This window comes from Ascaphus truei, chromosome 16, assembly GCF_040206685.1.
Source record: "Ascaphus truei isolate aAscTru1 chromosome 16, aAscTru1.hap1, whole genome shotgun sequence".
In the NCBI taxonomy this organism is placed as follows: Eukaryota; Metazoa; Chordata; class Amphibia; order Anura; family Ascaphidae; genus Ascaphus; species Ascaphus truei.
Genome location: NC_134498.1, coordinates 46504716 through 46576804, shown reverse-complemented (window position 1 = coordinate 46576804; position 72089 = coordinate 46504716). Strand labels below are relative to the sequence as shown.

Genomic DNA, 72089 nt, shown 5'->3' with positions numbered 1-72089 from the left:
GATTTATATGGTGGTATTGTGCACGTGCAGATCCTATACAACTGAAGAGTTTCAAGCAGCAATCACACCTGAGGTCTGCTCTCATCCTCTTCCTCCCCCCCCCTCTATCACTCTCCCCTGTATTACACTCTTCTCCCTCTCACTATCCTTCCCCCCCCTCTCTCTCACTCCCACTTCCCCCTCTATCATTCTCCCTTGTTTTATACTCTACCCCCTCATTATCCCACCCTCCTTCTCTATCACTCTCCCCCCTCTTTGTCTTCTCCACTCACTATTACTCTTGCTCACTCTAACTCATTCTCCCCTCTCCATTATTCTCCCCCATTTTACTATCTTCCACCTCTCTCACACCACCTCTCCATCTTGCTCACTCACCTTCCGCCCTCTTCTCACACTCTCCCCCTTCCTCTCACTCAATTCATCCCTCAATCCCCTTCTCTAACTGAATCAAACTCAATCGATCCCACTCCTTCAACCCCCCTCCTCACACTCAATCCCACCTCCTTTCACTCAATCCCAGTTCCTCAAATCCCCTCTCCTCACTCAATCCCTTCCATCAAACACCCCCACACTCAATCCCACTTCCTCTATCCCCCCTCCACACACTCAATCCAACTCCTCCTCACACTCAATCCCACACCCTCCACCCCCCCTCCTCACACTCAATCCCTCTCACTCAATCCCCCCTCCTCACACTAAATCCCACTCCCTCAACCTTAATCCCCCCCATCTCAGATTTAAATCCCTCAACACAGACAATCCCCCCCCCCACACAATGTACAGTAGAGTCTCGGTTATCTGACCTAAACGGGACAGATACCGTGGCGGATAACCGAAAATTACAGATAATATGGAAAGTATTATCCCCCCCCACCCCTTCTCGCTTACCGGCGGCAGAAGAAGATGAGGACTGCAGACCACAAGAGCAGCACCGGAGGAAGACAGCTGGCAGCCGGAGAAGAGGAACATGTCAGCGGAGGAATGGAGTTAAGACAGCGGGCGGCGGCGGCAGGCAGGAGAAGACCATCAGACCCTGTGCGGAGCAGAGCGGCATAGGAGAGGAGCGTGCTGTAACACCGGACATTGACCGGTGTCTGACGTCTTGTGTTACAGCACGCTCCTCTCCTATGCCGCTCTGCTCCTGCTCCGCACACGGTGTCTGATGGTCTTCTCCTGCCGCCACCGCCCGCTGTCTTAACTCCATTCCTCCGCTGACATGTTCCTCTTCTCCAGCCGCCAGCTGTCTTCCTCCGGTGCCGCTCCTGTGGTCTGCAGTCCTCGTCTTCTTCTGCCGCCGGCAAGCGAGAAGGGTGGAGGACAACGGATAAAACGGAAGTTTGGATAATCAGGACTCTATTGTACATACATTCCTTCTCTCCCCCACTATAATGTACACACAATTCCTCCCACCACAAGATATACACAACTCCCCCTCCCCCACACTACACACCCTTTTTTATCAGTTAAAGCAGGATCACAGTGTGATAACCTGTATCAAAATGTACTTAATCTTCACCTAAAGATTATTTAAAACATTTATACGTGACTGCTATTTTGATTAATCGCCTACATTAAAGTTCTTGAACATGCCACTGCAGCTCGTTCCCTTTAACCTTGGAAGAGACCCAACCATTAAATGAATGTCGTTACCCTCTTGCAGGTCTATCACACGTGCCTACTACAGAAACTCAGTCGGGGGGCTTCTGCTTTTTGACATCGCCAACCGCCGCTCCTTCCAGAACGTCCACGAGTGGTTGGAAGAAGCCAAGGTGCACGTGCAACCCTATCAGATCGTCTTCGTGTTGGTGGGTCACAAGTGCGACCTCGACACCCAACGGCAGGTGACGAGACACGAGGCCGAGAAACTGGCCGCCGCTTACGGCATGAGATATATCGAAACCTCCGCGCGGGACGCCATCAACGTAGAGAAAGCCTTCACCGACCTGACTCGCGATATATACGAGCTGGTTAGGAAGGGGGAGATAGGTATCCAAGAAGGCTGGGAAGGGGTCAAAAGTGGGTTTGTTCCAAACGTGGTGCATTCTTCTGAGGAGGTAATTAAATCAGACAGGCGGTGCCTATGCTAATCAGTTAGAAATGAATACTAAAAACGCTATTACGAACTGTACTAACATAACTATGTCCTAACTGAACTGTGTGTGGGGAAAGTTAGGGTAACCCTGCTGTGAATAGCGAAAGGAGGTTGGACACAAAGATCTCAGACAACAAAACACATTGCAAAAGATTTGGAAGTTCTTACATCTCAGGCAAAGGCCAAGGGTGCATGTCCATGTTTTAGGAGTCGGGAGTCGTACATCAGTGGAACAAAGGGTTTGACACATTCCAAGTCATTTGATACGTTCTGTGTAGTTTAATGTCAATAGTTATATACAGTGAGTTAATGCCGCAGTGTAATGGTCATTATATATAGTTATAGAGAGAAGCAGACCCTTTGTTTACTGTACGCTGAAAAATAAGCCCTGGCTTCTGTTTTATAAGCTGTGTAATTGCTGTGGCCTTATCTGGTGTGCACACTGCAGGTGCTTGCATCACAGCCCCCTATTTCAAATAACAGCCCAAGCTGTAATACTTAGGGGAATATTGTGCTGTCTACAATATAATGGAAAATATCCCGGGAGGGGGTCGTTGGGAGTCAATAACAGAACTCCTCACTGTGCACCAGTTATGGTTACTGGTGCGTTTTAGAATTGACTGAATTATATACTAAAACCTTTCTTATTTTTCACTTGATGTTGAATAAAACATGGGCATCAGACCAAAATAAAGTATGATATATATATATATTGCACTAATCTAGAAAGAAAACAAATACGAGTCCAATAAGCAATAGATTTAAGAAAATGCTTGCTTCTGCAGCAATACAAAATGTTAACGCTTCATGGATCCAGATTCAAATGAAATAAATAGAACAGTGACAAAGCAAAGAGAAGAGTGCTTATTTTGTAGTTTTATGGTAGTCGTTATATTTATATTGTGACCATTTCCAGCTAATTTTCATATTCAATGTTGCCTCTATTTCAGGTATCGTTGAATAGATATTAAAGGACGCGTGTTAATGCTGATAAAATATACAGAGCCGACACGCGTTCCGCGGCCCGTAGTGCAGAGCTGTTCTATTATTTATAAAGGGCTGTGGGAAACAATACAATTGCTGTTCACAACACTTGGTAATTGCCCAATTTGTGGATTACAAGGCATGGGTAACTACACCAAGCATAGAGGTGTGCATGCCCTTCTTAAAATAAAAATGTACTGTATGATCTTTTTCAAGGAATCCTGTGCTCTTAAGAACTGGAAGAATACTGACGTGCACAAGCATTATATTTCCACTTCCACAGTGAATAGGTTTTTGTTTACAATATGGTAATAATTAAGGCCCCTTTTGCCATAGTCCAGAAGTGGCCAACTCCAGTCCTCAAGGGCCACCAACGGGTCAGGTTTTAAGGATATCCCTGCTTCAGCACAGGTGGTGTAGTCAAAGACTGAGCCACCTGTGCTGAAGCAGGCATATCCTGAAAACCTGACCTGTTGGCGGCCCTTGAGGACTGGAGTTGAGAACCACCAGGTTAGGCCTTTGCAGAAAAATCTGAATCTACTTGTTGATCCTCACCGTTAAAAATGAACATGCTTTAGCGTGTGACAATGCAATATCAGTTAACACCCGCAATCCTCCGCCAGGGTTTCTCAGCTTTGTCCTTATGACACCAGACATTCATATATATATATATATATATATATATATATATATATATATATATATATATAATATATATATATATACATTCTTGCTCATAAAGTCTGGTCTGGCGGAGTTCCTCAAAGAGAGGAATGAGAAACACCGCTCTGTTATGTATAAAGAGGCACAGAAAAGGTTTGAACCCCTTTGGCTGTCGATTGCAGGCCCACCTGGCAGCAAACGTATTATGTGGAGTGACTGGAAACCAGTGCTAAGAAGGTAAAAAGGTACAGCACCTATAGGGGGATAAACTGTTTATTATATGGGAGATGTGAAATGAACAGATGGGGGGTGAAGAGAAATGTATGTATATCTTTATATAGCACCATCCAGATACACAGCGCTTCACAGCAGTAATACACAGTACACAATAATATAACACATAATGGGAATAAGCACTGGAGACATAAAAGTATCATTAGGAAAAGCAGTCCCTGCCCAAGAGCTTACAATCAAAGTGGTAAGTGGGGAGAACACACAGAGACAGTAGGAGGGTGTTCCGGTAGGTGCGTCTGCAGGGGGCCAAGGTCAGTGCATCTGAGATGTATAAATGGCATTAAGAGCTTTGAGGATGAACACATTACAATGGGAGAGGGGCAAATGGTCAATATTTCCAAACAATACAGACTGCAGAATGCCCCGGGAATGGAAACGGACCCAAACCGGCACACTGAATATGAACTGCAGCTTTAAAAGACAGAATAAATAGCTATGTAATCTAGAAATGGGTCAGCACATGAACCGTTTAAGTTTTCTTAACAGTTACAAATATCTGTTCTATCAAAATGTTTGTTAAATTGCTAATAGAAAATTGATCAGATTTTAGGATTCAGCTAATTATCTTTTTCTAGGAACTTATTGCAGCGTAATAAGTTTAATGTAAGAGTCAGGGGGAAAAAAAACGTTTTTTCAATAACAAAAAAAAAACCAAACCAACGTAAGGGCAATCTTCTATAAATACAAGGATAGCAGAACTGATCATTCACATATAGATCACGTTAAAATCTGCATGTTGGATTTGCATTTCTCAGAATCTCCAGAATATAAAAATGTACACTTCCTTGCTGTCTGTTATGCACTGTAAATGTGAAAATATGCTATCTAGCTGTATGTGAATGAAAAACATGCTTGTATCTAGAAAAAAAAATGTCAATATGTGAAATGAAAACTTGTAAGACGCCTGTTTTTTCCCCCGTTTACATCAGTAAAACATGCAGTCACTGTATCAGACGCACACAAGTGACTACACCAATAAAGATTACACCAAACAAAACTGCACTCAGAATAAAACCGCTGTATAAACAGACTTTAGGCAAAAAAACAACCCACATTTCCAGTCTTTCTTTTCCCTCTGTATGTGGAAAATATTTTCCCACTGTCGTTATCCTATATACAGGCCTGTTCACCTCCAAACGTCACTTTCCATAGAGTGGTTATATGGTGTTCAATATGTGCAATACCAACAAGCCTACACCTAAATATGCCGATTGTTTTTTTGGTAAATAGCAATAGGTTGTGGTTGCACACCAGTATCCACGGTGGTTAATCCAACACAACCCCTCCTGCTTCTCAATCCCACCGATAATCCAGGCGTTCCCCACCTGTATCCGATAGATTGTCTTTGTAATTTGCACATCATGAGACACGGCGAGTGCTCATTTGCATGTCATTACCCAGAACCCTTTGCTGCAGTGGAAGCACGGTATGTTGTGCGATGATGGAGTAAGGCAGGTTTGTGGACCCATTCAGACATGAGACAGCGTGTTCATAAGTGTTCCTCACATTATAGTAAGAACAGGTACAATTAACATTTTTGGGACACAGCCCCTCCCTCCGACATGCTCACTGATACACCCCTGTGCTTCCTCTATCTATAGATCAGATCTATCTTATTTTGTCATTAAAAATAAATACATTTTGAAGCTGAACAGGGGGGTGGAGGGGAAACAAACTTTACCAATTTAGATAACTTTGATCATAGGAAGTTGAAATGTGGAAAGTAATGGCCATTCGTAAAACAAACAGCAGATTATGTCTCCATACCATAACAGTGCATAGAGCATTACATACGAAAAGAATAGGCAACAAGGTAGTTTTAAATAACTATTTGGCAAGACAAAAATGGACCAACGCTTCGTCACCTTATGGGACATTTGTAGATGGTAGTAACAGTCCAGATAATAGAGAGGAGTGCTACACACCTCAAAAGAAAATATTATACAATTACCGGTGCTCCTAAGTTTAGAACGACAGCCTGCAGTCAGTCCTGGGTACATGGAAGAAGGAACAGGGCACAACGGGTTTTAGCACTATTGTGTTGGCTCAATAAATGAGTTTTCATTTGCTAAAACCCGTTGTGCCCTCTATTCCTTCTTACATTTGTAGATGGTCCCATAAGGGAACAACACGTTGGTCAATTTTTTCATTCCAAATAGGTATTTAAAACAGTTTGCCTATTCTTTTCATCTTTCATTTGTTCATAGAAAGAACAGCTCTGAAAATCTCGCACATACTGGAAGTCTAGTGGCGGCAGACGAGTTGCTCCCCAATGCCTGTAGAAAATGCCATTTTCATGTGCCCATAATCTTGTAGAAGGTATTACAGGCATACCCCGCATTAACGTACGCAATGGGACCGGAGCATGTATGTAAAGCGAAAATGTACTTAAAGTGAAGCACTACCTTTTCCCACTTATCGATGCATGTACTGTACTGCAATCGTCATATATGTGCATAACTGATGTAAATAACGCATTTGTAACAGGCTCTATAGTCTCCCCGCTTGCGCACAGCTTCGGTACAGGTAGGGAGCTGGTATTGCTGTTCAGGACGTGCTGACCGGCGCATGCGTGAGCTGCCGTTTGCCTATTGAGCGATATGTACTTACTCGTGAGTGTACTTAAAGTGAGTGTCCTTAAACCGGGGTATGCCTGTATTGCTGTTCATTAGAAATCATGACATGTATACAGACAATCTCACATCCTGCATCTTAACCTCCTAGGGCAAGGCTCTTCAACTTGTTCTCTGAAGGGGCCAGAACAAAAAAAATGGAAGACCCTGTCTCAGGCGCTCATGCTCACAAACATGGCTGCTTACAAAAAATCCATTTCCTACCTGATTTCAGGGGGTCAGAAAAGAATACATACTGTAGCCCTTTTACTGTCCACTACCAAATATCATCAATACAAAACAGATACATAAGGAGGTAAACGTGCAGAGGGAAATATTTTTTTGTTTATGTCATTTTGTAAAATGGAAGATCTTTCCCCAGAATTTCCCGCTCACTATTTCCTCTTCTAGAAGGAACGGTTTCCAAACATTGGGTTTAATAGTTAATGACAGAACAAAAGAAAAATTAACAAAAATCCTGCAAAATTTCTGACGACGGATGGATCCAGTCAAACAATCTAAAAATCCAGCGTTTCATCCCGTGCGTATTTAAACCCAAGTAACACTTTACTGCGCACAGAACGTACATTGCTAAATTATGCAAAGAAGTTGTTTGTGTATCAATGAAACCCTTCCCTAACAAAGGGAGTTGTAATGTGAACATAGGAGCTGCTATAAACAGAAATCTCATTCATACACAGCGCTTGTACACTTTCATGCACACTGAAGCAAGCGCTGCACCGTTGCAGATATTCAGGGACATGTCCCAGAGTCACAGATTGTAATATGACGCACTGCTCTGTGCTCAAAGTGTTAAACATTCATTTACTTTTAGAACTATGCTTTCTGAATCCCACTTAGTAAGACCCCCTCGCTGTTATTGTAGGCTGCATACACAAAACCATTTGAACCAGTGTCTTTAAATGTTTATTTAACAGTCAGGGCAATTTTTGGGCATAGCGTTTAGTGTCATTTTTGTTGCCTGGAGGAGACATTTGTTCAACAACAAGCATCATTAACATCTTTTGGTGATGGCAAAATAAATGTAAGCATTTCAGATGCAAACTCCAATTTAATGGAAACTGGTTTTTATTTATGACATGGTTATGCAAAGTAACGAACAAAAAAAAATATAGGACATTTAACATACTACACTGATACTTTGTACCCATACATGTCCAACCACTAGCAGACTGGTAATGTAAATATGCCGATTTAATGATAAAATGTCACTGAGGGAGACATTTAATATAGAATACAGCTTCATCTATTCAGAGTAAAGACTCATCCTCACATCTGGTGTCGAGGGATAATAAACTAAGAACTGTGTCATTATATATTTGTATTTCTTTTAATCAGACAAGCATCGTTATTGATATTTTTTTTACTTAATATATCCATGATACAAAGGCTTTGGAGCGTATCTAAAATCTGTCTACTGACATCCGACAAGTCTTGCAAGGCCTGTTTTATTGCAAAGCAATTATAAAGCATTCACTAGTCAGACAGGCCACATGTAGCAGATATTCTTCAATCCAGTGTTCAGGGAGACATTTAGTTTTTTTTCTCTCCATAAAAATGAAAGAGACATTTACTTTTAAAGGAAGACCAGGTACACTGATAAGATGTTTAAACAATGTTTTGACATGCTAAATTCTAGCCCAGCTTGGTGCCGCTGTGCAATGGAAATACAGGAGCTGGTACATTGGCATTCGTCTTTCTTTAACATTTCCTTATTGGATGGATTTGAAATATTCTGGCTCCTGAGCCATTATTTTTGAAGTTACAATGGACAATACGAACCTCAGCTCTATTCCACCGATGCAAAAGGTTTGTTGTTTTTTTAGAAATAAATAGACACGTTGATATGGAGGGGGGGGAAGGGGAGGAGAAACGCTAGTCTGTATAATTCCACATTAAGGGTTTGCAACAAGTTTGTTTCAATATTTTAATATCATGACAAAAGTAGCAAAAAAGTAAACTTTACAGGGACATTGTATTTAGTACCCAAACAACAGCTAACCGGATATATTGATTTGTACGGGAACCCATATAAGTACCGATGAAAACACAGAACCATGGCATTGATCTTTGAGGTTTCATCTTTAGAAGAGCACTCATTAGCTAATTACACAAACTGAAATCCTTCTACAGCAGGGATGGCCAACTCCAGTCTTCAAGGGCCCCCAACAAGTCAGGTTGTAAGGATATCCCTGCTTCAAACACAGGTGGTTCAATCAGTGGCTCAGTCTACGACAGCCATCAGGGTTGAAGCAGGGATATCCTCAAAACCTGACCTGTTGGTGGCCCTTGGGGACTGGAGTTGGCCACTCCTGCTCTAGACAAATCTAGGGAACAGGTTCCACATTCATAGACTTTGAAGTAGTATAAAGAGACAGACATTTGCTTGCGTAATGATAAAGTTGATTTATTACTGAAAAACAAAACAAACACTGCAGAGCGATTTCTCTACTGCATATGTCACCCAAATCTCAAGTGCGCATGAACAGCATGACCGTGCTAAAGTGTTCTTTAAAATAACTAAGGGGCTATAAAGTCGCAATCTTAGCGGATTGTATTTTTTTTTAATACCTTCCCATTTTCTTTTTACCTCTTACAGAATGGGTACCAGCGGGTCCCTAGAGCTGAACAGTGCTATTGTCAGCTCTGGGGATCCACTGATTCCCAAAATACTTACCGGTGAATGTACGGAGGAGTCCCCAGAGGTAAAAATAAATAAATTCAGTCGCTGGTTCCCATCATGTAAATAAAGATGGGTTAGGTGAGGGGTGGGGGGGAGGAGGGGGTGAGAAGAATACTGCTACAGTAATTTAAAGGACTTACATTTCTTGCTGCCCTATAGTAAATCAGTTATGGTTCTGTATAATGTGGAGGTTCATTTGTAAGCCCTGAACCAGTTTAAGACTCAATATTTAGAAGCAAGTCACTGTGCAGAATTTACTTGGACGCCCAGCTGATCAGAAATCCCACGTGGATGTAATAGTGCTATTGTGGCTGGAAACTCTTTTATAACTGACTTATTCAAACCTGTGTATGCGACTGGATGAAAAGCACAATAACATTGAACATTACAATCTGCTGCTAGAAATGTCCTGTACAGACACCTCTGTATCTTGTTTCTAGATAGTTTGGTAAGAGATGAATCTAAGGAATTTAATGCACTCTCTTCCTGTGATGTAATCCACACATCTCACAGCATGCATGAAATCAGATTCTACAAATAAATAAAATGCTGCCGGCTTTCTAATTAGTTTTGCACTTTATAAAGGAGGGACCTAACTCCATCCCAAATGTTTATTGGGGGATTTTCTTTTTTTAAAACGATCTGGGTGTCTGGAAACGAGTAACATTTAAAACGGCAGGAGCTATGCTTTGCTTTTAGAGGGGTCATCCTTGTTTCTTCTTTTCACATCCCAATTATAGACCCTAGCCATATCTGGAAGGCATATTGTTAAGGAAACTGTACAGTTATGGGATTAAATGTTTACGATCTGTGCATTGAAAGGTTAAGAATCGCAGTTAAAATAAGACTAACACTTTGCTGCCATAATTACAAGAAAGAAACCCCGCCCTCCCCCCCCCCCCCATGTATTTTAGTTCTGAAACGTGCTATTCCAATAGAGAAGAACAAACATCGTCATATCCAAACCAGAACGCGGATTTGGCTAAAAGTAGACCAGTTACACCTCTTTGACCACAGAGAAGGCGCTGCACTTCTATCCAATTGGGTTTCCGGACGCTGGTCCAGAGTATTAACCCCATAATCAACTGCAGCAACCAGACCTATGGGGCATTCAGAGGACCATAAAAAAGATACGCAAAGGAAAGCCGGATTCTAATGTGCAAAAACATTCATAGGGTTTGGAGATTGGGCAAAGCAAATCTTTTGAAAAATAGTACAAAACAGAAGTCTAGTCTATTCCATCCATCATCGCATCACACAGACAGGTTCCAGCATTCATGTCAAAAACCCACAGTGGGAAACGGTGACGAATTGAGGAGATTTATATCCGTTTCAAATATTTTTTTCCCAATCAATTTGCTTTTTTTCACTGCTGATCTCTCCAGATACTTTCTTGTATGTGGAAAGCCAACTATTCCATCATGGTTCTCCAGATGCACAATAGGTTGGTTGCAAGTTGAGAAATTGGTCAGAGCTCAGAACCAGCGCCCGGAAACCCAAGTGGACATGCGAGTGCCACGCCTTCTCGATCACAATGTGGTAGGAGAAATGTGACTTGTTACACTACGGTGAATGAATAGTGAATTGGTACCCTAAAGCTCAGCGCTGTGACCATTAATTTTGTGATTACAATGTAAGTGATAATAAATCTACTTGTGATTAGATATAAGCTGCCGTGGGGTCCCTGCCTAACAAATAACTCACAAATTCGTTTAACAGGCAATAATACAAAAATGCAGTGACCCGGCGCTAGAAGTGACAACAATACCCCAGTCCAATGATATGTCCATGTAGATTGGGAAAGTTCTCTTAATGTTCCAATTGGAAACGAAGTGGTGGTTCAGTTGCTGGCTGGTGCTTCAAAATTCCTCCTGCAGTATAATAGAGAAAGGGAAAGAAACCATTGCGCAGCCACAAGTACCAACAGACGACTCCATACGCGAGTCTGACGTATGACTGACAACACGGGGGATTCGTGAGATCCAGGAGAAGAAGTTGGTAAAAGCACAGATTCTCTCAAATGAACATAGACACAGTACTTTTGTAAGTTTATTACTTTTAAGCCCTTTTTGGAGTCGCCTGTTGGTACTTGTGGCTGCGCAGTGGTTTCTTTCCCTTTGTCTATTATACTGCAGGAGGAATTTTGAAGCACCAGCCAGCAACTGAACCACCACTTAGTTTCCAATTGGAACATTAAGAGAACTTTCCCAATCTATATGGACATATCATTGGACTGGGGTATTGTTGTCACTTCTAGCGCCGGGTCACTGCATTTTTGTATTATTGTTACACTACCGGCTTAGACATTTGGTGCACCTGAATGATGCACGTCGCTCCTCTACTCTCGGCTAGTTGTGCAGCAGTAAGGGAGAACAACGGACCCTGGTGGGAATGAAGTTGGCAAAACCTTGAGACCTATTCAAGACCGCAACTTTGACTCCCCAAAAGGATACTGACTTCTGTGGTAGTGAATTGGTCCCGGAGGAAGTCCAGATCCTCTTCTGTATATTCGAGGTTTCTTGTAGCAGTCGACAGATTCTTTTCTAGCAGAGCCTGAGCATCATCAATATCATACTCAAGCATCACATTGGCCTATGATAGAAACAAACGATTTAAAGGAGGAAGTACCGGAGCACATAAAAAGGAAGATACAGAGAAGGGGAGACCTCCTTCATTTTTTTTACTGCTTTTTCATTTCCTTTTGTTTTTTTTTTTAACCTTAATCACCATTCCATCGATGGGTGACTTATTAAATTAAAAAAAGTTGATTGTGTTTAATTTTAGTTGACAAAAAAAAAAAGGTCAAATACTCTGGTGCGTATTAAGAATCCTTGTTAAAAATAAACAAATGAATAATTAAAAAACAAATAAAAAAACCACCAACTCCACTCAAGGGGTCAGGTTTTCAGGATATCCTTGCTTCAACACAGGTGGTGGAGTCAACGACAGAGGCAGGGGTATCCTTAAAACCTGACCTGTTGGTGGCCCACGAGGACTGGAGTTGGCAGCCCCTGGTATAGATATTAGCTGGTGTACTCACCCCCAACCACAAGCAGACTTTATCTGTAGGTGGTACCGATGCTCTACAATAAAGATTATCTGCCAATAAAAATCTAGTCACCATTGGATTGGTAGAATCCTATAAAACAAAACAAAACAGACAAAACACATTTGAATGTATGTCCCAAAGTTCCCTTCAGCTAGATGCTGTTTAAAACAAGAAAGTATCACGGTTTCTAAAGTTCCCCCATCCGGTTCTAGAACAAAATCCATTTACTGTTTCAAAGCCCTTGTTACTATTCCAATACAATACAAGCCCCATCAAACTCAGCATGTAAAAAAAAGATTAACATTCAAAATAAAAAGCTTTACCTTTTTCTTCTGCATGTGTTTTAAAATTTCTAAAGTCTGTTTAATTTCAGGAATCTGACTTTTTAGCCTGTGAAAAGAAACAATACTTATTATGTTTTGTTTCTCTTTCCAAATGAAGATTTCTACAAAAATCTATAAACGTTATAGCTAGAAATACAACCTCTTGGCACAAACTCACCTCCTTTTCTTCTGGGAGAGATTAAGTTCCATAAATTTATATTTCTGATACTGCTCATCCAATTTCTTAAGTACCGCATCTGCTGTGTCATTTCCAGGTTTTTTCATAAACGCCTCAACATCTTCCTTTACAAACAAGAAATTACATTTTGGTTATAAAGAAGCCAAGGAAAATTCTGACTCCTTAGGCCGTGGGCATGAGTGCTGACCCTTGCCCAGGCTTGGCAGTGAGCCCCCGCAGCCGCAATGAGAGCGGCTTTAGCAGGGGCTCGCGCATGGTTCCGCAGGCGTGCGGAAGCGTAGCCGGCAATTTTTTTTAGTTTAAGCGCTCACGGGAGCGCAGGGCCTGTCACGTGAGCGGTTCGCCCAATGAGGGCGCAGCAGCTCCGTGACGTCACTGGCCCGCCCCCGGACGGTGCGCAAACTAAGGCCAAGGAAAGCACCCGCTTTCCCTCAGCCTCCGTGCACCTCCGCACGGCTGAAGTCTCTATGAACTCGGCCTTAGTTTGAACTGATTAGGTTCAGCTAATTTAATGGATAGTTCAACTACATCCATGTCAGAGAGGAGAAAGCGGACGGGGCTATAATCGTATTTTGTTACGCGCTCATATACCCGGATGATTGATAGTCCAGATAGCAGCACAAAAAGGAGAGGAGAAAACGGAGCACTAAATCCACTGCTTAAATGTAAAAAACACAAGAGGTGCGTTCCCGCGATAAACAATAAAGTTTAACGGATCAAAAACAACAAACAGTACACCTACACGTTTCAGGCTTGTAGCCCCAAGGGCTACAAGTCTGAAACGCGTAGGTGTACTGTTTGTTGTTTTTAATCCATTAAACTATTTTTTATCGTGGGAACGCACCTCCTGTGTTTTCTCCTCTCCTTTTCTGCTGATCATCAACGGAGGCACACTATACCCCTGGATTAGTGGACATTGCGGCTCCTCAATTCAAGAGTTCCAGCATTGTATGTTAGTTCATTCCACTTTCCTATTCCTTCAATGTCTGCACGGATATTTATTGTTCATATACCCCATATTATTACTATGATGTTGTTTTGATGCTGGACACCGGCAGTTGTGTATTATCCTTACCTCAGTGCTTGTGGGATTACATTTTCCAGCTATACATCTTAAGTGCTTTTGGGAGTATAATATCCTAGCCTCACTCATTCTCCTTGGAGGGGTACTTCACCTAAGACTTTTGTCTCATTGCTATATATTTGCTGCTTTTTGTTCTAGAGCACCATACAACCTTGTTTTTCTATTCAATATCCAGGTAGCAGCACGGCCTGCTAGGTGTCCATCTGTGTTAGAATTGGTGGTATAGGTACGCCAATTATTGTAAGGACTAACTTGTGTATAACAATGTTATAGGTTACCTTTGCAGAAGTCCTGAAAAAAGTTCCCTCAGGGAAATGCATATAAAAATATCACTTGTGAGCACATTCACGTCTCAGACATGTCTCTAACCCTGCTTTTCAGGATCTCCTAGCATACACTGCAGAAAGGGATTCTGGGAAATGACATGCAAATGAGCACAGTATCCCCTTTGGCTTCAAATCCATTTTGACACGAACACCTATAAGTTTATGCCTGCCTTATGTCACAGCTTGTCAGCACAGCCTGGGTTAAACAAAAGTACATTTGCAAGGTATTTAGTTTGAACATTTTATTCTGAAAATAATGCTTTCAAATTCAAGTTGGTAATGGCTTTGTTTTTTTTTATTGCGGGTTAGCATTCTTTTCTATGCTTCCTATTACAGCATGGGTTTAACACATGGAACATATACACACACATACATGAGCCAGTGACAGAGGGGAGTCTGGCTCAAATCACAGTGTTACCCCTCTTTCTAATTTTGGGGGAGTCATCGGCTCCCTGTGCTGCAGGCTGCAAAATTAGATTGTAAACTCAACAGGGCAGTCTCTCATTGGGCCCCAAAAATTCTAAGTACAGTACTACATCAGCACTATATAGAAGGGGAAAAAAAACTTATTTGGTACTGACCAAACTTCGGGTCACGCACATAACATGGGGCACCTTCCTAACTCTGCACCAATAGGATCACTGCAAAACGCGAGGGGGGAGGGAGAGAGAGAGAGAAAGACGGGAGGAGTGTCAAGCTCACTCTGAGGGAGCGAGTAGGAAGCCTTGGCAACCCGTAGGCCAATGAGTGGTGGTGGTGGGGCAACCCGGAGGCCATGGTGGTGGTGTGGCAACCCGGAGGCCAATGAGTGGTGGTGGGGCAACCCGGAGGCGAGGCCCCTGGGTGGGGGTAACCCGGAGGCCCCTGGGTGGGGGGTGGGGGTAACCCGGAGGCCCCTGGGTGGGGGGGTAACCCGGAGGCCCCTGGGTGGGGGGGTAACCCGGAGGTCCCAGGGTTGGAGAGGTGAGACGGGCCCGGTCCTTACCACGAACACCGCCTCCGGGATCCCTAGGTTCGTTCTCTTCACGCTCGCGGTGCAGCTGCCCTCACCGGTCGTCGCCATCTTGGAAGGTGTGCGTGGTTGCGTCACCGCGCATTCGTACCACGGGACTCCTCTTGGAGAGCAAAAGGGGCAAGCCACGCCCCCGCCCGCTCTGCGTGGCTGCTGGGTACTGACAGGCAGCAGGTGGCAGTGTGTTATACATTGTATCCGATTTAATTCCTTCCTTCCTATAATCCAGTGACATTTATTATTAGATGCCACTTATCTCTCGTGCGTTTTTTTTCATATATAATTTAATATTTCATTCGTTGTAATTATATAGCATGTTTTGTTTTAATATTTGATCAACATAAAAAAAAAAAAATACATGTCGTTTGTAAATAAGACATACATTGGACGCCCCTTTCCCATGGCGATTTCATTGTCTGTTTGGAGCTTCCAATCTCTCATATTTCAGTCTACACGTGTAAACTTTCAGTCACAAAAATTATTGATGTTTGGGGTTTCTCGACCAAAAGGTGTGTGGGTCGAAATTCAGCAGCCCTGGTTGTAGGCCCAAGGCAATAAAAAAAAAATTAAACAGGGATGCCAACTATAAAGACCTGTTTTTTTTTTTATCTTATCTAAACTGTAGCTCATCTGTGGCCCCCAGACAGGCAGGATCCCTCTCTGTTCAGGAGCGGGGACCCTGGGGTCCACCAGGCAAACTAGGGTAACAATATAGTTACCAGGGTTCTCTCCTACAGCCAAAAGAATAGCCACAAATGTATTGGGCGATGACGCCAGGGTGGCCATCTTCGTAGTCCTCCATGATATTCGTAAATTTTGCTGTGACAAAACCCGGCACACAAAATAAGTACAAATATCTCTGGAAACCAGGGGATCCTCGCACATCGGGGCACCAACGTTGAGCTTCAGGTCACATTAAAAGAAGAAAAAGAAATGTGGTATGCTTTAAAGCTGCAGTTTAAAATGCATTTAAAAAAAAAATTCCATTCAATATGTGCATCAATACAATCTGCACACTGACCGGTGATTAGCGAAATTGCCGATCAATCCATTCTCCTGTAATTGATCGCTGAAGATTCAGCTCGGGGGATCTTTATATCACTGTTAGGCCGAGCTCACACTGCCTGCTACGGCCGTGCGCTCCCATGCGAGCCTCCGCCGCGCGCTCCTGCAGCCCGGTGATCTGTGCTTAAGCTGCAGGAGTTGGGTCGTGGTAGACAGTTGCGGGTGCTGTGCCCCGTTCCCCCTCCCCCACTTTTTTTTTATTATTATTATACTCTGTAGACCGAAGCAAAATTTTGGTGAATTTCATCGTCTGTGTGCAGGGACCGGAGAGCGGGGAGGGCTGTGTCACTGGCATTGTAGGACTGAACATAAACCATAAACAAAGGAAAGGCATAATTGTGTGTGTGGCTGGAGCAGGGAGCTGCGGAGTCTCTGGTCACTTTCAGCAGCCAATGCATTGATTGGCTGCTGAAATTGACGTCACGCTGCTGCAGCCGGAGATCAGTTTCAAAAGACTCCCGCGACTGTAGCAGTGTTGACGTCGTACTTTGCAGCCAATGGTAGTTTCAATACTGAACACCATCATTGGCTGCCAGGAGTCTGTGACGAACGCGCGCCCATGTCATGTAATGTGCTGTGTGAGCGGGGCCTTAGGGATGCAGAGGACTACCCAAGATGCAAAGTTCTGTGTGGAAGACCATGTGACCAGGCAGGCCCTAGCTACAATTGGTGCACTGCTAGAGAAAAGGCAAAAGGGGTGTGCCAGAGCCTGCCTCAGAAGAGGAAGGGGATGTGACTTTGTAAATGGTTGCAATAGAAACAAAAAAGCTTGTTACATTGGAATACATAATAAATGCCTTTACATTTTTTTTTAAATAAATGGTGCAAGTAATTTCTCATAGTACAGAACTGATTTATTAAAAAAACCAAAAAAAAAAAACCACACATGTATGATATTGCTTGAACTGCAGCTTTAAAGAAATATGTACACTTCTAAAGTAAGATAAAATGTAGATCATATGATTCTTATTACAAGTAACTATAGCCATGTTAGTCCAGTTCCAATAGTGCTTATACAAATAGAACTTCAACAAATCATTTGGATATAATTACTTATTGTGGATTTACCAGAGGGCATTCAAATGGTGGTGGGCATCTGTATACTTTACAATCATTTCTATTATATCCTTTTATCTAAAGCCTTAAAATGTTTAAAGACGCAAATATACTCTCTAGGTCTAGGAGCGACAAATTCTACAATGAAATGATTTAGAATGTGTGTAGTTTCTTTCCCGATACTAGCCATCTTTGGTTTGCAATAACAATACCCTTCTGCATTGCCTGGGTAAGCACAAAGCTAGCCCTTTTTCTTGCTGCTGCATAAAACTCACGGTGTAGAGGAAAAATACAATTTTTTTTTGCTGCTTTCCAGTAGAATCCAGGGCGAACAGAATCTAAATCTGGCCTCTGCAGCCATCTGTTCTTACTCATCTCATCACAGTTGCTCAAGCAGTTAAGTGCAATGTTTCACACAAACACACTTTTCATACAAGATAATGAATACACGATGCACACATTAAAAAGATCTTGTATATATATTGATTTAAATGTGTGTGTAAATTACTAGCTTGGGTGGCCAAATCCAGTCCTCAAGTGCCACCAACAGGTTAGGTATCCAGGATATCCCTGGAGTTAGCCACCCCTGAGCTAGCTGAAGAGCAATGCATTTCAGCCACTGATTCTTCTACGCTTATAAAGAAACATCACACCTTGAAGAGGATTTTCTCTTTAGAAGAAAATGGATATCTGTATTATATTTCTGGTTTCTGTTTATGCAGCTTCACTCGTGCAAATACATTTTTCAATATATTGTGAGGGAAAACACCCACCTGGGAGGGAAGGGGTTATAAAATGGTGTACCATGGTTTTAAGCAAGCTTTTCCCTTGTAGATGCAGAATCAGCCTACTCGAAAACAAGTCACATGGAAGAGAAGGATATGGCGTTGTATGTGTATATATAGCGCCATTAATGTACATAGCGCTTCACAGCAGTAATATATGTGACAATCATATAACTAATAATATAAATAACACAAAGGGGAGAAGTGCTTCAGACATAAAAGTAACATTTAGGAAAAGGAGTCCCTGCTCCAAAGATCTTACAATCTAATTTAGTGGTAGGAAGAACATAGAGACAGTAGGAGGGCGTTCTGGTAAGAGCGTCTGCAAGGGTAAGGTTAATGTATGAGGTGTTAATTATCAGCCACGGAGCTACTCGTATGCTTCCTTAAGCAGGTGTGTTTTGAGGTGGGTCTTAAATGTGGATAGAGAGGGTGCTAGTCAGATATTAAGGGGAAGGGCTTTCCAGAGGTGTGGGGCAGTCAGTGAGACGGGAGAGGGCTTTAGATACAAAAGGGGGTAGAAAGAAGACATCCTTGAACAGAACGCAAGAGTCGGGATGGTGTATAGTGAGAAATTAGGGCTGAGATGTAAGGAGGCGCAGAAGAGTGTAAAGCTTTAAAAGTGAGGAGGAGAATTGAGTATGTGATAGGGGATTTGATAGGAAGCCAGGAGAGGGATTTCAGCAGGGGAGATGCCGAGATAGATTTCAGAAATAGTGGAGTGATTCTGGCAGCAGCATTTAGGATAGATTGTAAGGGAGACAGGTGAGGCAGAAAGGCCAGATAGCAGGTTACAGTAGTCGAGACGGGAGAGAATGAGGGTCTGTGTCAGGAGTTTTTGCAGTCGAGCAACAGGAAAGGGCGTATCTTGGTAATATTGCAGAGGAAAAAACGATTTTTTTGCTACTTTTTGAATGTGAGAGAGGAGTCGAGTGTGACCCCTAGGCAGTGTGCTTGGGCTACTGGGTGAATGATCATAGTAATGTGGAAGGAGGTAGTGGGGCCAGGTTTGGGAGGAAGTATGAGGAGCTCTGTTTTTGCCGTGTTAAGTTTAAGTTGGCGGAGGGCCATTCAGGATGATATAGCCGAGAGACATTCAGAAACTTTAGTCTGTACAGCAGGTGTAAGGTCAGTGGTAGAAAAGTAAATGTGTCTCATCAGCATAGAGGTGATATTTGAACCCAAGAGTTGTGATTAGTTCACCTAGAGTGAGTGTGTAAAGAGGAGAGAAGGGGGGTTTTATTGCAAAAAACCCTTAGATGGTAAGTTCTGCGAGGCAGGGGCTCCCTTTGGCTTGTTGTAATTTAACTGTTGCCCTTATCCCCATTGTTTGTAGTTTAATTGACCTTTTACTGTAATTTTGTAAAGTGCCGCGAAAACAGCAGTTCTACATAAATATAAAATGATACATACAAAAATGGATTGTGATACTAGCGCAGAGCCATTGTAGGATGTGATACTTTTTAGCAGACCAACATTAAAGTTCTACATAGATTAAATTATTGTGTACAGAGCTTTAAAAAGTGTATGAAGAACTCCAATAGTCCTAAACTGTTTATTAACCTCAACAAATCTGCTCTTCTCCAGAACCATTATGGCTACGACCACTTAGAACTATGTTTACATACTGGAATAAGAGTGAATGTACTCCCAAACAGAATAAAATAAACAGCAAGCCTTTTGGCGCGGTAGTACAAGTGCAGAATATCCGAAGGTGCATAACGTCACTGGGGTTCTAGAAACATTTATAATGGTTAAACCATGTGGCATGTTATGTCACAGAATAAGAATAGGGCTGGGAGGCGTAACGATGACCCAACTCAGGGATGGGCAACTCAAGTCCTCAAGGGCCACCAACAGGATATCCCAGCTTCTGCACAGGTACTCAATCTTCAACAACCACCTGTGCTGAAGCAGGGATATCCTGAAAATCTGACCTGTTGGTGCCCCTTGAGGACTGGAGTTGCCCAACCGGCCTGACTCCTACCCACGCATTGCCCAGCTACACAAGGTACTCTATAACAAGCTGTTGTGATGTGGCCCCAGTTCATTTTCAGAATGTTCAAGCGAATGTTTTGAGATATTTGTGCAACAGTAAATCATTAGGTTTGGTTTAGGACCTTTCTAGTTACAAACACAACCTCCACATTTTATCTCCGCATTTGCATTGAGTTTGTCGTCCAGATATTACAAAAACACACCAGCAGGATTTGCTTCCCGAGTTACGTATTGAGCATGCAGAAAGCTTTTGTGAAGTCGCAGATCACCAAAATCTGTCCGTATCAAAACGCTGTGCATTTTTTGATCAGGTCATCTGATAACCATCTCTGTAAAGCCTTATAAGGTCATCGTGAGCTAACTTTATATGTGCATCATATTTACCCAATTACCAAGGCAGAGACCCCCCCCAAAAAAAAAAAAAATCATCCTCGGTGACACACTTATTTGTTTCTCTCTCTCCTCCTCTCTCATTGAAGAGGCATTTAAAGGAGCAAAACAAAATATTCTACAGGTGTTTATTTTTTTTAAATAAATCAGTTATGTTATTTTTTTATGAGTTTTAACTGAGCTCCTTTGGTTACTATACAAGGTTTTAGAACACCTCCTCAGTAGTGCAAGAGGTTTGGCAACAAATGTTCGCAAACAGGAAAGTGTTGCAGTGTTCCCAGCAGAAGACTGGCTGAACTTGCAAGCTGTAACCATAGACAATGTTACCGTAGTAAGATAAAGTTATTACATTGTAGCTGCTGAGTTACACTGACTGATGGATTGATTCGGTGTCAGCCATTACGTGAACCCAGAGAGCAGGATAGTTGCTGATCTACCACAGAAGTACGAATTGATCTGCAGTTTAGGCAATTAGTTTTCATTAAAAGGTAATCAAATACTGCATACAGTGTAAAAAAAAAGTGTGCCATGAGGAATGCCTCTTTTGGAGATCTTAGGGACAAGAGCAGTGCCTATTAAGCAGGTGAATCTGGTTCAGACCGATGCCAGCTTTCTTTGGGACCTTGGACAAGTTATTTTATCTACTGGATGCATGAGGCATTACATAGAATGCTTTTGAGGGCATGGACACAGTGTGCAAGCAAAACTATATGTACAGTGCTGAATACATTGTAATGCCCAAGAATAAAAAGAAGGCTGCTGTTTTTGTTCAATTTATTTTGATGTCAAAGCACTCATACTCATTCTGGAATCTGGTGGGATGCTTTTAAACTACTTAAATTCCCCTGTTTTCAGCATCTATGTGCCACTTTCCACCCCTGAGATGTTTAGTCCCCAGAAATAGTGGTTCATGAGTGATTGAAATGGCTTATAAATGACTGCAATAACACCAACAAGATCAAAAAAGTGATGGCAAAAGGGTGTTAAAAAAAAAAAAAAAACACAACACTTGCCATCGAATGTGGTGCTTCTGGAAAACAAAATAGATTGTAAGTTATGTGCAAACAATCTTTGCACTAAAAATAAATGCCATCCATAAAATGTGGAATAAATACATTTCAAGTTGCAGGTACTAGTTTTCTGAAATGACGATCTTTGTGGCAGCTTCCAGTCTGGTCCATTTTGGACATGATGTACAATGATCAGAAACGTACAAGTATGAGTCCGCTAGTGATTTGTAGGTGTGTAATGCACTGTAAACCATTGTGTTACTGTGACAGCGGAGGGGATTAAGAGGTGTGCAGTTTGAAAACTTATTGGAATGGAATAGACAATGTGTGTCCACTCCAGTAAATCAACCAAAACTTGACATTTTCACAGGGATACACTTCTGATACCTAAATAAACACACACAACACACACATGCTTCTGGAAAAGTGAGCTATGCATTAATGTATTTAGCAGTACATGGCAATCCAAAATCAAATACATCTCCAGAATGATGGCAACAATTGTTTTCTATAGTATTATCCATCTAGATTACCAATAGCAATTTCAAATTACTCAAAAATATAATATCTGTATAATGGATAACAAATGGTATACACTTTCATAGATGCTTTCACAGTACAAACTAACGAAGAAATTCCCATTTATGTACAGATAAAAGCACTGATCCACAGTGCATACTAACATAACCCCTTAAGTGTCAGAAGGGCCAGTAACACAAATACACAGCAGTATATGCAGACCAACGTGTTACAGGTTCCTCTAATAAAGAATGGGTTACCAATATATACCGCTGATTGCCGCTCTCCCAGACACATCCTGTATGTATTCTAAACAGTTACAAGTTAGACATTTCACAAAAGCATGCACTTTCAATTTTTGCAATGAAATCCTTTTGAAAACATCTTGCATTAAAACAGAATAAGCAGTTGCAATAATTACAATTACACTTTTTTTGTGGAATAGAAATGTAAATATTGCAATCCTTGTAATAATAAAAAAAATGTTTTGTTAAAAACCAATGTTCAATATTTAAAACAAAGTATAATTCTGATGAATATATATATATATTTTAAAATATGCAACATAATTAGAACAAAAACTGCTGGGGTGAAGTTATTTTGCAGGAAAGCTGAAATATAGGAGAGCGAGAGGCTGGGCACTTTGCCCTTTGTACAAGAGGGTCTGAATCTAATGGGTTGAAATGAACAGAAAAGCAAGCCCAGAAACATGCACGGCACGTACTTTACACACCTCTAGCCTTTTCCTGTGCGTACGGCTAATGGTTCATGTTAAAGAGAAACTGAACATTTGAAGTTCACTAAAAATGTGTCTTGATGCACAATTGTTTTCCCCTCTGCTTGTATCCAAGGGTAAGAAACGTGTTAATCAGGTTTTACGCGTCAGCCACATTTTTACGCCACTTCAGAACAAACATTGTTTTTTTGTGTGTGATGTGGAGAAATAAAAATGACCCAACATGTAGATGTTCATACACATCCCTAATATGTCCAATTGCTCAGTGTGCCGGCTCCCTGACTAGCTGACAAACATGCAGAGCACAACAATTCTACGTTTAAAATCTCTCCACTTGCATTCATTTCTGAGCAAAAATGCATTTTTTAGATTGATAGAAAGACCTCATAATTTTATATCTGCTGAAGGGGAATTGTCTGTAGGAAGATTTTCCTTATTGCAATTATTAAGACAATTTTTTACCAACACCCAGACAAGCAGAGAACTGCAGCACTACACCAATTGTTCCAAATATGAGAGCCTACAAGGTGAAACTACTACCTGAAATCTACAACCCTGTCAACATTTCCCCACAGACTCTTACATTGTTCCAGTATAAATAAATGTCACTATTTCTCCTACTAAAGGTGCTTTCAAACACGCACTTTTCGAAACCTATACCGTTTCTGACAATATTAGTAAGACCTGTTCACTGCTTCCTTGCTTCATTGTGTTGGCTGCTTTGAACGTGTGCTTGTTCTGTCAATGTTATATTGAACATTATACTAGCTGGGCAGAAAAAGTCGCGAGGGACCATTTGCATTTTAGACTAGCTTTTATCGACAAATGGACAAAGATGATGAAATGAATGACTGGCATGCATATCACCCAAATACAAAGCATTAGTATCATTTGGTCCAGTCCTGGCTTTTACATCGCAACCATAAATATTTGTAGAGCGGTATCCTGAATGCCCTAAAATATATAATGTTGATCAAGACTACAAATAATAGAATGCAAAGCAGTTTGTAAATGTGAGCTGGACAACACACACACACGAATAAAAAAAATTAAAAAAAAAAAAAAAATTAAAAAAAAAGTATTGTATTATTGCTTCCAATAAAATGAAAAAATGTGCCGTTTTTTCAAGCTAGCAAATGTCAGACTAACGTTCCCATACCAACCATAAACTGCAAACTATACATAAAAAGAACACAAGGTATCTTTACACAAGCATGCTAGGCATAATCAGTCTTCTAAAGACCGAACTTTTGCCCACAATATTGCTGTGGGCATTTGGCTTATTCATGGGCGTGCGTTAGGCATTATCACATCACAGTGACCATTCATCTGAATAACATACCCTGTGCAAATATCTAAGCCGACTTGGCGAAAAATTCTCATTGTCTCTAGAGATGTGATCATTAAAATGTAACGAATATACTTGAAAATGTAAAACCTACTAATATTTTACGCTGAGCAGTTATTTTAGTTACACGGTTTGTGAACAGATCTATGAATTGAGATATATTCGTCCACATTATCCCCCTGAAATGTAATTTTTACCTCCGTGCCATCTTTAAAATGATGAAAGCATGTTCTAAAGAATAGGTACAGTACAAATGCCAACGTTTACATACCATTTTATTATAACATTGAACTTTCATTCCTTGAGGATTTGAAATACATCAGCAAGCCTCGATTTAACTCCTTCATCCCAGGATTCAATTATTGTGAGACAGCTGACACATGAGCGGAGATTAACCCTCGACTCATGTCATTTTGGATTGCCACATATGGCTACAATGCCATTAAGGGGAGGAGCGGAGTTGCGGAAACATTCTGTTATAATTGGTATTCATTAAATAAATATGAAAAAAATTACATTTTAATCTACTGAAATATTTTGGCATTTTCCCAATATTTCTCAAAGATAATTTGCGTTGCACTTTTTGTTGTTTGTTTGCTTGTTTTAAACTCTTTTACAAAGGACATTACTGCAAGAAATATCTTTAAACATAAGGATGCTTCAGCAATAAAGAAATTATTCTTATTTCAGGTCATATATATATATATATTTACATAATAAAAATGTCTTGTATTTAAAGTAAAGTGGCACAAATAGCAGGGATTACATTCCCAGTGCTTAATGCTCAAGAGCAAATAGTATAGAGAGTTCGTGTTTCTGTCATCTTATGTTGTGGCAAAAAAGAGATCTATTACTTTTAAAGCTCCCCAATATGTTGTCCTCACGGTTGGATCAAAACAAAAACAACCATGGCCCAGGAAAAATGTTGAACGGGACAAAGAGAAAGTAAAGATCCTATTGATGTAGCCAAGAAAAATAAGCGCTGTGCCATCCTCATTTCACTAAGTGACTAGGACTCAAAAACAGCCAACTCCCGAGGTGGCAGTAAAGACACCTTATTGCAAGGTCATTGGGTCGTCTCTTGGTCCATTTTTCTTCAAAAGGTCCTCTCAATATATTAAATATAACAGTACAAAGGATAGTGACTATTCAGAAGCTGACCTCACGTGGGAAGCTAGCCTGGTCTGTGTGTCACACATGACTGGTTGTGTGTGATTATGCAAGCAGTACTCAAAATTCGTTATGTTACAATCTGATCATTTTATTGCTCAATTTTACTTGAGCCGATTACAACAGCCATAAAGTTATAGAGGCTGGCAGGAGTATGGGGATAATAATGTCTTAGAATAAATAGAACAAAAAAAAAAAAAAAATTAGCCATAAAACAGATTAAGTCAGGGATTCTCAACTAGTCCTCAAGCCAACAGGTCAGGTTTTTAGGCTATCCTTGCTTTAGCACAGGTGGCTCAATCTTCGACTGAGCCACTTGTGCTGAACCTGGGATATCCTTAAAACCTGACCTGTTGGGGGCAGGGCGCTTGAGAACTGGAGTTGCGAACCTCCGGATTACATTACAAAACCCTTCTCATGAGCGTTTGTTAGACAAAGGCACCTCAAACGTTTACATTTAAAATTGATTTTTCTTCCCCCGTTTGGATTCTACCTGCATAGCACAAAGAAAAAATTGAATGTTTTCTCAAAGCAGGTTTGCACAAAGCAGGTTTGCACAAAGCAGGTTTGCACAAAGCAGGTTTGCACCCGGGGTTCCAGGGCATAGGAGCGCTTCCAAACAATACTCTCTAAAGCACTGCAGTTCAAAGAATGGGTACTTTATCTCACACTGGGAATACATGGATGCCCTGGAACAGACCATATGGCAAGATACTGGAAATTCACTCTTCTTTTCACCACTTTTTGGTTACGCATCCTTTTTTTTTTTATTTTGCCTTTGGCTGCTTTACATAAACTGCATCTGTAAATATAGGTTAAAAAGACAAAAAAAAAAAAAAAATCTTCATTATCCACTTTTAAGACAAAGTGAAACAAAAGGTTATATTTAGGAAGTGATGCACACTCACTTGAGTGGACTGTTGGGTAAATATTAGTAAACGTATTGGTGTCAGTTCGTATTAATCAAGGTCCCCCCTGTTATAATGTGAGGATATTCTGTGTATGACAATGTACATGAATCTTCGGTTAAAGCAGAGGTGGGCAACTCCAGTCCCCAAAGCCACCAACAGGTCAGGTTTTCAAGATATCCTGTGCTGAAGGGATATCCTGAAAACCTGACCTGTTGGTGGCCCTGGAGGACTGGAGTAGCCTACCCCTGTGCTGAACAGTTGATCACAGAGGAGCAATTTGAATCACCTGAGCTCCAGACACCGGTGCAAAGGGATTTGTTGGCCTTAACCCTGGCTGTGTATAAAGCATTGGCTGAGGAGCCATTATAGGGTTGGTTCCAATCTGCGTAGGAACCTGGAAAGAAAAAGAGACATACCCAAGAGTATACATATTTAAACAGAGACATACCCAAGAGTATACATATTTAAACAGATCAACATGTGGACTCAGTTTGTCGAAGGAATTGCCAATAAAAAAAATAGTACAACACAGTTCACCATGAAGGATATACAATATGAGTAGGAGCACGTTCTCAAGTGTCTTACAATTTGGTCTATATGCTAAAGCAGTGGGGGGGTTCAAGGAACGCACATGGGGTGCTTGAGCCCTCAAAAGGACCCCCATTGCCTTTCCGTCCGCGGTGCACAGCGAGCAGAGACGTTGCAGTTGTGGGTAGGGGCTTCTTCACGCCCCCTCTGGGCAGCTGCATAATGCCGGGAGCTGTTGAATACTGTCCCGCTCCGGGAACTAGCGATCAGCACAGGTGAGGAGCGGGGCAGTATTTATTCAGCGCATGAAATACTAAATTCAACCTCACTGGATACATAGAAACTTGAAGGATAATGCACTCCAGACTGAAATAAATATTTATTTTTTATTCTTAAAAAAAAAAAAAAAAAACCCCCATTTCAGTCTGGAGTGGGTTATCCTTGAAGTTTCTCTGATTATGCGAGCAGCTTGCAGCCTCTGCCGATAACAGCACCTTCATGAAAATGGAGCTGTGGAGCATTCACCGTGAGTACGGTGTGAAACACTTACACCAATGCCATCGCACACATTATACAGCACAAGATTTTCGCTCATTTGAGCAAATCTAGAAAAATACTTTTTTTTTTTTTTTTGTGGCAACCAACAGAGAATTCCATAAAGGGAAGAAAATAATCTCTTGGCAAATTAAAAGGTCCTTTATTTTGCCAAGGGCTGCAGTACTACACGAGCAAGTAGCATTTGATACAAATCAATACAAATGTTCTTTTTATTCTGAATAGACTGACTGCCAGGTTTAAGTGATAGGATTTCATAATTAAGTTAAGGGGAAAAAAATGAAATAATTTACTGAAACAGGTATTATTTTCTAAATGTATGACTGAAAGATAAACAGTGGCACAATAAATAAACTGAGAACAAGTTGCTCTGATGTAAACTTTAGAGCAGAGTTGGCCACCAATAGGTCAGGGTTTTACGGATATCCCTGCCTCAGCACAGGTGGCTCAACCAGTGGCTCAGTTGAAGCAGGGATATCCTGAAAACCCGACCTGTTGGGGGGGACTCGAGGACTGGAGTTGGCCATTCCACAATAACGTTATATAAAGGATGGCTTTTTACCATTCCATACACAGGCACTTGCGGTGTAGACACTGGGTAGTTCATCGGAGCAGATACCTGAACGGTGAGAGGGAAAGCAATTATGCAATCTGTTCTTATTCTGAAAACAGTTTATGGAAATAAAGAAACAAAATGCAGGTTGAAGAAACATTGTAGCAGTTCAACTATTCAAGAGATACATTTTTACCTCCACCCTTTATACTGTTGAACAACAAATGTCAGAAACCATCAATTCAAGGTTTCCGGTCGCTGCCCGTTAACTAATTAGGTACGGTGCTTCATTCATTGTAAAATGTCTTCTCTCCCTGTTAAGCAGTGCCCCATAATCCCTCTGTTACAGAGTGCTTTACTTGTATTGTATGTACGACTCAGTCAGAGGGACAGATCGCAAATGCTACAGGCACCATCTGGTATGCACAAACAACAAAGATACCCTGGGATATATATTGACGGGAGCTTTGATGTGCTCGTTTTGTAATCTGCAAAACTAGATGTCCCAAGCAAGAGAGCATATACGTGTAGCATAGAATTCACATTGCATTGTAACATTTTTACATTGTGCTGCCTTAACCGTGTATAAGAAAGCACACTTACATATCCAGGATAATGTACTCCATTCTGCTATGGCGTGGTTAAGTGAAGCGGGGGCAAAAAAAATAAACAAAAAGAGTAAAAAAAAGAAGTACATAAAGTGTACTAAAAAGGAGATCATTCAACCAGAAACACAATCGCGATATTCGTTGCAATTTTTTCCAATGTTGGGCAGAAACAGTTTTAACAAAACAAAGGCTTTATTTGGAAACAGCAAACTACGTGTAAACAAACAAAAAAGGCATTCTACATTACAAAGACACACATTACAATGGTTTCTGACAGCTACTGCCAGATAAATATTTTAATACACACCAAAACCTGTAGCTTCTAGCTTGCTGCAGGTTTCAGGATACAGTACCAGAAACCCTGCTCATGTTGAGCACCCCAAAATGATTCGTTTTTAGATTTATTTTCTATCCCAGCTATGGGTGTATAAGCGAAGGGTTTCCTTCACTACATCAACAGAAGTCAAATAGAAAAAGAAAAAAAGCTTTTATATTTTTATCCTCTGTAAAATGACTGTGTGCTGAGCAGCAGAAAACATTTCACATCATTCCTGGGCCATGAAACACACGCATTTGTTGTTGTACCTGGAATATTAGAATGCAAATGTTTTTAAATTGCTTTAAAAAAAAAACCACAAGCCCAAAGATGAACCCAAGAGGATTCCCTTGTTGGGCAGGTGTACCTTTCAGAACACGATTATCCTTGACTTCTGTGTCTACTCTTTCACTGTAGGAGTTCATTATTTTCCATGAATCTAACATTTGTGTAATTATAGTCCAGCGGCTCCCAACCTTTTCATAAATCTTATTGTCTTCTCGGACTAATCGCTAACAAAGCTGTGTGAGTCATCTCAGTGTCCTGAACTCGTGGGGAGAACACGCTTAATAAGGTCTCAAACTGCCCCTCAGTGTGTGCAGGAAGCATGGGGGGTGTAGCTAGAATATCCCACAGTGAGTGACAGTGCCACACCCCACAATGCCTTGCCGCTGTGGATGCAAAGCATTGTGGGGAGTAACTTTGTAATCCCCTGCTGTGACAGAGATACCCCCCACGCTAAGGTGCAGTTTGGAACATTACTAAGTGCACAATCCCCACATGGGCTCAGTTACCCTCTATACTGCCCGGACCCGCCATTATATATTTGTGGGGGCAAATCTCTTGGCCCTAGTGGTTTCTGAACCCCGTTGGGGGATCACTCTTCTAGGACTATAATATCACATGGTTACATCTTACCATCTGTGGAATAGGAGCTGCTGGGGCAGGGGTCCATGTGGTTGAAGTGGTAGTTCTTGCTTGCCAGTGTGTGCCACCAGTTAATCTCTTCTCTGTAGGTTGGTTCCATTGCATGTCAGACCTAAAAAGGTATCACACTATTATTGGAAAACAGCAGCAGGGTCTCAGGAAGCACTGCGAGTGGTGGGTTTGTCAGTACAAGCTTCACAATAGAGAACACAATAGAGCAGGGGTTGGCCAACTCCAGTCCTCAAGGGCCACCAGCAGGTCAGGGTTTACGGATATCCCTGCTTCGGCACAGGTGGCTCAAGTGGTGGCTCAGTCAAAGACCGAGCCACCAATTGAGCCACCTGTGCTGAAGTAGAGATATCCGTAAACCCTGACCTGTAGGTGGCCCTTGAGAACTGGAGTTGGCCATGCAGTAGAGTCAAGATCTGAATACAATATAGTACCACTGCCTCCTTTGCAAAGACACTGTAATGCTTACTGTGCCCCACCACCAGTTTATCAGGATGACAGCCCACGGAAAGCACACCATTTGGCTTCATGAAGTTCATCCACAAATGCAAAAACAAAATATTAATACTTTTCAGAAACAGGCCCGCAGTTTTACTGCGGTCTGAATTAGAGACCTTTACAGATAAACATGACTTTTTTGCGAGGATTTTCGAACATAGAATTAAAACATGGACTCACTTTTTCGACGGCGTTCCTCCAAAGCCAAGGTCTAGAAAAGGAATAATTGAAAACATGGTTACGTTCTCCGATAAGGAAGAAGCACCTGCTAAGGGTACAAACAGACAGAAGCACTTACTTCCCACCAGGTTTGCAAGTGAGGAATCAAGATCGTTTGCCATCAACTTCCCACTGTGCTGGCTGACTGCAGCGGACCTTTGGCTTTGTAAGGAAACGGTTGGTTGCAATACATCATCTGTAACATACACCCCTACAGGAAAAAAAGCAAGAGCGTTAACAAAAACGTCACACAGCTACAAAACCTGTAACCGATAAGTGTACCTGATCTTTTTTTATTTATATAAAATGTGATCTCCTTTATAATGATTTTATGTAAAATAATGCTAAAGTTACTGACTTTCCAGGCTTCAGAAATTCAGCAAAGCTACGATACATATTTAAGGGGCTCCATTAAGTCACAATACATTTTTAAAGGGTTCTGCCGTTTGAGGTGCAGTGGGGTCTGCGCCTTTATTTGTGTTTTACCTTTCAGAAAAAAAAACAAAAAAAAACACACACAACCACACACACGTTTAAAATAAAACAGAAAATTTGGCATTTTAACCATGCCTTTAAAAGATTGAAAACTAGGGTTTCAAAGTAACTTTTTTTTTTTTAGCTCTTTTTGAAGTATGTTTTTGTTACAATATATCTAATGGTGCAGTGAAAATGCTAGTTTTTCTGGCGATTTAAACAGTTCCAGTTTTAATTATTTCTAGGACAATCCTTTTATTGAATTATTATAATTAGGATGTCAGATATATTTGGCTTTGGGACACTTAAAAATGGTTGTTCGCAGAAGTACCATTAATAAGGCACACATACTGAATGTCTTATTTCATTCTTTCACCCAAGAATTTAGTTTTCTGCGATTTCTTTGAACTATTTTTGTGTGTGTAGGTAGTGCATTTTTAAATGTACCTGCAACAACTTTTACATGGGGATCGTCCCCCCCCCCCCCTGAAAAATACATTCCGTATTTTGACCATCATTGTCAACACAAAGGTTACATTAATTTGCACCAGTTGGTTCTACCAATAATAGGTTTATACTACAGTGTATATCTGCAGACTGCTAAAAACTCACCAATCAAAGAATCGTCCAGTTGAGCACATGAGAAAGCATGCAATAAAGAGAGAGAACAAAAACATTTATGCAACAAAAAGCGTATCAAGTGCTGCTCAGGTACAGATACAAATGTATGTGTTACAGATAGTTGAGGCTATTCCCTTATAAATATTCCCAAAAAGAAAATGGAACACACAAATAAATAAATATGAATACTAATATAAAACCATGTTCGAAACGACCACTAGTAATGCAATACATCACGTTACTTGTTTTCCAGGGTAGTTTCCCAATACCCACTCTAGGTATATGCAGTAGTATCCTGCAGATGGAGATACACATTTAGTACTAAAGAGGGGGGTGACGGATTATTCTAAACGTTTTTACCAGTTGCGTCTTGATTTTCATACAGAGCTGATTTGCCTCCGAATACAGCATCAAAATCAACGCGCATCGTTGCAGCGCTGTTCTGTGCGGCTGAATGCACGGGGAATCCTGAATCACAAGCAAGTAAAACTACAGTCAGTATAACACGTTTTCTTTGCAGGCTATTGAAAAAATAAAGAGACTACGTGGTCGAATATTTATGTTGGTCCGTTTTTGCAGCTGCAAGAATTCTGGTATTCTCTGGGACCAATAGGTTTCTGGAACGTCACGCTACAACATATGTATAATAGTTGGATTTAAATGGTAAATATTACTAAAAGCATATGGTGACGGTCAAGGGTAACCAGGCTTCATAATAAAGGTTTAAGCCCTCTGGTTGCCCTTGTGTCCCTGGTAGCTACCTAGCAATATAAGCCAGGGATCTTACATGTAAAAGTTTAAAGCGTCCCTGCTTTCCCACTTTTCATGTTCCCTTTACCCCAGACTCGTGAAACTTGCTGTGTGAGAGTTTTAGGTGGGATATTTGAGTAAAAATGTAATTATTTTGTTTGCAGGAGTTCGGGGTCCGGCGTTACCGGTAGTACCTTTATTCTACCTAGCTTGCAGGCACTATTTGCCGGTACGCGAGTAGAATTACACCGGGGCTGTCCTGTGGCCCCCAGACTCCTGCTTTTCGAGCCCCGATATCCCAGTCCTATATCCAGCACACTCATGAGTCACCCCAAGGTCCCCCATGTATTAAAATATGTTTTTGGTGTTTTCATACATTTCTCATAAGGCTCTACGTAACTTACCCGGGCTATAAGTTAAGGTGCCAGCAAGTCTACATAGGGTCCGTAGTACAAAGGGGAGAGGATGGCCCGAGGTGTGAAAACGCTTGGTGAGTGATAAAAGGCGAATGGCCAGGTCCGTACAACAAAGGGACACCCCTTTTGTCAGTGCTTGACCTGGTGGAGCCGGCCCCGCAGGTGGCAATGAGTTAGCCAGAGAGGAGGCAGCCATATAGTCTGATCCCGAGCTAAAATCCTATTTCCCGCTCACCCGGTTTTTAGAATCTCTGTGGCACACCTACTCCCCTGACATCAGCCGAGGGTCGAGCACCTTTTTCTATTGGCTGACGGGAAGCGATTCCCCTTCTCTGATTGGCTGCTCCTTCCCCCCTCCGTTCTGGGGATAGCCCAGCGGAGAGTATCTAAGGTGCTGACAAAGAGAGGTAGCCAGTCCTTCCAAGCCAACCAATCAGTGAGTCGATGAAGCTACGTCAGGCTTTTCAAAGTTGCTCTGTTCGAAATAGCAGTGCAACCGGCTTCGTTTGCAAGCGTGAAAAGTTTGCCTCGCAGAGACCAAGTCCCGCCTTTTGCGCCCCAAGTTCTCAAAATCGAACGGAGCGGTCGCGGCTAGGAATTGAAGCCGAAGAGAGGACCAGGAGAACCGAGGGTATATCCCGGTCAGGGGTAAGCTCATCCAAGCGGGCGCCCTGCACCTAGGAAAGCCTAGTTTTTTCCCCCAGTAAGGTTTTTTTTAATTGTTCCTCATGTATTTTCTTCTTGTTGTACGCGGGTTTACCAAAATAAACGCAATTTGTTTTTACTATCTGGTTCTGCCTAATGAATGATCCCGGTAATCTATAAATGGTGTAAAAAGTACCTGGTCCCTTGTGACACATATCCGTTTCAGAAACATTTAAACTTATTGGCATATGTGTTGCAGAGGACAGACCACCATTTTGGCCAACTCCAGTTCTCAAGAGCCACCAACAGTTCAGGTTTTAATGATATCTCTGCTTCAGCACAGATGTCTCCATCAGTGGCTCTTGGAGTCACCTGTGCTGAAGGAGGGATATCCTTAAAACCTGACCTGTTGGTGGCTCTTGAGGACTTGAGTTGCCCACCCCCCTGATTTAGAGTGTAGAATTACTCAGCATTGCTTTCTGCTGTAAGGCAGGGGGCTCAACTGCAGTCCTCATACCCCCTCCCCCCCCCAAAAAAACAGCTCAGGTTTTTAGGATATCCCAGCTTCAGCACAGGTGGCTCAGAGGCTCAGTCAAAGTCTGAGCCTCTGATTAAGCCACCTGTGCTGAAACAGGGACTGATTGAGCCACCTGTGCTGGAGCAGGGATATCCTGAAATGATGACCTGTTGGTGAGGCTTCAGGATTAGAGTTGAGCATCCCTGCTATAAAGGGAAAAGATGTGACTAAGGACAGAAAATTCACTCTCCTTTACGGATGTCCAAAATAGGGTATGAAAGGGAATCCAGGTGTGGCCAAAACAGATTCCCAAATGGCAAACATATAAAAATGATGGGGAGTTTGCATAGGGGGTTAAAAGGTCTTGGATATTCCTGCTCGAAAAGAAATATTTCAGATGGGTAGATTGCCTCCAACAAATATAAAATGCTGTTTTAAGCCAGGATCATCCTTTGCAAACGAGTTCCATGTTCTTATAAAAAATTAGTGTTAAACAATTGAAAGTCAATTGGTAGTAAATCATGTGCACAGGAATTGCTCGTTACTATGTAGCAATGTGCCATATAGTCTCTACAGAGAAACCTGTCATCACATCACAGATCCCGTACACATTGTGGCACAAATCTGGCAGTTTAAAATTGTTCATTTATTTTTTAAGCCGTTAAATTTGACCCTTTTGTCAAGACATCTTATTGAATGCGTATAGGAGAGGAATATGTGAATTTGCAAGTAATGATACAGAACTAGAAATGTATATTTAATTTGATCTTTTGAAGAGAGAACTTTGTTGGTCTTGAAAGCTCATTTAGCAGCAGTGGCCAACTCCAGTCCTCAAGGGTCCGGTATTACGGATATCCCTGCCACAGCACAGGTCTTTGACTGAGCCACTAATCGGGCCACCTGAGCTGAAGCAGGGATATCCCTATTACCCGACCTGTTGGTGGCCCTTGAGGACTGGAGTTGGCCACACGTCATGTAGGAACCATACATTTGAAAGAGCTCCTTTCGGTCCATCAACAAAGTGTATTTCTGCAAAAGAAATGTCATTTTCGCCAGGCCCAACACCGCCACTACAACTAGCTAACTGGGCGGTCGTCTACTTTTATGTAGGAAGAAAATCAAATGATGTTTTACCACTAAGGAGTCCCAATGTTTGTTTAGAAGAATAAGTAGAAGTGTTGAATTGAGGGGTAGACTTTACGACGTCTTCAACAGGCTGCATATCAAAGATGTCCAGATGTGGTGGGGAGCCAACACATCCATTTGATGAGGCAAAGGGACCTTCGCAGCAGCAGCGACACACAGGAAAAGCAAATAGAAAAGATGAACAAGAGGTCGTGTCAAGCACAGAGGTGAATCCATGAAAAGTATTACAGCAAGAAAAACAGCACAACATTCATGAACAAGTCATGAAGTTTCATTTGTTGCCGCTTGAGGTTTTCCCCCATATCTCCCCAGAAGATTACAAGCGGTGCAAACCTTTCTAGTGCATGCTTAGAATGAAGAAATGCAGAGTACTTTGTAGGCGACATATTTGGCATTTGGAAAAACAAAATATAGTTTTAATACAAATGTTTGAGATATGCGCTGTTCTCCAGGCCCCACATATCAAACCGCTGAGCAAGGGAATGTGGCGACGTGGAAAAGGGACAGGGGGAAAACTCTAAATAAAGTACTGGTCACTTGTACAAGGAGATGAGCGTTGTCTTGCAAACCCAACGTTCGGTATCTAGAGAACAGCATCTCTAACTTAGCAGCGCTGGCGTTTAAAGAGACAATCCAAGCTGGCCGGATTTCTTCCCCCCTTTTCTGTATAACAAATGATTGAAGCCGGGGGATCTCCGGAACAGTACCCCATTAATTTCAGCTCCGGGACCCCCTACTTCTGGAGATACCTACCTCCGTAGTAGGTGCCAGTAGCAGCTCCGGCTCACTAGCTGGGGTTTACATGATGGCCGCTTTTCGAAAAAGGTCCTGCACCCCAATAGGAAGCCGTGACATCATCCGGTGGGAGCTTTAAACTTGCAGAGACACCGGCACCCGCTTCGGAGGTAAGCATCTCGGGCAGCAGGGGGCCCCCAGAGCTGAAATTAATGGGGTTCAACTCTGAAGACCCCCTGCTTCAAAATTAAAAAAAAAAACACACACGGCCTGCTTGGATCGCTCCTTTAAATAAAAGCAAAGCATGCGAGCCCCAGTTCACCGTTAGAGGTAAACATGTGTGTGTATGTATGTATGTATGTATGTATGTGTGTGTGTGTATGTGTGTATGTATGTATGTATTTTAAAAAGTGCTGCCCCAGTCAGTTTAGACTTTTTGCTTGCTGGAAATTCCCTGCACTTTCTGCTGTTACATCCTGGCCGTATGACCCAACTGATAACTTGGTAATTCAACTCCAGCCAAGTATTCGCCCATAATAAAAGCAGTATGTTGTGCACACGTGTTATTTGTTCATGTCCTTTTTGCAATTAGGTAATAAATGTGTGTGTCGCATAGCCAAATGCTTTCTTTTTAAATCCAGGATTTACGTTGCAAAGTGGGACTGCACCTTTGAAAAGAAAGCATGCTTTGGTCAGCAGTTTCCCTAATATTGTGAGAAATCTGCCCATTTCGGAATGATAAAACAGCAAGTCAATCAAAATTACGTTTCCTCAACTCAACATTAGCCCCTCATTGCAAGTCCCTGCAACACTGAAAGAATTACAAACATTGTACCGTGAATGCTTCTCTGGTACTATGCAAGCAGAAGCAAGCTTACCTCCCCACGTGCTGCTTGCAGACGTTGCTATGGCCGGGGTGCTTTGTACAGTTGGTACAAACGTAGGTTGCAGGTCGAACACATCGCTTGTTAGATTGGGCATGCTAAAAAGGATAACAGGGGGGGAAGGCTTACAGTCAGACAAGCATCTTACCCCATATTGTATCATGTACACAACCCATAGGGGTGCAAGAAAAAACACACACCACCACCAGTTCTCAAGACCCCCCAACAGGTCAGGTTTTAAGGATATCCCAGCTTCAGTACAGGTGGCGTTATCAGTGGCTCCGTCTGTGCTGAAGCTGGGATGTCCTTAAAATATGGGCCCGAGGGGCTGAGGTTGAGCACCCCTGTACTAGATCACTAGACCTCACCTGTTAGTTGTTGGTGCAGGGACTGAAAATAAGTCAACAGCTGCTGTGGTATTGACACTTTTCCCGGATAAAGTGCTTGGTGATGCTGATGTAGATGTAGAGTTTGACACCACAGTAACCTCTCTCAGTCGCTGTTCCTGAAAAGGCAATTATTTTTGGTGTTCTAAATCTTACACAATCTTAAGTACCCAGCTAACTCTGCAAGGAAACGCCTGCAGGATCGTCACATCGTTGAAAACCCAGGGTTTGACAGCGGATCAGGACGCTTGGCTTCCCTAGTCTGCTTGTTTTCCCCGTCTCCTGTAAAACCTCAGACACTATTTGATCCTTTGCTTTGTGTCTTATTCATGATAGCCTTATGTTCATCTCATAAAAGTGATCTTACGGTATTAGTCCTCTCTGAAATATACCTCCACCCCGTACTTTGTTAAAAACCCTTTATGTGAAAATGTCACTCATATCTCCCCCCCCCTCTATCCTCTACACTCGGACTTACACATAAGCTAACTAAGCTACAGCTTAGGGTCTCAAAATATGAGGGGGCCTCAAAGATTTGGGGTGGGGTGAGGGTGGGGGGAGAAATGGAGTGCAATTCAAGTTAAAAGCAGAAGATAAATAAAGAAAATATGGGGAACAAGAAGATTCTCTATAAATATGGAAATTTTCATTCAAAATGACCCTAGGCATCATGTGCAGCGAAAGGGAAACTTCATAGCTGATCATTTAAAGACATCACCAATGACTTCTTTTAAAAAAATCAAGACGGAAAATGTTTAATATTAAAATTAATATGATGTGCAAACACTGTTCATTTTAGCATTACATCATTCTCTTTGTATATAACTATGCTGGTATCACGCTCGCATTCATTTCAGTTTCATGTTTACATTTTCACTGGTGCCCCTCAATCAGAATAATGAATGGGTCTCATTTTTGGGGCCTTTTAAACTTGGCATAGCTTAGGGCCTCAAAAAGTAAAAGTCTGACCCTGTCTACACTACACATATTAAGGTCCTCTGGTTTTTCCAGGTAAGTCTTATGCTGTAGATCACACACCCTTTTAGTAGCCCTTTTTTGCACGAATCTCCAATTAACTTATGTCCTTCCAGAGAGATGGTCTCCAGAACGGAGCTACGCGAGGTCTCACAAATGACCTATAAAGTGCCCCCCCGCCCCTCTGCTGATATTACCCTATATAACCCAACTTCCTGCTGGCTTTCCCCATTATTACATTGCATACCTACTTTTAAGTCAGTTGAAATAATGACTTCTAGGTCCCTTTGCTCTATAGTAGTTGACATAAATCCTGCATTCTGCTTTTGGTTTCTTATGACTCAAGTGCATTACAGTATGTTGCACTAAATTGTTGTTGCCACACTCCCGGCCATTCCTCCAACCTACCCAAATCACTGGTCATTTTATTGTAGTGTCAACCCTTTTGCAGATCTGTGTCATCTGCAAAATAGGCATACCTTCCCTTCTAGACCATTTGTAATACCACCAAGACATTCAAGAGCACTGGTCCCAGTACAGGTCCAGTAGGAACTCAACTGGTCACCTTTCCATCCCCTGAACTTATGCAATTTACTGCTACTCTGTACCGCTGTACTTCAACCGATGTCTTATTCATTATTTGACTCTCTCCTATTTCAACGAACGAAAACGGTTGTTAAACTATTTGTTAGGATGTTTGGCCTAGTCCTGCATTCAGGAGTTTTTGTAACAGAATAGAAGTAGTGACAAGATAACTAATATTTTTCAATAACTCCACTTGGTAATAATACCTTAAGTGCTTGCAGTCTTGCCTGTTCCTCCTCAAGTGCTAGCTGTCTCTCCTTTTCATCCATTCTACTAAAAGACATCCCGGTCGTAGCAAGTGTAGATACAGCACTGGACAAGGTGCTAGCTCTGCAAGAAAAAGAACCTTAACAGATATGGACGGACGCAAAATGTCGTAAAGACACAGATACAACAGGCAACTGTTTAAGGCCCCTTTTATAGTCCGCATCGGGGGCGCCTCTCGCCCAAGCGATGTGTGATGTTGGCGAGGCGTGGCAGACGCGTCACGAAGCTGGTTTGCCCTCATTGGCCGAATCGCTCACGTGACGCTGACGTTAAGCGACCGCGCTTGAAGAGACAATTTTTTTTTGTCTTTTCAAAACCCGGTGCCACCATCGCGCTCCGTCGTGCGTGCATGCACTAGGGGCGGTCGCATAGGGATTAGCCATTTGTTTTCTGCGCGCCAGCACCATCGTGTTGAGTATAATCTCAGCCTAACACCTGCTGCTAAAAGTCTATGGTGGAATACAGCTGCAGAAAGATGAATAGAAAATCTTAAAACCCATTGGCCAGCGATTTTCATTACATACATGAAGAATGTCACTGTAAATTATATGGCATGTTGTATTGTACTGTAAAGTGTATACACACACACTTGTTGATACATAAAAATGGAGTATGACGAAGTTATTGTGCATAATCAGCAATCAATATCACTCATGAAAAAAAAAAGGGGGGAGTGTCTAGCACGCGCATTGTAAGTGAAACTTCTTTGACCTTTGTCACAGAATTTGTGATGGTGATGTTTTTATTTAAAATCCAAACAATTTCAGTGAGAAAACGCAAAGAAGTTTGACTTAGCGCGTGTGCTCGCCATCCCGCCCGTTTTAACTAGTGCGACAGTGTGTGTGTGCGCGACACTGCGTGCGCGACACTGCGTGCGCGACTGCATTTTCCCTGCGACTCTGCTTTCCGCACGTGACTGCAACAGTATACGCGCGCGACTGCGTGTTCCACTGCGCCAGTGACAGTGTGTGACAGTAACAGTGACTGAGTGCAGGAGGCAAGGCAGTGGGGAGTGTGATTGGAGACAGGGGGTAATAATACAGTTTTGGGAGGCTTTTTCTGTGGTACTTCTTTGTACTGTTTATTTTGAATGCTTATATCTCCTAGGCAGCACACGGGTTTTGACAAGGAGTGGTTTTGAGCGGGGCCATCATATTCTTTTGCTCTGGTAATAATACAGGCACTGGGGTTGGCAGTGTGGTTGTTCCCGCGCACGTGCCTGCGCGCTGAGTGTACCATGGGCATGTGCGCCACTGCGCATGTGCAGGGAGCCCGCCCACCACATCATATCGTCGGCTCCAACCTCTGTGTGCGCGGGAATTGAAGGGAAGCGCTTTGAGGTCTGCACATGCGCAGGAGCGAACACGGGGGGAGGGGTAGGGTGGGCTGCGCGTGACGTCACTTCCGTCATGGAATTCTGTTACCACACAAGGGATTTTTTTCCAATCAAAACTCTGTAGGTGCCAGCAAAGAAGTTTCACTTCAATAAACACAAGACCCATTTAAATTATAACTTGGTCACTTGTATGCATATCTTAATTTTATATAGCACCATCCATGTACAAAGCTTTACAGCAGTAATATAGGTGACAAAATAGGAATAAGCGAGTCAATATAAAAGTAGGCTTTAGGAAAAGGAGTCCCTGCCCCAAAGAGCTTACAATCTAAGGGGTAAGTAGGAAGAACTTACAGAGACAGTAGGTGGGGTGTTATGGTAGGTGCGTCTACCAGGGGCAAGGCCAATGCTTAAGGCCCCGCACACAGCGCGCTACACGACGTGCGCGCGTTCGTCACAGATGCCTGGCGGACAATGGTAGTCTTGAAACTACCATTTGCTGCAAAGTACGGCGTCGACGCTGCTGCAGTCGCGGGAGTCTTTTAAATCTGTGATCTCCGACTGCAGCAGCGTGACGTCAATTTAAGCAGCCAATCAATGACCACGCACTCCGGTAAAGGAGGTTCCCTGAGTTGCAATGTGTGGGGGGTTCTTCCCCTGCAGCAGCGGGGCTCGCTCATTGGGGCAGGAGAGGCTCATACAAAACTTTTATAGTGAATCATAGCAAAGTAGGGTTGTGTGTGAGCCCCCGCCATCCCTGCTGAAAGGGGGGTGCACCTATACAGGCGGCGCCTGGACACACCGCAGAGGGAGGATTCTGCCCGACTCTCCCAGCCCCTCCCAGTTGCTGCATGTGTGGGTCCCTTGGTGGTTTCGGGGTTACAAAGGGCACAGCGGGCTCACAAAGGCGCTACAAGAGGATGACACTTATATGATGTCGCCTTGTGTCGGATCATTCCGTCTGCTGGGGATAATCACACATAGCCCAGCAGACGGAGGCGCGCGCACACAGTGTCGCGAAGCCCCCTGTGTGAACGCAGCCTAAGAGATGTAAATGTAACACCCCTTAGTATACATTTATGTATACACGCTGCCCCCCGGTGGATATAAGGAGTTAACCTGCTCAATGTCAAGTGTATTGATGGACATACGCTCGCTCTGGCCAATGGCTGAGAGCAGAAGAAAGGAATAAGCCCATTGGATCCAGAGGAGCGGAGATGTGATGGCAATGGAAGTGTGGAGATACACAGGCAGGGAGGAGTGAGCTGAGGGGGAGAACAACGAGAGAAAAGAGAGAGAGAGAGGGGACGTGTCCTGAGGAGCCTGATAAACAAGACATCAAGGTGACAGAGCCTAAAACACCCGCAGGTGAGAACCTGTGCAAGCTGCGGTTCAAAGTTGTGGGGCATAAAGCAGCTGGGAGATCGCTCCTACAAACACACCAGTGCCCTTTCCAAGTGTCCTGGGCACGACACCCATTGTAAAGTAACAGGCCTGCAACCATTCCAACTACATGAGCTCCAACACTGTGGCTCTTTTAGTTAGCTCACGGGCCACAAGGATGGATCAAGTGACTGTGTGAGATATATGCGCTCTGAGGTTTGTTATTATACTGTATGTATATTGCCTTGGTTGTCTGTGGTCTCGTGACATTGAAGGCTACTGCATGCGATTCCTGTGTTCCCTGCCTATAAAGTTATCTATAAGCTGCGTGTCCTGCTGCATTGTCTGACTCCAGCCTGGTGGTTTGCAGGCAGAATATTCTCTCTCGGGTACATGGGAGGTGGACTCAGGCCTCCGCCCTGGTATATACATATAGGGAAATAAAGAGGGGTTACATATAGTATCAGCCAATGGAACTACCCATATGCTTCATTAAAGAGGCATGCCTTAAACCTGCAGAAGGTGCTAGTCTGATATTGAGGGGGGAAGAACACTCCAGAGGTGTGGGGCGAGAAAGGTTTTAGGCGGGAGAGGGCTTTAAATACAAGAGGGGTGGACCGAATACATCTTTGAGCATAACGCAAGAGTCAGACAAGTGTATAGCGAGAAATTAGGGCTGACATGTAAGAAGGTACAGGGGAGTGTATAGCCGCAAATAAATAAATAAATTTAAAAAGAATGAAACTTAAACAATTAGCGGTCCCAAATTATTTTATGATTCTTTCAATAGACATATTGACAGTAGCGGAGCAATATTAGCAGTGAAATGGAAAATGCATGTGGGAGAAGGTGACTTCAAACACCAAGATCATTCATTTATTATTTTGATGCCTGCAAACAGTAGCCACCACATACAATACAAGTCCCAGCAGGTTCTGTGAAAGTAATGTTACTATATTCCTGTGCATAAAAGTATTCTTTTGGTTCATGAGTGTTGTGAAAGTAAATCACAGAGGGCATGCGGAAGGAGGTATTTAAATTCTAGTAAGCATTTAGCAGTTACACAGATCTAGAAAGAGGATTTCAAATGCCTAGCTCAGGGGCGGTCAACGCCAGTCCTCAAGAGTAATCAACAGGTCAGGTTTTAAGGATATCCCGGCTTCATCACAGGTGGCTCAATCAGTGGCTCGCTGAAGCAGGGATATCGTTAAAAATTGACCTGTTGATGGCCCTTGAGGACTGGAGTTTGTCACCCCCGTTCTAGCTGATGCACTGCAATCTAATGATCAAAAACACTAAATTACATTTGGCAACAGAAGTGACTATTTTAGTGCAACTCACCTGCTGGCAGCCGACACTTCTTTTGTTTTTTTCCCTTCAAGAGAAGCTAAATGCTGTTCAAGTGCTTCAAGCAAACTGCTGGGCGCCTGTAGAAGAACAGTCATAAATCATTTGTACCTTAGCAGACAAAAGCCAACTGGGGGAGTCTTAAAACAAAAATTGACATTTTGAACGTTTGTCTCTTGGCTGCTTTTTAAAACCACCATCTTTATTAGAAATCTAATTATTACCTCAAGTTTAATAATAATAATATTCTATAAATAATGATCAGGAGTGTGTGTGTATATAGGTGTGTGTGTATATAGGTGTGTGTGTGTGTGTGTGTATATAGGTGTGTGTGTGTGTGTGTGTATATATATATATATATATACACACACACACGTGTTAAGACGTACCTATAGTGCCACCGTTGGGAAAGTTATGTTTTGCTGGGCGGCGGGGTCGCGGGATTCCGGCAATTTGATTTGTTCAAGGGCCGTCAGGTGACGCGACGGCCCTTGAAAAATCAAATTTTGCCAGCTTCAGGTTTTCGCGACCGCGACGTCGCTGGTCGCCGTCGCGTGCGCTTATGCAATATATTTGTTTTCGGGCGACCTCATGTCGCCGGCACTATAAGCGCGGCCTTAGTATGTGTGTGTATAGATATGCGTGTATATTTACAAGTATGTGTGTATAGGTATGTGTGTCTACACACAATTTATATTCAATAAGACAGACATTATTTTCTAAAAATAGGATGAACTTTACAGTTTAGAGGACATTTTAATCTCCCAGAAGAATAATGAAGTCCCTTTCTTCTATTATATGTGCAACTGGTAGAAATAGGATTGCAGGGCGCATATTCATTAAGTCGGCAACATACACCAATTCACATAAAAGTATTTCCATATAGAGAATTTATATGGAAGAGAAACGTTGCAGGGAAATGGAGTATGGATAAAACATGAAACACAGAAGGGGAAAGGATATAATTGGATTAAATGAACATGGAATGCACACTGACCTGAGTAAGATCTGGAATGTCACCCTGATCAATTCCAACTTGCTGAGTTCACAAAAAGGAAAAAAAAAAAGTGTACATTACTACATGCAGTGGCAATGGAGAGTTGTGGGTTCTGAATGTTTACACACAAACATTAGGACAGCAAAAGGGACATTTAATAACTTTCTGAACTGGTACAGTGGCACATGCTAACGACAAAAGACATGACTAAAGTGCAAGAAAAATCAAGCAGTTTATTATTTGTGTGCGTGCTTTAAGTTGTCAAACTGTACGTCAAAACTGCGATTATCATGCAATTGTTGCTAATGTGATTCAACACATATGAAAGAATCGTAAGCGGAGGAATTTAAAATTATGAATCATAATTGATTTTTGCCCATGGATGTTGTAGAACAACTTTACAAGCCCAGTTGCTGCTGATCACAAGACAAACGGGAGCAGAAATGAAAACGATATATCAGGCAGAAACGCATCGAGTGCATGGGACTTGCTAAGCATTCAATGTCAGTCTTTAAAATGAAGATTCTTCAATAGCATTCATATCTCATCATGCACAACGCATGCTACTGTACCAGTGCCAAGAGCTAAATAAAGCCCCTTTGATGCTGAAGGGACAATACAAACCTCTGCCACTTTGAGGAATTCTGACAGTTTGGTCATTCGGGCCAGAAATTTCTTATAAATATCCAAAGCTTCTTTACACTGGTTCTTTTTCATATCAAAGTACTTTTCTAAAAAGAATAGAAAACGTAATTTAAGTACAAGCAGATTTTAAATGCAGTTATTTTACATTGAAACATGACCCCACAAATGAAAAGAAATGAACAGTAAAAAAAATAAATTAAAAACATCAACTTTGAGCTGTACAATTTGGTGACGCGTCTGCTAATTTCTATATTTACACCTGAAGATTCACACGTACCCAGTAAGTTGATTACTCCTTCGTTATAGGCTGCAAATAACCGTATAGAATCTTTGAATAGAAGCATGAAGCCAGTGTTTATAACACCATTTGTGAGCTCGTTTGGGTTCGCCTTCAAAGAGAAATACAAAGTTTAAGCAACGCGTTACAAATGTAACAACACAGCATCACAGAGACGCTCAACTGCAGTCCTCAAGACCCCCCAACAGGTCAGGTTAAGGATATCTCTGCTTCAGCACAGGTAGCTATTGTGCTGAGGCAGCAATAGAAAAAGTGCTGGACTTGAAGCGATGAGATTACAAAAGCAATTTTAATCAGCATTATGCAGACATAACACAGGTAAAAAGTCCTCCAACGCATTTCCCACCTATTGTGGTGCTTTATCAAAGAGTGACTGAAGCAGGGACTGATTGAACCACCTATGCTGAAGCTGGGATATCCTGAAAACCTGACCTGTTGGAGGGGTCTTGAGGACTAGAGTTGAGCACCCCTGCAGCGTCAAAAATAAACGTGGCTGCTTTTTTTTTTTTTTTTTAATTACTTACATCAAAATCCAGGAGAGCGTCCAGCTGGTTCTGTATGATAGGAAGAGTTTTCAAGAGCTTTTCAGTAATCATCGTTCGCATCACTCCATCTATCCTAAAGTGCAATAAAAAGAAAGAAAAAAGCAATTCATAACCATGCACAGAGGGTCTTATTTATTGTTAAGGAAGATAACATTTGCATACCCTCTCTTCATTTTGGTGAAGTCAACTGCTACAAGTCTGTAGGAAAGTGCTTTTTCATTTAAATATCTGCTGTAACGTCTGATGAAGGTCGACATATCATACCCTACAAGAGATAGACTTTTAAATACATTTGGAGACAGTTTAAATGAAAAAAACAATACGAAAAGCAGACAGGTTTATTTTATTACTGTGCTTTACTTGTAGAACACTTATTTTAGCAAAGCAAACTCCACACTGAAATTGAAAGTATGCGGTTCCTCTCAAAATAATAACAAACAAATCAAAGTACTCCCAGTTACTTGCCTGCTCTCCCCCAGTGCTCACGCGCCCCCCCCCTTACCTTTGTCGTGACCCTGCGGCGTCATTTGACGTGCCACCCGAAGCAGGCTGAATCAAGGTAAGCGAGTTGCAGAGGCCTCGCGTGATCCCGGCATTTCATTTAAATGCCTTGGGGAAGCGTGCAGGGCCTCTGTAACAGCGCCGCGCCCCCCCCCCCCCCCCAAAAAAAAATTCTCGCGCCCATCTGATGTAAGGTATTTACCTTGCATGGCACCTTTATCCAAGAAGTTGTTGAGATTAAATAAAGTGTTTCTGGACGCAAGATATTGAATAAACCGCTGAGGAGAAGAACACACAAAAAAAGGTGATACACATATCCATATTGCAAAGTACCAAGAAGTACAATGGTATATTGTATATGTACACGGGTACAACGAATGGACAATCCCATACTACGCAGCAACAGACAGGCTAAAATGTACTGCATTTATTACATCTGACTATAATTAACTCTTCACTGCTAGAAAGGTATGCAAAGTATCACTGCAAGACTAAAGTCATATGTTTTATCTGCCACGGTCAAACTAATGTTAAACATGCCCCTTTAAAAGAGGAACAAAAAACATCTGAATTTAAGCCAGCATCAACAAACATTAAAAGCAGCAGTCTGCCCTGATCAACATTTTTGGTGCGTTTAATTTATTAGATCCCTCTGTGCCCTTTCCAAGGCAGATTTTAGTTTTAAAAAGCGTTAAAATGTTTCTCCCCCCAGAGGTTACCATGGCAACCTCGAAAGCTTTAGCAGGCGTTAAACTCATAGGCTTCTGGGAGGAGGGAGGGGGGGCTTGATTGTTGTTTAACATCAACATTGTGAAATTAGCTCATTATTTTAACCTTAAAGAGTGCAGCCCCAATCACATAATGAACGTACAATGTAACCATTTACTTATTGTGTCATGGTGAGGCTAAAAGACGTTTTCTAAATTCAAATAAGTTAACAGTGAACTTATACAAATATACTGTATACTAATAATAACTACATCAAAACACAAGCATAGAGGATGGTTCACTTTAAAAATAGCAACAACAAAAAATCATCACGTGAGAGCACATTCACGTGTCAGAGAGGTCGGTAACCCTGCCTTTCCCCATTCTCTCCTAGCATAGTGCTTCCTCTGCGGATAGGGATTCTGGGTAATGGCAAGCAAATGAGCACACAATTAAAAAAACAAAAAAAACAAACAGCATTTTGTTTACTTACTAGATTTGTCACTTAAGAAAAAAAATAAGTCATTTATGAATTTTATTTAAAAGTTGCTCATATTGATTTGCAAGATCTCTCACAAACAAAGAATCTTTATTGATCCAGCTTACCTCATTGCCGTACATCATAAGGTGGTGTGTTGTGATAAGGGCTTTGAACACTACAACCCAGCTACTATTTGCAGTCCTCTCAAAGAGTGTGTCTGCCAGCTGCGGGATGTTCACATTCATCTCGTTGGTACACTGTATAAGGTCTGTGTAAAATGGGGGGCGGGGAGGAAAGAGTTAAGATCCAGTACACCTTCATCAAACTCAACTTCAAATTGTGATTAGCAACACACAAATGTTATGAAAACACGAAACAAAGATGTTGCAAGGATCAGAGGCAGTGTGAAAGCTAGCAAGTTATTTTCTTTCTAGAAACTAAAATCTAAATAAAGTAATGCGATAGAAGTCCTATTTTATTCTATAGTCAGTGCAAGTTAGAAGCATACGCAGCAAATGTCCTTTACCATCTTTTTCTCTAAAAACAGCCATTAAACCAAGACCCGATTACTTCACATGGAAATAAATGCATAAAATAGCTGTGGAGTTCCTTGACTCTGAAGTAGGGAAAAAAATACATTTCTATGTAACTTTGGGCATTATCTTTATATATTTGGCATGTTGATCATGTATGCTTTTGCTTGGACTTGTAACCACACAGAAGAAACAATAAATTTGCAGATTAAAATCTTATTTTGGCAGATCTACTCTGTAAGCAGACACAGGGCTTAGTTACAAATCAGCACTAGCTGTAGCACAGAAAAGTGCAATGATAACTAACGTGGTGAATAACGGACAGTGTTTCATTATAAATTATATTATATTATAAACTGAATGCTTAATATAAAAAATAAAGTTCTCACTAAACATGTGGGATGTTTAGATTATGATAGAACCTAACTTTATAACGCACAATTTTGTGGCCCCTATTTAGCCCCGATCCACTAGAACAGTCCTACAGTAATGAAAAAAGCAAAAACCAAATTCTTATTAAATGTTTTCAGGGAGAAAAATAAATAAAATTCTGTATCTGCAGTACAGGTGCTAAAAGAAACAGTTTTTAAACCAGGATAACTGGTTGTCTGTTCAGCATACCTTTCAATAATATCTTCCTTTTGTTGTGGCTGAGAAGTTATTTACACTGCAAAGTTACAGAACAAATCTCTGGTGTAGGGCGGATTTAGGAAATGAGTTAGGGAAGGGTTATAGATATAGAACCCAAAAATGCAGCATGTTCTAAATATATATTTTTTAATCCAACATGCAATACAAGGAACACTGTACAGCACTCACATTTAACAAATCTAGCCAATATACTAATTCATATTAAACCAATTTAAATACTACAAAAAATATTAAAAGAGAATAGCAGCATCCGATGAGGAGGTTGGTTCCCCAAAATGGCAGGTTATTACCGCACTGATTATGCATATTTTAATATTATTGTTGAAGGCATTGGAGCCTGCCAGGACACCTTGATGCTAGTCATTATTTTTCGGATTTCTTTAATTTGAGTTGCTTGATGTTGTATTTCTATATGCAGACAGACTTAAGCAACAGGAAATGTGCAACCTATTTTATTTAACAGAGTGTCAGTATAAAGATGTCATGCAGTATACCTCATGTTTATAATCCCACAACTCAGTCACATGCTGTGTAGATATAGCCTACATCATTTGTAGCATGGTGAGAATACCAGGCTGCTTTACAAATTCTAACACTATTATGTAAAGTTTCTGCTCTTCACCCTATAAACGTGCACATCCCTGCTCGTTGCCAGCCACCCAGAGGTGCCGAGCTGCCCAACTGCACAAATAAGCCAGCTGTAAATTGTAAGCGTCCGATCAACATTGAGCCTGCGATGGACATGCAGCCAACCAGGAATTTCACAAGCTGCTTTCCATGCTGGCATGGTGAAGCAAAGTCAAACTCCACCTGATCTTACACTGTAAATAGTGTCCTCGTCAAGATAGGCTTATTTTGAAATTTGGTAGCCAGAAAGATTAATGGATAACAATTACAGAATTTCAATATCTATGAAAATAAATGTTGGCTTTGGTCAGTATTTAAAATCGGCAAAAAATGTTTTACATCGCCAAAAAAACCCGATGAAATGTCGCAAACCTGATTTCCCGCAAGCCTATCGTCAGTTATTGTGTTCAAGAATCTACTCTGTTTGTAGCTGCACTTTCTGGACACTCTATTCTAACACCCTTCAACACAACAAGCTTTATTAAACAATCACAAGTGTTGTGATATACCACATGCTAAGGTTTTATGACATGCTTTTCAAATCACAGATCTCAACCACTGTTCTAGGACTAAAGAAGAAAAAAAACGATTTAAATATAATGCTGTGGAACATGTAGTCTCACAATGGCGGCAGGAGGAATGCTCTTGAAGTTAGCAACAGATGAGTATTATACAGAGAAAATCTGAATTGGGTACATTTAAGAGGACTGGTGCATTTAAAAAAAAAAAGAAGATCGGTCAATAAACATGAAACTAGATATATAGGGGTTAATTCCATATATTTCAAAGCGGCCGTTTGGGGTGGTCTGGGTCAAAACTCCCCATTATGATCACATCAGGTTACTTTTACCAAGGCGAATATGTTAATCCTCCTTTACACCAATCAGATCTCTGTTATTTAGAAAGTACAATTAATTTGTAACCTGCTTGATCGGCACCGTTTCTACTTTTCTAGAAGTCAATGGGAGTTTCGGTGTGATAGTGCCCATGACCCCAATTTCATGAATAACCGCCTGCCTACATAGCCCAAAATTCAGGAGCACGCGGACTGTGATCCTTATTGCTAAATGGTAGTGCCATGCAAAATAGAATTGAGAGCACAACACAAAGGGCACATACATAAACATGACACTGGCAACCTGTACAATCTTGGGGCTTTAATATACAATTTGACCCTTATATAATACTAGCCTTGTAGAAGCACCCAATGTAAAATAGTTACAATAATACAACACACGTTGGCTATTGCTCATACAAATGGTTATCCTGACAGCTGTCCTGCCGCTGCTTGGCCCAACGACCAACAAACACTGCCCAGATTGGTAATGATAATGTGGCAGGAAGTCATCACAATCCAAAATGATTGGTGTGAATAATGTTAAAGAGAAGAGGTGGGTGGTAATATTGATCATTATAACAGGTACTGTACTTTGCAGGTTGTTACTGGTGTATAATACTACATTGTCAAATGTATAGGAGGAAATAATATCAAGGAATATTTTTTATAGAGCCAACTAGGTAGGCATCACTTTACAATATTACACTATAATTACATTAGATAGAATATAATATAGATTGGATAGGTGCATATGTGCAACATTGGGAGAAAGGAATCCCTGGCTCAAATAGCTTACAATTTAATCGGCATGTGAGAAAACTAACAAAAACAGTTGGGAGTAAATTTTAGTGCATTGGGTACACTGTGTATGAGGCATACTGTAGTTTAGCGAGCAGGGGTCATCCCGGACTATTTGAACACTTTCATTGAACTGGCGAGTGTGCAGAAAGGTTTTGAAGTTAGAGAGAGAAGCTGCTTGCCGGACATTAGCCCTTATTCTATAAACTGTGATTGTGCCGGATCGGCACTCTCTCATGGAAAGCCAAATTCATTTTTGCGCCATCACACTTTATAGAATAAGGGCCATTGAGGGAATCCCAGAGGTAGCGAGCATGCATGTTAGGCGTCGCTTCTAATGCCGGCGACAGCGTCGCCGAGGCAAAACAAATGCATTGATGCCGTCGCGTGTACTTATAGTAAGCGTGATGCGACGAAGCGCCGGTTTGTTCGCGATTGCTGGAAGTCATCTCTATTTGATTTTTCCTGCGACCGTAGCCTGACCGTCGCGTCACCGTCACTATAAGCGTAGCCTAAGAAAGGTTATAGGCGTGAGACAGCTGTAGTAACACAGGGGGTAAAGAGAAGACAGGCTTGAGAAGAGCGTAGAGAACGAGTGTGGGTATAACGAGATATGTCAATATGTATATCCTGAGCGTAATGATAAAAGCTACATGTGCGTACGTATATCCTGCATACATAACCTGTTATTCTGTTCGTATCCTGTGTAAATAATGATATCAGATACAGGTCAGTGTGTTCTGTGTGGATTATATTGAAATATCAGATATACTAATCTGAATACTACATGAATTTGAGCAAATATTAGTCATAACAGATAGATGTCAATATCTGTATCCTGAGCGGATAACACGTACACGTCAGCACATGTACCGTGTGTAGATAATGTTAGGTACACATCAGTATGCGCCTCCTGTGATAAAAACATTTATAATAGGTCAGTATCTGATGGTCAGTATTTGATGGTAATTGTGTATACCCAGCGTGGATAATGTAATAACAGATGTGGAACAGTATATCCTGAATGGCTAGATCAGTGGTTCCCAAACTTTTTTTTACATTGCGCACCCGCGACTAGAAAATATTTGTTCCGCAAACTCCTAAATGTATAAATCTGATTGCCAACTCACCAGACTATTGCTAATAAAACTGTTTTGACAGATCCCAAGCAGTATGGTGCCCCGAGCGTGTGGGGGGAGGGACTTCCCCTCACTGTGGGGGGGGGGGGTATAGCTGTCAATTACCACGGGAGCTTCCAAAGTCAAGTGTCACAATGCCATGCGGCTGGGGATGCAACGCATTGTGGGGAGCGACTTAACAACACATGTCAATAAGCATATCTTGTGTGTATAATAATAGATACATATCCTTTGTGGATGATTGTCAGTTTGTGTGTAATATATCAAATACATTCAATTTTTCGGCCCCACGATAGGGACTTATCAATTTATCTTTAAAAAGATCCCTATGGTGGGAACGAAACATTTAAATAAACTTTTATTTCTCATATAAATTCACGTGAGTGCTTGTCTCCACAGATGATTTTTTATTTCTTGCCACCGAGTATATATACCCGGTGTATATATAATGTTGAGGGTTTAAAAAAAATATATTTATATATATATATATATATATATATATATATATATAATGTAAAATGTGTCAGTCTCACTTACAGTCCAGATGCTTCTTCTTGGGCCCCATCACTTCGTGGGTTGTCGACTTACAAACCGCTTTAGCCACGGCGGAGCCGGTGACGCTGTGCTGAGCCGCCGTGATCCGGTCTGTGATGGACTGACCCGACATCCTCCGTGCTGACTGGGCACCGACACACCGGGGAGGAGGGGAGGATACACCGAGCCGGGACTATACACCGGGGGAAGGAATAATATATACCGGCCCGGGACTAGACAACAAGGACAGGAACAATATATACCGAGCCGGGACTATACACAGAGGACAGGAGCAATATATACTGGCCCAGGACTAAACACCGGGTGAGGAGGGGGATATATATATATATTATATACACACACACATACACACAGGGGTGAGGGACACACACACACACACCGGGTTGAGGAGGGATACACACACACACTGAGGAGAGAGGAGGGGAATACACACCGGGGTGAGGAGGGATAGATATAGATAGATAGATATATATATATACACACACACACACACACTGAGGAGAGAGGAGGGGAATACACACCGGGGTGAGGAGGGATAGATATAGATAGATATATATATATACACACACACACACACTGAGGAGAGAGGAGGGGAATACACACCGGGGTGATAGGATATATACACACACACACACACACTGAGGAGAGAGGAGGGGGATTCACACACTGAGGAGGGAGGGTGGGGGGAGAATACACACCGGGGCGATGGGGGATTACACACCGGGGTGATGGGGATATATATACACACCGGGGTGAGGAGGGACACACACACACACACTGAGGGAGCTGTCAGTAAATCCTCCCGGTGAGGTAGCTCAGGCCCCCCTGCTTCCCCTCACCCGGTTCCGGGTCACCCCGAGGTCCTTCGGCCCGTTCTCTCTCAGCCGCTGTAATAAGCGGAGACGTCTCGGTGAGGTGACCCGGGGGGGAGGTGTACCCGCTTCCTCCTCTCTCCGGTCTCTCTCTCTCCTCTTCCCCCCCTCTCTCCTTGTTACCGGTCTCTCCTCCTCTTCCCCCCTTTCCCTCTCTCCGCGTTTCCGGTCTCTCCCCCTCTCTCTCTCTCTCTCCGTGTTTCCGGTCTCTCCCCCCGCTCCTCCTTCCTTGTTTCTTTTTTACCTCACACTTCACTCCTAGGACAAAATGGCGGCCGCGTCACGTGACCGGCAGATCCTCTCTTAAGGTGGAGCCGCCGAGGTGCCCCTGCCCGGCAAAGCTCAGGGGCACGGTGGGGTGGGCAGACCCCAGAGTGTGTGGAAAGGAGGGGTATAGCGGGCCGGGGAGGGGGTACACAGGGCTGGGGTGGGAATGAGATGGGGTATTTGTTTTAAGGTGGAACGGATCCTACCCCTGCCCTGTGGGGAAGTGCAGGCAGAGCGCTACTGGCTGTCAGGCGCCTTCTACTGAACGCTAACGCAGAGACTTTTTGCAATTTTGCAATTAAAATGTAATTTTTAAAAAATATTTACGTTTCTTACCTTCTCCGGCGGCGTCTCCTCCTGCAAGGTGGCGTCAAAATGGCGCGGTGTCAAGTTGCCGTGACAACGAGCCGCCTTATGGCGCAGAGTCGTCTCGTTGTCATGGCAGCGTAATGTCCCTGTTGGGGCCGTGTTGACGTGACCCTACAGGGGGTATTGTATAGCGCTGCTAGTTTTACGTAGCGCTTTACAGAGACATTTTGCAGGCACAGGTCCCTGCTACGTGGAGCTTACAATCTATGTTTTTGGCGCCTGAGGCACAGGGAGATAAAGTGACTTGCACAAGGTCACAAGGAGCCGACACCGGGAATTGAACCAGGCTCCCCTGCTTCAAACTCAGTGCCAGCCACGCTAGGCTGCGGTCCCAGTCATGTCTGTGACGCGTGCCCGGCGGGGGGGGGGTGGCGCGTGCACAGCACTAACCGCGATCTGCGGTCTCCAGGAGAGAGGGAAGCTTGCGACGGGAGGGGGCGTGGTTGGGGATTTGCGGGGGCGTGAACCGCCGGTGGGGGCGTGGCCAGGCCTCCGTCGCAAGGCTTGAACTCAATTTCATTGACTTGAAAAAACCTTGCAGCACGGCGCGGCTGCACCTTCAGCGTGAAGGTGACTACTGGGCCCAGCCCCATTGAGGGGCGGTGCTAACACGCACAGCGCACGCCGCGCCGTGCGCTGTGGCAGTTACTGGGACCGCAGCCTCACTCACTGAGCCGCTCCTCCGCTTTGAAAGAATGTTGAGACCGGATGGGGATGGTGACGCTGCCTGCCGCCTCCATCCCGGAGATTTAACAGGTAAACCCTTGCCCTGGAGGTTCGTGGCCGAAACCTGTAGTCTCCGGGTCAAACCCGGAGTGGTGGAAACCCTGCTGTCCGGGGGAAGCAAAAACAACTGCTATACACACACACCATACACATTTTAAGTTATTGTGGGTGAAAAAGGTGACAAGAAACCTCCACCGTATAGCAGATAAAAAGATCACTTGTGAGCACATTCACATGTCTTAGACAGGTCTGCAACCCTGCCTTTCACCATTATCCCCAGCATACAGTGCTTCCACTGCAGCAAGGGATTCAGGGAAATTACATGCAAATGAGCACACTGTGTCACCTTTTACCTGAAATCCATTTTACATGGAACCCTTAAGCTAATGCTGGCTGTTAACACAGCTTTTAAGCACAGCACAGGAATCAGATGCAAAGCCAGTCAAACCACTCATAGACATGTTTCAACCTTAATGGGTCTCATCAGTGTGAGTTGGTTGTACAGGCTTTGCAATTTTCAAGGCAGTAGGATTTACCATACACATTTTAAGTTATGGTGGGTGAAAAAGGCGACAAGAAACCTCCACCGTATAGCTGTAAGGATTGGGGAGTCACGCCGCCCTCGGTGCGCTCCCCACTTACCTCTGCTCACTGCCGAGGCTGCCGCCTTCCCCGCTTCCACCGCTGGTGGGGACACCTCTCCTTCGGGGACCACCCGGCAAACAGCTCACGCACGCGCACCCTGCTCCAGACTTAATGCCTCCAGTTCAGGTTTCCGCCTCCCAAGACCTTGTCAGGATTCCTCATCCCACCTGTTCCCTGCTCCGGATTCACCAATCACAGCCCTCGCTGCTGACGCACCTCCACGCTGCAGGTTACTCATTGGTTGCTCTCTCCTACTTATGCTCAGCTGCCCTGGCTGAGCATAATTCAATGTTCCTTTGTGTTCATTGCTTCCTAGCCTCATAGTCTTGTCTTGTTCGCAGCTCTCTGTTATTGACCCGGATTGCTTTGGACTCCACTCTTCTGTACTCCTGACCTCAGCTATCTACGACAATCTGCGCCTCTCCAACCCCGACCTCGGCACCTGTACAACGACTATTCTCCTTTCTCCAACCCGGACCCCGGCTAATAGGACCTGCAACGATCCGTACCTCTCCCACCTGGACCCCGACAAGTATATCGACTATCCGTACCTCTCCAACCCAGACCCGGCTACCTTGACCAACCTACACTCCAGACACAACCACGCGGCTGTGGGTGTTGTTTATATCCATCCCCACCTCGGCCCCGCGGTCACGCCTTGTTTGTGGTGAGCACATCGTGACAGTATGCTCAGCCCAACAAACATGGACCCCACCGAGGTGCGACGAGTCTTGAGCACGCACGCCAACATGTTCTCTAAAATAGAGAAATATCTTGATCAGAACGATCGACGATGGACTTGCTACAACAGAACCTTCTCTCTCTCTCTGTCCAGGCGCAAGTCCCTCTTCCTACTCCCGTTCCGTCGGGTTCCTCCACCCCTACGCCTACCCTTATGTCTGTGACCATGACTTCTGAGCACCGACTTCCAACCCCGACTTCCATGGAGATCCGCATGGATGCCGAGGGTTCTTGAACCAATGCTTCATCCAGTTCGAGATTACGCCTTCTCGCTTTCCTTCCCACAGATCCAAGGTGGCGGATATTATTTCACTATTCACTGACGATGCCTTGGCCTGGGCTTCTCCCATCTGGGCGACAAAGATTGGACCTAACTCAGGACATCGGACTATTCGCCATGGAATTCCGTAGAGTCTTTGACACACCTGGTCGCAAGGTAACTGCTGCCTCCTCTCTTTTTCATATTTCCTAGGAAAACCGTCTGGTCGCCAGATAAGCTCTTGAGTTTTGTACCATCGCTGCGGAGACGGGTTGGAATAACGAGGCGTTGTCATCGGCCTTCTGGCAGGGTCTTTCGGAGTCATTAAAAGACGAACTCGCCGCACAAGAGTATCCAACGGATCTTGAGGATCTTATCGCTGTCAGCATCCGCGTAGACCAACGGTTGCAAGAAAGGAGATCCGAACACTCCCATCATCGCCAACTCGCTCACAGATCGTCATCTTTCCACCCTGGTACGCCAGAATCTTCTCATTCCGACACCCTGAACCCATGCAACTGGTGGGAATAAATTGTCTCCCTCTGAAAAGCAACGCCGATGCAACGCCGAACTCTGTATTGTGGAAACTCCGGGCATCAAGCACTTCTGTGCGCACCCAAGTCGGGAAAAGCCCAGGGGAATCTCTTTGGGAACACTCTCCACTTCCCCTATTACCTAGAAGACCTAGCCAACCAGGATATTGATCCCAGTTTCACTTACCGGTAAGGGTTTTCAGACCACCAGAAAAAAGAAAGAAATCGGGCGCTTCTATAACGTGCAGTGAAAAGTGTGCACACTAAAATGATAGTATATATCGCCAAATAATTGTATAATAGTTAAATAATCATTACTCAAATTTTTGTGCAAATATGATAAAATCTCCACCAAATAGTGATTAATACAGTTAATTATTATATAACAAAACACAGAACCCCAGCAAGCTCTTTTTGGGAACCCCTGAGCCCCCACAAAATATATATATGTATATGTGTCAAAATGGAGTGCTATTGAGCGTGGCATATGTATACAACAGACGACAGAGAAGCCCAATGCTACATCCAACATGACAGAAATACACAGTAAAATACTTATATATTCTCTTGAAATAATCCTTCCCTAGTTTGCAGGTCCTTTCATTCTGCTGGATACAGACCCACTGTGGTCTTTCTCCCTCCTAATAGAGGTAAATGAGAATTTTAATCCCAATAGAGGTATATTAGTATTTTATCTGGTAGTGTTAGGACTTGCGAACGGGTGTCTGCCTTGTCGTGGCTCGCAAGCTTACAACACTTTGGCCAAAGGGTTAAACTAAATGACCCTATTTCAAGAGAATATATAAGTATTTCACTGTGTGTTTCTGTCATGTTGGATGTAGCATTGGGCTTCTCTGTCGTCTGTTGAATTATTATATAATGAAGAAAAGCAGCTCTACACCCTTAGTCTGGACTGTTCACTAGTCCAAAGTCGTAGAATTTCGCCTTCCTGGTAGGGGGAGCGCTGATGCAATATATGTAAAGAAATAGAATAAGAAATAATAGTGTAGCCAGTAAATACTTAACCCTATCTATCATGTGTTAATGGTCTCACTCACAGATTGGACTGTATATAAAGAGCGAATCAGAGATCCTTCTATCTCTGAGAGCCCTTTAAGAATCTTCACACGAGAAGCTCTGGATGGATGTCAGTGTTCATGTATCCCTCAGTGGGTGGTTCCCCGAGAAGTAAAACAAAGAGTGCCCGCAATGGTATAATGTTGCTAACAAATAATAATGTATTGAATAAAGATATAAGTATCACACTCACCTTTGATTAAAACAAAGGTTTCATGGGAGAGAACAGACCGGGAGATGCCGCTGGTTAACCGGATCGTATGCTTCTTCGCCTCCTCATACGTCACTTCTTGCTGACGTCTTACTTCAGGGCGGAAGCGTCCTCTATGGTTTCTCCGGTTCCCTCAGTTGCCGGCTCCTGCTAGCGTCTCAATCTCCAATCCTCTGTCCTCCCAGAAAACAGCTGATCCGATTCAACGCGTTTCACTATTGCTTCATCAGGAATCGTGCAATAGTGAAACGCGACTGCGACAAAGCGACGGAGTGACTGTGCTACCAGAAATCTCCCCATGCGGCCAATCGGGATCTTCTCCGTCCCTCTAGCCTCCCCTTTTATGCAAAGCCAACGACGTCGCCCAAAACCTAAGCACAACTTTTGCAAATGGCGACGGGACGTCATCGGTCGCTTCGCCGGCACAATAAGTGCGTCCTTATACAGTCTGCAACCCTGCCTTTCACCATTATCACCTAGCATACAGTGCTTCCACTGCAGCAAGGGATTCTGGGAAATGACATGCAAGCGTTAGCTCATAAGGGTTCCATGTTGCCATGGCAATGCGGCATCATATGATGCCGCGCGGCCATTTTGAAGAGCGCTGCAGGAGAAAAACGTGATTTTAAAGGCGTCAAGACAGCAGAAGGCCGGGAGATGCCGTCAGGACACCGCAAGGACCCCGCCGCAGGTAAGTGTCGTGGGGGGAGGGACTTTTTGGGGGGCGAGTTTGTCCCGTTTGTCAGGCCCTCTGTGTGTGTGTGTGTGTATATGTATATATATATATATATATATATATATATATATATATATATATATATATGTGTGTAACACAGAAAATACCTCACCCGGACCTAAATAAATTGTACCCAAAAGCTAGATATAAGGGTAAGGTATGCTTACTAGCGGTGCTCCAGGGATAAGGGTAATAAGAAAATAACAAGAAAGATTCCCAAAGGGAGCACACGGGTATACCAAAACAAGTGAACATTTTTACTAATCGAACAATGAAAACAGGGGAGAAAGTGTTCAAAGGAGGGGGGCTCATACACAACTCCAAGAAGGGACAAGGAAATGCTGGATTTATAAACAAAGCAAAACGTCAAGACTAGGCTATAATCCGCATCTGTCAATTGACCAGGTGTAAGTGGGGAATCCTGAAATGGACTTACAGATAATGACCTAAAGGACAAATTGTCCACAGAATAAAGCGGTCAGTGTAGGGGGCAGAAATGACAATAGATAAATGTCATATGCAGTAAATCAGTCCTATTGAGATGTGAAGACATCATTCAGGAAACGTAATCTTGCATGCATGGTAAGAACTGCAGACATTCACAACAGCATAGATACATACTTAGTTATAAAGTAGCAAAGTTGCTAATTGGTTATGGTATCTCTACATTACAACATAGTAGATACAAACTCAGTTATATAGTTGCAAGATTACAAATAGGTAAAGAGTGTCTGAAGTTTATAATTGGACACTATTGAATAATGTATCCACAATGAAAAAAAGCCGTAAAATGCAAAAATAACGCACATATCTAATGCACAGCAGAGTCTATAGGCAATAGATGACACCTCCGTTCCATGCTGTTTCCTCCTCTCCATGGCCCCACGCCCAGTCTGACACCTGTGGCTAATGGGTGATGCAGCCAATCAGGATGGAGGAAATTGCCCAGCCCTCTAGCAACAGCCTTGCTCAGTGAAATCCTGCGGCCCCCCCAAGCCGGTCAGGTCACTGTGTCCAGAGAGGTAATACCAGACACAAACATGTCCAGTATTATCTTCCATTTACAAAATTATATTTATTTGGAGACGAGCTGGATACAATTCTAGACAAACTCTAACACCAAAGGTTTGTGACTTTCATAGGAGAAGTGTGCGACTTTCATAGGAGAAGTGTGCGACTTTCATAGGAGAAGTGTGCTCATAACGGGAAGAGTTTTTGACCTGCCAGATTAGGGAGCTAAGACCAGGAAGGACATTTTTAGGCAAGTCTCCAATCCAAAATTTTCAAGGTCTTCAAGCCTCTCAGTTTAATTCTCGTCTGGGAATAAGCAAGAACCAGGTTAGAAGGCCTAATGTCTGATGGTCAGCAGGGTCACTCCCGATATCTGGTGGACTGCAACCTGTCCCGGTTTTGGGAGCAGTGGGCCCAGAAGACAACCGATACCTGCGTAAAGGAGATTTCTTCCATGGTAATAAATTGGAATTTCTAAGATGACCAAAAGAAAACATCTTTATGGAATCCGCCCCATCAAAGGTTTTGCCGAGGGCAGAAGCTTTCTCCAGAGGCATTTCCGATCTCCTCAGGAAGGCAGCTAATGTCCCAGTTCTAGAATCTCAACGGAAAAGGGGCATTTATTCCAATGTATTTTTAGTACCCAAAGTATCAGGAGACGTTCGGTTGGTCATAGGCCAAAAGGGGAAACTTTTCTAAGAGTCCAAGTTTCCAAGATGGAGTAACTCAGATCCATCAATCCATCATGACCGCAATAGAAGTGAGAAGTTTTCTCATATCTATCGACCTAGTAGATGCATATCTTCACGTACCCATTCACAAAGAACATCAGAAGTTTGTACTTTTCTTTGTCCAAGGTCCTCATGTTCACTTCACCATCCCACAGCCCCACATATGTTTACCCAAATGATGATAGTTCTTGCAGCACTCCTAAGAAAAAGAGACATTTTTTTTTTACCATATCACAACAACTGACTTATCAAGACCAGGACAAGAGGAAGAGACAGATATGCAAGTAGTTGTTGCAGTCACGGCTGATTCATCAAGCAAAAGAAAAGTTGTTTGATACCATCTTAATAAATCAGATTGAGAGTCCTGTTAAATACCATAAAGGAAAGTTTTTCTGCCTCCAGAAAAAAGAGAAGATTCAGAATGTGATTCAATATATTCTAGGGAAAGAGGTCACTCCTGGGAACATTCAATGCTGCAGCACTAGTAGTCTCATGAACAAGGGTTCCATAGGTGGGAGTTAAAATGGGACAAACTAAGTGTGCTTCAAAAGATCAACATTTCTGCCCAGGCAAGAACATCCTTGTGTTGGTGGCAGACTCAGACCAATATCAGAAAGGGCTGGATCCGAGCTCTGCCTATCTGACAGCACAGGAATTTGGACCATCTCTTTATCCTATTCGGGGGTCAGAAAAAAGGTCGTCCGGCATCCAATGCTTCAATTATGAGATGGGTAAAAAGCTCCATGCAGTAGGTATATCTGAGGTTCGGGGAGTCTTTCCCCTCGTAAATTTCATGGCATAACGCTACAACAGAGGTGGTCAACGCCAGTCCTCAAGGGCTATCAACAGTTCAGGGGATTTCAAGATATCCCTGCTTTAGCACAAGTGGCTCAATCAGCAGCTCAGTCTTTAACTGAAGTAGGGATATCCTGAAACCCTGGCCTTTTGGTGGCCATTGAGGACTGGAGCTGCCCACTCCTGCTCTACAAGAACTACTGCAACATTTTGGGCTGAACTGGCTCAACCCTCCCCAGAGACTCTGTAGAGCAGCCATCGGATCTTCAGTCCATACGTTTGTTAAACACTACCGACTGAATCGATATGCCCCTGCAGATGCAAAGTTTGGATGAAAAGTCCTACAAGCAGTAATTTAGTCCGTTCCGTCCCTATCCAAACTGCTTTGATAAATCCCATTCAGTATTGGCTACTATTGGGACAACAAGGAAACGGAGACATTTTATCTTACCAATGTTTATTGTGCCTCCAAATCCTCTATGGTAGCCAAATTATTTACCCTCCCTACGTTCCTTCAGATTGCATGGGGTATGGTGAGAGAATATTATCGTTATGTCTTCACAGTTTGCGGTATTGTATGCTCTGTTTTCTTTGATAGAGATTTGACGGTCAGACAATCCTCGAGGGGCGGCCTTATGCTGGCAGGAAGGCCTTTTTTCGCTCTACCATTCGCGGAAGTAGGAATGTTAACCCATTCCATACTGTATACCATGAAGGACTTAGAGAAAAAAATTAATATCGGCGCAATAAAAATGTCTGACTGTCCAATTTAAATCGAAAAACATCAGAGCGATCGCCGACCTTCTGAGCTTAGGGGAATTCCTGAGCTACCAAAGATTAAAAAGCAAATACGAAATTCCTGAACTAAACGCATTCAAATATCTCCAGATTCGACACTTTCTACAATCATTATCCCCAACATTGGAATTTCCCACACTCACTAGGTTTGAAAGGCTGTGTAAGAATACTGCACATCAGAAAGGCCTTATAACGCAGCTCTACGCTGAAATGGAGACAGCAACAGATCCCCCTACCCATGACTATATATGCATAAGTGGGAGGCGGAGCTAAATATAGTTATAGACAGAGAGGACTGGGAAAGTATATGGGAAGCTGCCTCGGGAACTTCCATATGTACCACGACTAAAGAAAATATATACAAAATACTGTTCCACTGGTATCTTACCCCAGTCAGATTGAGACAAATCTACCTCCGATTTATGCTGGAGAGGATGCGGACAAAAGGGGGACATGGCCCATATTTGGTGGTCATGTCCAGAGATTCAGAAATATTGGTCAACCATACAATCTATACTAAAAGAGGCCACAGACCTCACCATACCCATTGAGCCGCTAACCTCCTTGTTGGCCAGGCCAATAGAGATCACTGATCGCCCAACAAGAAAATTAATCTCCTTCATTCTTACAGCGGCCAGATGTGCGGTGGCCGCCTCGTGGAAGAAGGTATCGCCCCCCTCCAAGCAAACAGTGAAAAAAAGGGTCCATGAGGTAATGCTCATGGAAAAACTTTCAGCCTTTCTGAAAAGATCCACAACGTCCTTTTACAAAATTTGGGAACCATGGCTGGCTCAACCCACAGAATAGAAGGCCCTGTCTTCAGAAGACAAAACACGTGTGGTTGATTAGCAGAGGAAAAATACCCCCCCCCCCTTCTCCCCCTCTTTTTTCTTTTTCTCCCTCTATTCTCTCTTTTTCTATTATCTCTCCCTCGCCTGCCCTTCCTGGTCTGCTAGTAGGACCGGAGCCGCGGCGAGACTGTTGGTGTATAAAAAAATAAAAAAACCTGTATTAGGCTAAAGAAATGTTCCAATGTATGTATGTACTTTGTCTAAATGCCTAATAAAAAAATTTGAAACAAAAAAAAATGTCTGACTGTTGCGCACACAGCAGGATGTACCGGACGAGATTCACACAGCTCCTTTTTGATATAAAAAGTGGGTCAACCACTGTAGCTACATGTTAAAAACATGGCGGTAATGATAATCCTACTTGCCTAGTTGGCTTAATTACAAACAATTCGTATACGTCTACATTAAAAGTTCAGTACATACCCCACAGACAACGTTATTAAAACCTGATTGGTAAGTTGAAATTGGAGCATTATCACTTAATGACTATAGAAATTTGAAAGGAATATTATCAACCACACGTTTGTTTCATTCGATGGGGTTACTGAGACGTTGTGCAGTGTCCATATAGCAGAACTGGAGGCTTTGTGGGTTATACAGTATATTTACCGTTGGTTCCAGTTCCATTTATGAGGTACAAGGCAAGTGATTTTTTCTCACACATAGCACTATATAAGAACAAAGAATATTGTCCATTGATATTAGGCGTTGATGTCACAGAGAGGATTTCACAAGTATAGGTGTGGTGGTGTGACAAGTATCATTAGGTATATGAATATAACCACACAGGCAGCATGCAAAGTAAACATGGCTGATAAATGCGGGGGCTGTGGTTACACATGAACGGACACTTTAGCAGGAGTGGCCAACTCCAGTCCTCAAGGGCCAGGTTTTCAAGATATCCCTGCTTCAGCACTAGCACCTCAATCAGTCTCTGCTTCAGCGCAGGTGGCTCAAATCAGTCCCTGCTTCAGAACAGGAAAAATTGAGAAATCTGCAATGGGGTCCAACAGTTTTGGGGGAAAGAGGTGGCTCCTGGGAAAATTCGATGCAGCAGTAGTCTCGTGGACAAGGGTTCCATATGTGGGAGTTACAAACCAAATGGAACAAACTAAGTGTGCGTCAAAAGATCAACATCTCTGCCCAGGGAGGACGTCCTTGTGGTGGTGGCAGAATCAGACCAATATCAGAAAGGGCTGAATCCGAGCTCTGCCTATCTGGCAGCACAGGAAGTTGGACCATCTCTTCATCCTATTCACGGGTCAGAAAAAAGGTCGTCTGGCATCCAAAGCTTCAATTATGAGATGGTTAAAAAGCTGCATCCAGCAGTCATATCTGAGCTTTGGGGGTCTCCCCCCCCCCTCGTAAATATCATGGCATAACTCTACTCCAGTGCTCAAGGGCCACCAACAGGTCAGGTTTTCAGGATATCCCTGCTTCAGCACAGGTGGCTCAACTAGTGTCACAGTCTTTGACTGAGCCACTAATTAAGCCACCTGTGCTGAAGCTGGGATATCCTGAAACCCTGACCTGTTGGTGGCCCTTGAGGACTGGAGTTGACCACTCCTGGTGTTGAGTATGAAAACCATTGTGAAGGGGTGGTGAGCATGCAGTAGGTGTGACCAAGTTAGGATTGCTGGGACGCCCAAGATATGCTTTGAAAAGATTGTCTCTTTTGGGGTGTGGAAAAGATAACAGGGCCAAAATGGTATATACTCAGAAGTGACGGTAACAATAATCTTTAATGCAAACCACAATATGCAATTATGTAAACGTTTCTGCGCGTGTGCGTATATACAGAAGCTCAGATACAGGTTTTTATAACAAGGAATGTGTCCATGTGGACCTAATTTATGATAAAGATGATGGTTTTCAATACTGTCCGTACAGTGTGCAAATGTCAGACCTATAGCAGTACCCCCCTTTAAACACAATACCTAGTTAGTCGTAAAGTCACAGAGCATGTCTGCGAAATTTCAACGTGAGAATTATGAAATTGAGTATGAGGCCGTGTCAATCTTGGCTCGGTGATTTCAATATGTAGCTTAATAGAAAATGTGCTAAAATGCACAAAAGACAAAAATGTACATTGCTGAATGAGCAAAAAGTTCTGAAAGAGGATATGTTTAACTCCAGTTTTAGGTTTACAGTGATCCAGTACTGGTTTTGCATTCTTTTCTACGGATAAATTGGCAAATGGGTATTGTATAAAAAAAGCAGTCCATTCACCTGGACTTTGGTATTAATGAATTTTGGAGAACTGAGCTATGTTTGCAGAGATAGGAAATATAAGAATTAATTCACCTGGGAGGTAAGTCCTTTCAAATTGGAATCAATCAGTTTGACCTTTTCCAAATGTATTTCTCTAAAAATACATTGCTCTGATTTACCACAAATTATGCATTAAAAAGAAACAGACTTCAATCAAATAGTAAATGAGTAATATAGTACATTAGGCTGTCCATTGCGTTCAACCTTGGTGGTCACGTCATAGCCAACAAAACAATGTATTTGCTTTCATTACCTGTGAAATAATGCACTCTTGTGTTGGCTGTAAGACAATTTAAGATATTACTCATTCCACCTTAAAATGTTTTGGGTGTTAGCTGGCGAACGGTTAGAAGAAAATAACTTCTTGGTAAATGTTTTGCAAGTAGAGTATGATGCAGTGAGATATTGCCCAACGAGTTATCAGCCGAAGGCAACGTATTCGGGTCTGTGGCACCAGAACAAAGCGAAAGATGAACATGTCGGAGACCAAACCTGCATTGACACACTTGTGTATTTTATTGTGTGTGTATACGCGTTGCACTATAATTCTGGCAGGCACTGAAATGGCCAATTACAGCTTACTGACGTGTCACTGCCCAATATTCCTTATTGATATAGAACACGTTATAATGTTTACTAAATATTGCTCAGCAGTAAAGCATCTTGCAGGCCATAGAATTGGGTGCAGAGCTACACAAACCAGGCGTCATTAGCTGTGCACATGAAAGATTATTTCAGCACTCGTTTGGATGCAATTAGTCACACATCTCCACACCTGGAAAAGTTAATTTAAAGGGCTGTTTATCTGTGTTTTGTGTAATAGCCAACAATGTGAACCACGTCATCAGGATAATTGCTCCGTGTTTGAGGAAAGTTACTTTTGTACGAAATTCATGAATGATCACTTATTGACTTAGGCTACACAATAAGTGCTGTCGTGTTTAGTGTCAATATATGTTACATGAGCGCAGTGTTTGTTTCAATGTAGCTGTGTGTGATTAATATCTCTGCCAGATCCCCTTCACATGAATGGTATAAAAATCATGCTTTCTTGTTCAGTAAATACTGTGCATCCAACGACCACAGCAATAATTTATTTATAAAATGTGTTACCGGGAAGTAATACATTGAGAGTTACCTCTAGTTTTCAAGCATGTCCTGGGCATAGAGTTATGATGACAAATACATGGTTACAAATACATAGTTACAATGAGTGAAAAGGGTTATACAGTACATTATATACAAGACATTGCATGCACAGTTAAAGATAATATATATATATATTATAGGCGTATATAACAGTTACAGACCAGATTAAAATGTGAGACAGCCTTAGATTTGAAAGAACTTAGACTGGTGGCGGCTGTGAGAGTCTCCGGTAGACTGTTCCAGTTTTGGGGAGCACGGTAAGAGAAGGAGGAGCGGCCGGATACTTTGCTGAACCTTGGGACCATGAACAGTCTTTTGGAATCAGATCTCAGATGATAAGTGCTGCGTGTGGTAGGGGTGAGGGGCTTGTTCAGATAGGCGGGTAGCTTGCCCAGAAAGTATTTGAAGGCAAGACAGGAAAGATGAACTCAGAATGAATCAGATCATATTGCAATAACAACAAAGTTGTAATGTTTAGCATTGTTACAGTACGTACAGTGCATTTCTCAATTAACCAGTTATTGGTAAATCATTACAAATGAGCACTACTTTGGACTCGCTACACCATAATTGGAGGAAGTATACTTCTATTTAAAACGTATATTTGGTAATCATGAAGATTTTTGAAGAACTACACAGAGATGGGAAGCATAATACCTCATTATAATGCTGAATATTTCTTATAAAGACCTAGATTTATATACCTTGTTTAATATAAACCTTTTCTATGGAGTATTTTGGATTAAATACACTAGTCCAGGAGGGTCAAACTCCAGTCCACAAGGGCCACCGCCAGGTCAGGTTTCAAGAATAGCCCTGCTTCAGCACAGGTGGCTGTCATTCTGACTCAGCCACCTGTGCTGAAGCCGGGATATCCCGAAATCCAGACCTGTTGGTGGCCCTTGAGGATTGGAGTTTGCCGCCCCTGTGCTAGTCTTTATGGGAATTGTTTAGCCACGTGGAAGGCAGGTAACTCCAGCCACGTTGCACTCTGAATTCGCCGTTCCACGGTGCTCACAATCTACAAGGCAAAGGTTGAGCAGTATAAAACCACATGGAAAATAACCTCACTAAGGATCTGCTCCGTCACTAGGCAGATAAGATCGGTATCAAATAGACTCGAATGCTGGCAGGATCCCCAGTATGCACCTTGATACTAAATAGCTGTAGAGCTGATGGTTTAATTTGGAAGAAGGTAAGTTCCTGAATATCAGTGCGATCTGTGCAGTGAAACGTGAGTGAGCCAATGCTGTGAACGAGTGCCTACTCTATACTCCCAATACACATCCCTCAGAAAACTCCGTCTCTCGCAGCTTTTATTATCGTTTTTTCGAAGTGCAGAAAATGTTTGACTTTACGTTTGTTTTAAAAAGCCCAGTAGTGTTTTCATGCAAATGTGAAAAGTGAATACATATTTTCACTGCAAATAAACCGTAGGTTAGATGGGATATAAAAGAACGGTATTTTATTGCATCCTCATTGTCTGGAAAATAAAGGGGGGGGGGGGAATAAATAACTATATATATATATATATATATATATATATATATATATATATATATATATATATATATATATATATATATATGTATATACAACATCCCAATAGTAATCATGTATATGTGGCTGAAAGTATTATCACTAGTGGAACCTGCCTTGACTCTGTGAAAATAATTACTGCTCTAAACAAGAGTAATTATAGACATCAGACCTATTACTCTGCCATACTGCTTTGTGAACTGTGTTTTAGACAGGTAAGAAATCTTTACTGGGAAAGAAAGATGGAACATTGTGTTGGTCCTTTCTTCCAGGTAATAAAATAAGGAAGCAGTGGGAGTATAGATAGTCTCTTGTGTGATACCTTTTTATTAGACCAACAGATAGTTGAGAAGTTCTAAGCTGTCGAACATCTACCTGTCCCATCGTACTTTCAGTGTCTCTTATGCTAACACCTCCTCCTCCTCTATTGATCTCTCTGTGGGGGTACCCCAGGGCTTTGTCCTGGGACCTCTTCTCTTTTCTCTGTTCAGAGATCCGGGTTAAAAACCATGAATGAATAATTGTAACAATCGCTTTACTATGTCTGCAGACGCACTTACCAGAACTCCCTCCTACTGTCTCTGTACGTTCTCCCTACCTACCAATTAGACTGTAAGCTCCTCGGGGCAGGGACTCCTCTTCCTTAATGTTACTTTTATGTCTAAAGCGCTTATTCCCATGATCTGTTATTTATATTATCTGTTATTTATTTGAATATACCACATGTATTACTACTGTGAAGCGCTATGTACATTAATGGCGCTATATAAATAAAGACATACAATACAATACATTCCTACACAGTGCTTTACATTACAATAGGAGGTAAATAATGCACATTACAAACAATGGGGAAAGTGCAACAGGTAAATGATAATAAGGCTAAAGGAGAACCTGCCTTAAAGCGTTTACAATCTAAGTGAGGTTATGGTATACAGGACCCCAGATGATATAAATGATTTAACAAGTAAGACTCCCCTAAAATCACTGACATGTGACAGGCAGTATCCTCTGAAGTCAATCAGTAACACATTAGATTTTTAAATTGGGAGATGTAAAAATAAATAAATAAATAAAATACAAACTTTTTCAGTGTATTATGCTGAATATTAATATAAAGGAGGACGCTTGTGTGAAATGCTGCACCGCAATCCTCTGGATGAAGAAAAATGTATACATATCTACATTAAAAAACTATAGTATGTAAACAATGTATACAGCACTTTAAGGAATATTATAATACAGAGAATTATAATGCAATAAACATTGATAAAGAACTAGAGATATACAACATTTCTGCTGAAGTTTTCAAACCAGGAGGAAAGATGTGCACTTTTATTTATTTATTTTTGGCAATTTACAGGTCACATAACCATTTATACAGCCACTTGTGTAATACTCAGGTGAGGATTTAAGTAATGTCACTTTGTGAAAATTTTTGCAAATTCAGACGATTTTAGAGCATTTTTTTTGAAAAATGCCAAGAAGCATGTCTCTATAAATAAGTATATATATATATATATATATATATATATATATATATATATAGAACAAAGAAAAAACGCTGCTGCACTAAGCGGAATAACAGACCACAAGGGTGGTAATAACACACAGAGTAAATGTCCACATATATAAACCACTGATACTGATATAAAAAAGCTTTATCCCCTGAGGAAGTCGCATGTCGCGACGAAACGCGTAGGGAAGCCTAAGTATTGGACATTTATCATATACTATCCATTTTTGAGTAGTTTTGTCACTGCTCGTATTGGAGCCGATCCGTTATTTACTACGTTTGGTGCCTGGAGCAGGAAATCTGACTGCCGTGTCCGCTCCTTGTACTCCATCGGGTGAATACAAGACTTTACTCATTGCCTTATTTTATCTTGCTTATTGTAAGTGTTCGTAATTCACATGCGTGTTTACTTTTAATATTAAAATACAGTATTATGCTATGGGAGCTGCGCTGTCTTCTTTTCGTTCTCTCTCTATATATATATATATAGTGGTTTTATGTATAGGTGAATGATCTTGCTAGCAGACGTCTGTATAGCTGATGCTAGTGGAAGAAATAAGATGCATCGTGTGGAATACATGTTAGGAACTTTATATCCGTATAATTATCACCAACATTTTAACAAACGATTATAAACTCAGAAGGTAGATTACCAATGCCTCGGTCCAGTTTCTCACTTAAATCCTTTCTATCAGAGGGCTCTGCTTTGCAAAGCGTTGTGAGCCCTGCAGGCGGAACAGGGATTCAAGGTAAAATACCCCAACTAGAATTCAGCAGTAAATGGCTTTTCTTTGACAATTCTGGTGCTGTTTATTTTCCCTGTGGGGCAAATCTTGGAAACAGACCTTTCAGAAATGACACTTCGAGTCACGGGATGATTGTGATTTTTCATCAGGCAGGAAAAACGTCTGCAGGTTTTTTTTTTTTTTGCCGATTTATGCAAAATTGAATATAAACAATACAGAAGGAAATGAGTCACCCGGGCAAAGAGAAGACTTATCTTTTTATGGTGCAACTCATAAACATCCTTCAGTTTAGTGAAAGCGTCAACGCGGGCAAGGGGTGGGCAACGCCAGTCCTCAAGACCCCTCAACAGATCAGGTTTTAAGGATATCCCAGCTTCAGCACAGGTGTCTCAGTCAAAGACTGAGCCAGCTGTGCTGAAGCAGGGACAGATTGAGCTACCTCCGCTGCAGCAGGGATATTCTGAAAGCCTGACCTGTTGGGGGGGGAGTCTTGAGGACTGGCGTTGGGCACCCCTGCCCTAGAGCAGAGTAAGGAACTTTAAAACAAGCTCTTTCACTTGGCAGCCCTGGCATGGAGCACAGTGATCAGCTGCTATTTAAATATGCTACTCATGTACAATATCGATGCACCTGGCTTCCTTGCAGTAAAAACGTGACTTATTGGAGACATTTCATATTTTTATTTTCAATGGGCATTGTGAAATGTAGAATCCATACAAGAGAGCCCGTTTCCCCGTCTTGTCACTGTTTGGCAAATGAGCACATTATACGTACTTTGCAAACAGAAGTGTGGGGGGTGGGGGTGGGGGGGTGACAGTGTGCGTGAGAGCTACAGAGGCTCAGATTCACACAGCTCCGTTGTCGCTTCGCGAGTCGTTAGGTTAACGACTTGTTAACATTAGCCGTGAATCTTCAATGGAGAATAATGTAACATTAAGTCGTGTTTTCTCCCATAAAGTGGGTTGCGTTAACTATAACGGCCATTAGTGATAACATGTAAATGGTATGGAAATTATACATAACCATAACATTGCATCTCCACTGAATTCTGATAATGTTAACACGCAGAGTTAAAGCGCCAATCCAAGCGGCTGGATTTTTTTTGCGGAATTAAGAATATATATATTATCACTTGTGAGCACATTCACATGTCTTAGGCTAAGGCCCCGCTCCCAGAGTCAGCGCACCTGCGCTGCTGACAGGCGGTGCGCTGAGATACACAGACCGCGATCTGCGGTCTGTAGGGAGCGGGAGCCGGAGCGGGAGGTGGGCGGGAGGTGGAAGGTTTGATCGGGAGGTGGGCGGGAGGTGGGAGGTTTGGGCGGGAGGTGGGAGGTTTGATCGGGAGGTGGGCGGTTTGACAGGGAGGGGGGGCGTGGCTTGAGCGGAGGGACCCGCTACTCTCCCCCCCCTCCCTCCACGGACTCGGGCTGGAGCTGGAAAGTAAGTTTAAACACACACACGCAGGCACTCATTCATACACACACACACACACGCACACGCGCACACACAGGCAGGCACTCACGCACTCATACACACACACGCGCGCACACACAGGCAGGCAATCATACACACACACACACACAGACAGAGGCAGGCACTCGGGCACACACATACACACACAGATAGGCATGCACGCACTCAGACACACACACAGAGAAAGGCACTCACCTGCTGTCCCTCCACACTCCTCCCCGCTCCCCGAAGCCTCTCCTCCTCCCGAAGCCTCTCCTCCTCCCGCAGCCTCCCCTCCCCATTGGCTCACAGCCACACACGTCAAAGCTAGAAAACACCATTCTCTGGTGTCTCCAGCGGCTGACGCGCTACAGCGTGTAGTGCTCTGTGCAGCCAGTGGGGACCGGGACCGGCTCGCGAGGATTCCCCTGCTGGTGGGGAACTCGCGACCCGCCGCCCGCGCCA

At 42.6% G+C, this 72089-nt stretch overlaps 3 protein-coding genes across 12 annotated transcripts in view; 1 reads left to right on the top strand and 2 right to left on the bottom strand.

Annotated features, from left to right (window-relative positions):
* Window positions 1–4925, top strand: part of RAB39B (RAB39B, member RAS oncogene family) — an 8641-nt gene extending 3716 nt beyond the window's left edge. The window contains exon 2 of the mRNA XM_075573442.1: window positions 1661–4925. Coding sequence (XP_075429557.1) covers window positions 1661–2087 — 427 coding nt within the window. The 3' untranslated portion in view covers window positions 2088–4925. The remainder of the gene's footprint in view (window positions 1–1660) is intronic.
* A 3654-nt stretch (window positions 4926–8579) lies between these two features.
* Window positions 8580–15469, bottom strand: VBP1 (VHL binding protein 1). The gene is made up of 6 exons (XM_075573441.1): window positions 15316–15469; window positions 12900–13024; window positions 12722–12788; window positions 12390–12488; window positions 11803–11941; window positions 8580–10102 (listed from the first exon to the last, which is right to left on the bottom strand). The coding sequence occupies exons 1-6, from the start codon at window positions 15391–15393 to the stop codon at window positions 10032–10034; spliced, it is 579 nt and encodes a 192-aa protein (XP_075429556.1). The 5' UTR covers window positions 15394–15469; the 3' UTR covers window positions 8580–10031.
* A 6593-nt stretch (window positions 15470–22062) lies between these two features.
* On the bottom strand, window positions 22063–53460 carry PICALM (phosphatidylinositol binding clathrin assembly protein). 10 transcript variants are annotated; one of them, XM_075573433.1, is made up of 22 exons: window positions 53443–53460; window positions 52309–52498; window positions 47311–47453; window positions 46199–46274; window positions 45658–45760; window positions 45475–45568; window positions 44930–45041; window positions 44632–44738; window positions 44008–44049; window positions 43005–43090; window positions 38884–39007; window positions 37100–37236; window positions 36726–36829; window positions 35101–35247; window positions 31999–32106; window positions 30623–30754; window positions 30505–30535; window positions 29809–29929; window positions 28570–28596; window positions 27976–28032; window positions 26617–26724; window positions 22063–26221 (listed from the first exon to the last, which is right to left on the bottom strand). In XM_075573433.1, the coding sequence occupies exons 2-22, from the start codon at window positions 52436–52438 to the stop codon at window positions 26207–26209; spliced, it is 2004 nt and encodes a 667-aa protein (XP_075429548.1). In that variant the 5' UTR covers window positions 52439–52498; window positions 53443–53460; the 3' UTR covers window positions 22063–26206. The 10 variants fall into 10 exon arrangements, with proteins under 10 accessions (XP_075429548.1, XP_075429547.1, XP_075429546.1 ...); XM_075573432.1 differs by lacking the exon at window positions 53443–53460 and adding an exon at window positions 53075–53375; XM_075573431.1 differs by lacking the exon at window positions 53443–53460 and adding an exon at window positions 53166–53375.
* Between the last annotated feature and the right edge of the window lie 18629 nt (window positions 53461–72089).

What these genes read in the sequence shown, in the direction of transcription:
- VBP1 (XM_075573441.1), bottom strand. Translation starts at nt 15,393, where the DNA reads ATGGCGACGACCGGTGAGGGCAGCTGCACCGCGAGCGTGAAGAGAACG. An exon ending in AAGTCTGCTTGTGGTTGGGG is followed by an intron (nt 11,942 to 12,389) that starts GTGAGTACACCA and finishes TTTCTATCATAG; the next exon opens with GCCAATGTGATGCTTGAGTA. An exon ending in ATTCACTACCACAGAAGTCA is followed by an intron (nt 10,103 to 11,802) that starts GTATCCTTTTGG and finishes TATGCCTTCCAG; the next exon opens with ATATGGCTAGGGTCTATAAT.
- PICALM (XM_075573433.1), bottom strand. Translation starts at nt 52,438, where the DNA reads ATGTCGGGTCAGTCCATCACAGACCGGATCACGGCGGCTCAGCACAGC. An exon ending in CCTGCACCAACAACTAACAG is followed by an intron (nt 36,830 to 37,099) that starts GTGAGGTCTAGT and finishes TATCCTTTTTAG; the next exon opens with CATGCCCAATCTAACAAGCG. An exon ending in TGAAAATCAAGACGCAACTG is followed by an intron (nt 30,755 to 31,998) that starts GTAAAAACGTTT and finishes TTTTTCCTGTAG; the next exon opens with GGGTGTATGTTACAGATGAT.